General features: G+C 43.2%; 2 protein-coding genes across 2 annotated transcripts in view; both read left to right on the top strand.

The window, feature by feature from the left end:
• Positions 1–1127, top strand: part of RNF7 (ring finger protein 7) — an 8925-nt gene extending 7798 nt beyond the window's left edge. The window contains exon 3 of the mRNA XM_066598146.1: positions 804–1127. Within this exon, the coding sequence (XP_066454243.1) occupies positions 804–922 (119 nt within the window). The 3' untranslated portion in view covers positions 923–1127. The remainder of the gene's footprint in view (positions 1–803) is intronic.
• Positions 1128–13035: 11908 nt separating this feature from the next.
• Positions 13036–41483, top strand: GRK7 (G protein-coupled receptor kinase 7). The gene is made up of 4 exons (XM_066589357.1): positions 13036–13679; positions 19123–19560; positions 31619–31887; positions 40887–41483. Exons 1-4 carry the CDS (start codon positions 13086–13088, stop codon positions 41227–41229), a joined length of 1644 nt encoding a protein of 547 aa, XP_066445454.1. The 5' UTR covers positions 13036–13085; the 3' UTR covers positions 41230–41483.
• The last annotated feature ends 30606 nt before the right edge of the window (positions 41484–72089 follow it).

Genomic DNA, 72089 nt, shown 5'->3' with positions numbered 1-72089 from the left:
TGTTTGCTGAAGGTGATTTCTGCTAAAGAGAGGATCTATAGGTTATTAAACTTCAATCGTTTCACTCTTCCTCCCTGTGGATGTTTACCCAATGTGCTCAATAAGACGTGACTGGCTGTACTGTTCGTACGTTATTTGTTTAGCTAGATTTGACATGATCTACAATTGTGGCTTGGATAGCAATCAGTCCACAATGTTTTAATAACCAGTGTATATATCGGGTTAGTCCAATGGGTTCAGTTACTTTTTCTAGCTAAAAGCATAGTATATTAAAAAAAAGTAACACTGAATCATTGCGCCACCTACCATGAATACTGTTTCACTTTTTTTCTGCTGGTTCTAGTCGTTTTCACTTTGAGACGCATGGTAACAGGTTAGTGGGGTCAGGGACTGCCAGGATTAGCAGGGTTTTTACTTTAATCTCTTTGCTCTCTTAAGAAGGTATTATCATTGTTGGGTAAGTCTCTTAAAAGAGCATACTGTGTACTGTATAGATCCTACACTTCTAGTAATGGTATGTCGGAGAAGTGCATAGATGACAGGTCAGGAATCCTGCACTCCTGCAAGAAGTTCTCTTATACTTTTGGGTTGCTTGAACCAGGACCTACAGTAATGTGATAAGTTGTGGTATTCCCCCCCCCCCCCCCCCCCCCCCCCGCCTGCCCAATAACTCTTGGGGGGGATTATTTCCTGGCCTGCTTTGTCTGTAGTTCCTGCTGTTATAATGCATAATAAGAGCTTTGACTCTACATTATAATAAACCCGTCCTTGTATGATCAGTAATGGCATCTGTTCTCTTGCAGTGGTATGGGGAGAATGCAATCACTCGTTCCACAACTGCTGCATGTCCCTGTGGGTGAAGCAAAACAACCGATGCCCGTTGTGCCAACAGGACTGGGTGGTGCAAAGAATAGGAAAATAATTGTTACCGTGTCCTATCCCGGCCAGAGATTGCTCTGTGCTTGCATACAGTTCTGATGCACAGATTTTAGTGCTCCCCGTGAGTGACTGGTCATATTTAATAATACACTAACTGATGGTTACATGGATGGGAAACCAATGGAACATCTTGTATCTGCAGCAGATACTTACTATACCTGTTGTCCAATAAAGTTAACTTACCTTTGCGTTGTTTTTTACTTGGAATTAGGGGTTGTATGTTTATTATCTTTTATGGCAACTTTTTTTTACGGTTTAGGTGCAGCCAGCCCTACTTTCAAACAATGCAGGTCTGAAGAAAGGGCTAGCAGTAGGAACGACCTGATCAGAACTCTTGTCCATTGGTTAGGTGCGTGCTTTGTCATCAGGATGTTAACCTAAGGCCATATGTACATAGTGGATATTTTCTCCACCTAACTTCACACGGGCAAGCACAATATGGGCCCGTGAAGCCTGCGCCCATCTCGCGCTCCTCCCCATGTGAATTCTCCGAGGCTGCGAGAAGTTTTCATGCCAAAACGGCCTGGCTTCACTTCAGGGAAGAAGCAATCCTCTGCTGGGGGTGTCAGCCGAAGTGGAGGATCGCTGAGTTTCTCCCATTGTTTTAAGTTATAGATTGCTTGATGCTGCCATTGAAAACGATGAGGGCAATGCACAAATCTCAACATCTGTGTGAAGACGGCCTAAGGCCGGCTTCACACGAGCGTGACGGGCTCCGCTGTGTAATATTCCGCAGTGAAGCCCGTCACGGCGCCCCCCAGAGACCCCATACTTACCAGCGGAAGATAGCGTGAAGACGCTTCCCCGCCCACCGCTGTCGCGTCATGTGACACGCCCACAGCGGGAGATAGCGTGAACGGACGGCTTCCATTGACTGCAATGGAAGCCGTCAGCGCGTACACCCGCGGCAAATAGAGCATGCCGCGGGTGAGGACGGAAGATTTCACGGTGCGGAATTCCGCGGTGGAATTGCGCATCGTGAGCATTGTGCTATTAGGTTCAATAGAACCTAATAACAAGGGGCAACGCAGCGGATTTTTGCAGCGAATTTACACGGCGTAAATCCGTTCGTGGGAAGGAGGCCTAAGGGTGTAGTAACCCGAGCGAGATTATTGTACAAGGGAAAGAAGAATCGAAGCATGGTCTGTATTTGGGCGTTCCATTGGAAAACATTGCTCATTGTTTTCAATGGGACCTTGAAAGAAGTTGCATTCCATACGCTTTTGATTTTTTTTCCATTGAAGACAATGGAAGCGTTCGCTATCTTTTCACACATGGTGATGTGAATTTTAAGCAAAAATGCATCTCTGTATGTCAAAAATCACACACACGCTAATCTGTTCCGTGACTTTGCGGGTTAGGATTGTTCCCAGCAAGAGAAACCAAGTAATCTTGTAGATATGATACCTTTTTATGGCTAACAAAAATACATGATGTTACAGCAAGCTTTTGGATCTTCTATCAATCCTTCCTCAGGCTCAAAGGTATCATATCTACAAGATTACTTGGTTTCTCTCACTGAGGACAATCCCACTTGGCTCTACTGGCTAACACCGTACTAAACCTTTTTTTTATGTTGCGGATTTCACACGTTTTAACAAATTTAAATCAATACTTAAAGGGGTTGTCCCGTGCCGAAACGGGGGTTTTTTCTTTTTCAATAGCCCCCCGTTCGGCGCGAGACAAACCCGATGCAGGGGTTAAAATAGAAAACCGGATAGTGCTTACCTGAATCCCCGCGCTCCGGTGACTTTTTACTTACCTGGTGAAGATGGCCGCCGGGATCTTCACCCTCGGTGGACCGCAGGTCTTCTGTGTGGTCCATTGCCGATTCCAGCCTCCTGAGTGGCTGGAATCGGCACGTGACGGGGCAGAGCTGCTCTCCGGCACGAGCGGCCCCATTCAGAAAAGAAGACCGGACTGCGCAAGCGCGTCTAATCCGGCGATTAGACGCTGAAAATTAGACGGCACCATGGAGACGAGGACGCCAGCAACGGAATAGGTAAGTGAATAACTTCTGATAACTTCTGTATGGCTCATAATTAATGCACAATGTACATTACAAAGTGCATTAATATGGCCATACAGAAGTGTATAACCCCACTTGCTTTCGCGGGACAACCCCTTTAAAAGCCACAACATTTCCACAATTGTACGTTCTGCAGCAAGACTACTTCTGGTGCTGATTTCTTTTTGCTGTACTTGAATGACATTTGTTAAAACTCCACTCTCTAACATACTACATGATTTCCATGCACTGTCTGCAGGGATAAATCACTACACCGTAATAAATGGATGGAATAGCTTAGTTCAGTGTAGTACAAAAAAATATATATAACATAGGCCAGAGTAGTCTATGAATGATGGATATGACTGTATGGTATTAGTGATCGGTATGCTTAAAGCATGTAGGATGTTGCAACCATCCATCCTCTGGTACATACCTCAAATATAAGCCTGCAAAGCTGTTTATCAGTATCACTATATGGCCTGCAATAGCATCTCTGTCTCCTGTTCTCTTCATTAGACCATATAAATTAGTATCCTAGTTTCCTTTGGTTTTATTTGTAGGCTCAGGCCCAAGAGTGATGTCTGCTGAAGGGTAGGAACCCATCTTTCCCAGGTTATAATTAAATGGCCTGATCGTGTTAGGACCCATCTGAAAGCCGGGTCACCTAGCAGTTGGTGAGTGGGCTAATATACTTTTTTTTTTTTTTAAAGGAACGTTTATTTAGCCAAAATAGACAAATGTACAAAAAGAGCAGACACCAAAAAGAATGTACACTTTGCTGGTACATCACAATATATGAGAACTGAACAGAAAAAAACAAAAGAGAAAAACATGAACTTCTGGCATGTGTGTGCATTTCTCATAAAACATGATACTAGGCTGTTCACTTTTATTTATCAATTACCCATAATAGAGCAAACCAAAGAGGACCCCTCGTCTCGGGAGTCCAAAAACACCAGGAAAAAAGAGAGAAGGAAAAAATAGACAGAGAATAGCACCCCCTCCTTTCCCCCCTGCAAAACAAACAAAAACCCAGCACGCCCCTTAAAGAAAAAAGAAAGATTAGCCTAAATGGTAGATCGGTTCAACATATCCATTCCTAGTACCTAGACAGGCATCACTGTTGCTGTCGCAGGGCTGTTTACCCAGCCTCCCCAAACTTTATCAAATTTCTCTGGGCAGTTTATACATTCCGTGCACTTCTGGTCGGCCTCCCAGGGTGTTTCCAATTCAATAAAATTACCTATTTGGCATAGAAAAACAGTAGCTTATATAAGGCGTGGGTTACCACAGCCACAGGTAAGTCTCCAACAAGCCCAAAGAGGCACACCCCAGGGTGCATGATCCTTGGGGCCTCCAGGTGAGAGTCCATAAATATGAGAAGATCCCTCCAATAGGCATGCATGACACCGCCGTCCCAGAACACATGCATGATGGTTCCATCAGCAATTGAGCATCGTGGGCAGGTCACCCAGAGGATCAGACCCATTACATGTAGTCTGAAGGGGGTGTAGTATACACGATGCAGGAACTTGACCCGGATAAGCCTGTCCTTAGCTTACTATGGGGTGGCCCTCCCCTTTAATGTGGCAAGACATTGCACTAATTGGGCATAAAACTGCACAGTGGCGTCACTAGGCTACACATCTGTGCCAAGCCTTCCAAGCGAGTCAGATAACAGTAGGGACAGGCACTGAAAGTCCTGATCACATGTCGTAGCTTGTAATATCTGAAATAAGAATACTCAGGTAGGTCATGGATTATCTGCAGCTGTAGGAAAGTGCAGAAGGTTCCCCTAATTGACCATGTCGGATAGGACATACACCCCATGAGCTCTCCAGAACGCAGACTGTAATGCACCGCAGACGGGGGATTATCTCACAAGGGAGTATGTGGGGACCACGTGACTTCCTCTACAGCTGCAAGGCCTTGTGCAATAGCTTAAGTGTTACCAGCATGGGGGCGGGTAAGGGGGCAATAGAGGAGGACATCAGCACACCCCTCAAACCCTGGGCAGGGCCCGCCACCCTGCGCTCCAGCCCCACCACTGGATTATAATCGGATGAAGTCAGCCACCACCCAGCATACACTGGCTGGCCAGATAATAGTAGTAGAAGTGGGGTACGGCTAATCCTCACGGGAGGCACAAGGTCTCCAATTTAATCCTAGGGGAAAGCCTCTCCACAGAATATGCAGTACAATCCCATGAAGCATGGCAAAGATTCTGGTTGGGACCAGGACAGGAGAATTATGCAGGACGGGCTAATATACTTTAATCAAACTATATACTAAGAACATTGCACTTTTTAATGTACACACACACACTTTTTTCCCTGATAAATGTACTGTTACGTGCTGTTACCACGTGTTTCTGCTTGAACTAGCATTCGGGTGAGTTCACACACATAGAGGAATTGCTGCAGACGTTCCGCTGTGGAATGCGTGCCAAATCTCTGCAATGTACAGTACAATGTAAGTGAGTTAGGTTGTTAACAAATTCCATTCACTTACAGTGGAAAAATTCTATGGCGGCAGATAGTCATACTGTGGATCTTCAGAGCTGCGGCTTGCTCTATGTGCTGCGGAAATGCCATTGTGTCGCAGCTTATTCATTGCAATGCAATATGCAAATTCCATGGTGAAAACCCACACGCGGATTTTCCCTGTGATCATACCCTTAGGCTAGTTTAATACAGCTGAGAAAATCTTGCACAAATATGAACCCCATTCAATATGATTGAATGGGATCATACATATAAGCGATTATTTTTAATTTTTTTCCCTGCGTGGCACTGTGATGCGATGCTGACTGCGAGATCGCAGCTAGCAACCTCACTGTTTTCAATGGGGTGACGGCAGCATCGGCCCGATTAAAAGCAATGGGAGAACTCCTCAATCCTCTGCCATGGCTGGGATGAAGGGAATCCTTGCAGTCATGCAAGGATCACTGGGGTTTCACCTGGATGATGAGAGCAATATCGCCCTCACCCGTGTGAAACTAGCCTTAGGCCGCCTTCAAACAGGCGAGAAAATCACGTGATTTTTGAGCGATGCTAGAGTGCGAGATAACGTAGAATTGTGAAACCCGTAGTTTTCAATGGCTTCATTCCCATGTGTGATGTATCCATTCATGCGATGTTAACGGATTAGTAAATCGCTGCATGCTCTTTCTGTGTTTTGCTATTTTTTTCTCGTTCATGTTTCCCTATGGATCCTCCGATTTATCGCAGCACGCAAACTTGCAATGTAATATCAGCAACTCCTGTTGTAGTCTATCGTGCGAGAAAATCGCAGGCTGCAGCGATGCAAGATTATATTCCAGGAAAAAGCAGCGCTGGCGCTCAAACATGGCATGAGCAAATATGCGTCATCACTGTGAGTTTCTTGTGGCGATATCACGCTTGCCTGTGTGAAGGAGGCCGTAGAGTAAATTGTCAGGGCACACACCCATAGGGATCTCTTGCTGAATAGCTTTCATCACCCGGGCTGTTGTAGCTATACAGCAATGATGGAGGCTGGATACAGTTGGATCCTCCTGTACTTCAGCCGGATGGAGATTTCTGGCATTACAGATCAAGCTCTGTATTATTTCCTGTGCCTAATCAGCATAATTGTATATAAGGACCTGTCGTTCTGCCTCTAAGCTCTAATACATTAAACCCTTCATCTGCTGCCGTCTTCTATCCATTGTACTAATACAGTAGGGTGTGGAAGGTGCTTCAGCGTTGTTGTACACTCTGTAGCCAAGAGTACGGTATTTGGACCCCCACCACCACCTTCATGTGGAGTTTTGGGTGTTTTGGCCACACACATTTCGAACAAGTACATAGCCGTGCAATCCCCATAGGCAAACCCTGATTGTGATGTGGCTCATACCAAAGAGTTCAGTGATGTTAAGGTCCGCTTCACACAGTGGATTTTGCATGAAATCTGTGCAAATGTCCAATTCAATTCAATGAGAATCTGTGCCATAGTTCACATGGTATGAATTTCAGATCTGTGTTCTGAGAGAAAAATGTGCCACCATGATGGGGATTTTGCATCTGGAAATCTGTAGATAGATTTTCTCCATTGTAGTGTGTTAATTCCGCTGTGGGGGCGAATATCCTAACCATGGTTTTATCTTGGGATGCTGTCTTTGCAACAACGCCCTTTTTGAGATTTCGGATCTGGTCTATTTTCTGTGTTGTACTTAAGGGTACCTTTCCACGGCTCCTATCTACTGCCGGCTTTCTACAGTGGAAAACCTGCAGCAAATATGCTTTAAATGCGTCCGTTCCTAACCACGGACATGCTAAAGACGCTCGTGGTCGCCCTCATCCACTCCTGGCTTGACTACTACAACTCGCTACTCATTGGCCTCCCCCCGCACTAGACTCGCTCCACTCCAATCCATACTAAATGCAGCAGCTAGACTCATTTTTCTATCTAGTCGTTATTCAGACGCCTCTGCATTATGCCAGTCGCTGCATTGGCTGCCCATCCACTGCAGAACTAAATTTAAACTCCTCTACCGCACTCACAAAGCTCTGCATGGCGCTGCGTCAGCATATATCGCCTCCTTCCTGTCAGTACACCACCCAGCCTGCTCACTCCGATCCTCTAACACACTCAGACTAAACACCCCTGTAATACGAACCTCTCATGCTCGCCTACAGGACTTCACCAGAGCAGCACCCATCCTCTGGAATGCTCTACCCCAAGGCATCCGGACAATTCCCGATGCACGAAATTTCAGACGTGCCTTAAAAACGCACCTCTTCAGGGAAGCATACCAAATCTCCTGACCTAGTCCCTCGCCCCTCCCTATGGTGCTCCACCCTGTTTGCCTTCTGATAAATGATCTGTACATGAAATTTCCTATTGCCTGTGTTCCCCAACCCATGCACTTCCTGTACCACCCTCAACCCATTAGTGTCTAACCCAATGTACTTCACATTGTAATTGTTGCAATTGTTGTATTGTTTTGCATTTATCCATGCCTGAAAGCGCTGCGGAATAAGTTGGCGCTATACAAATAAAGATTATTATTATTTATTAAATCCATAGTGGGCAAATCCGGAACCTAAATTATGTGGATTTGGCTACTTTTTTATTGCGGAAAAACTGCCTATTTTAACCTTTGTATTTCAAGGGTTGAAAGCTACAGCATAAATCGGTATGTTGCGAATTGAGAATCCGCTGCATTTACATTATGCGTGAAGACGGCCTGAGTGCTACTATAGGGAGGCGGAGGCGTCTATGAGTAAAAGCTCAGGTACAACATGGTAAACTCATGTGGTATGTAAAAATTGCCTATCCTCTGTTGTATCACTCACTACGGACTTCTAACCTACCTGTAGTATGAAAATCGGCACAAGAGCAGTTACAATTCCAAGTTTCGTCTGAAGTATAAAGCTGCCACCTCTGGAGATATAAAAATGTGTTCTCTGGAATCCTATTCACTATCTAGCAATTTGATGGATGAATCTAGACTTGGAAGATGCCCTGAAAACATTGCAAAAGTTACACTGCCTAGTGCAAAGTTTGATGAGGAAGGATACTGGTATTCTTGGGGCTGTCTTTCAGGGTTTGGCCCTTATTTCCAAGTTGATACTACAGCATATAAAGCAAACAATTTTTTTGCATCCAACTTTGTGGCAACAGTTTGGGTAGGGCCTGTTCCTATGTGCATAATGTAAAGACATTGAGGAGTTTGGTGTAGAAGACCTCAACCCCATTGAACAGCTTTAGGCGGAATTGGAATGTTGATGATTACAAGTCATACCTTCTTATCCAACATCAATTTCACACGAAATCGTGTGGAAAGCCTTCCCAGTAGAGTAAAGGCTGCTATAACTGCAAAAGAGACCTAACTCTATATCGAGGCCACTGGTTTTGAGAATGAGCTGTCCAAAAGGTGCATGTAAGTGTGACGGTCTGGTGTTAATATACTTTTGACCATATATTTTAAGTTGAAATTCAACTTGTGGTTCCTGCAGTATGGGCACACATTGCATCCATATGAACTGCTCTATGGAACTAAATGTTTCCAGCAAAGTGACAATGACCCTATTGTAGATCTAAAGTGTATTGAGATGAACGCAGAATTTATTGAAGCTTTAAAATCTGGGTTTTTTTTATTTGGTCCTAGAGATGAGAACTTGGTGGTTATGGCTGGATGGGCAATGGTGTCTATTTAGATCCAGTACAGTTGGGAACAGGTATATTTATATGGAACTCTTTCTGTAGTCCTGGTCCCTGAGATCTGCTTTCAGTCACTGAATTACTGAAGAGAATATATTTTAAGTTTAAGGACATCTTGCTTACTTCAGGAAACTTCATTTATACTGTCAGGGAAATTCTGCGTACAGCACCAATCAGGCCCACCCCAATGCCCCGCTGATGGCGGTAAAGAAGAGACACCACACACGGAGGTCTGGTATAGTTCCTCACACGGGGACATAACTGCGCACTTTATTACAGATTACATGGGGTCTTATACCCTTTGGTCACATCACTAGGAATGGGTAATGGTCTCATTGGCTCAAATTCACCGCATAACCATATATGTAAAGTCTGCAGCTGCGCTCGAGGCAGTGATAGTCATATACGTAGTTGAACAGTCGTTATCTAGATACGGCGCTTCTGGGAAAATAGCCAAGCACGCGGCCTTCGTATCCGGTTCTTCCTTCTGTTCAAGATACATTTTGTCTTCGCCTTGCAAGGCCTTTGGAATATCTGATGTAAGGCGACGTATTAGGTTTTTGTCATTTTAGCATTGAATAGAACTTGCATACAGGTATAAAAGCATAAAAAACATATGGCAATATATACATATACCCTCACAATACAATACCTGGTAACCTTTTTTTCAAGACTTTAAAGGGGAATTCTGACCTTTTCAACTGATGACCTATCTTCTGTATAGGTCATTAGTAGTTGATCAACGGGAATCTGCCACACAGTATGCCTGTCGGTCAGCTGAATGTCCAGCGGGCTGTATTCGTCTTTATTGGTCAGGGAAGGATGTGAGGGTTCTAGTTTCACTCCTATTGAAATAAGTGGGAACGCCGCGCTTCTATTACACTTCCTGCTCCTCTTTATGGTCAGAATAGAATGTTCAATTATGATCATAAAGCTAACTTCACACGGGCAAGGGCGATATCGTGCTGTGAATCATGCCAGATATTGCCCTTGCCATCCATGGGAGAGTCCCGAGGATGCGTGGCATTTTCATGTAAAAACAGCCTTGCATCTTTTCGTGGAAGAAGCAATCCCCCACCGCGGCTGTCACCGTAGCGGAGGTTTGCTGAGTTTCCCCTGTAGTTTTCAATGGGAGACATCGCAGGACGTGCACCTAGAATGCCGGCCCATTGAAAAAAATTTGTGGTGCGATGCGAGAGCACACACAACTTAGGAGATGTTACGATTTGATTCATGCATGACGGTGCAATGCAGGAAAAAATCATTCATGTGTATGACCCCAATCAAAAGAATGGAATTCATATATATGCATCTCGCAATGCACAAATCTTGCCTGATTTTCTCGCCCGTGTGAAGCCGGCCTAAGAGTAGCGGGAAGTGTAATAGAACTGTTGGGAAAATTCCTGCCCTGACTATGATGTCCAGCTCGCTCTACTGGACTATCAGCTGATGGAGGGGGATCCCCCATCAGTTAACTACTGCTGACCTATCCAAATAATAGGACATCAGTTGAAAAAGCCTGGAATTCCCTTTAAGGCCTTAGTCAGACAGGCGTTTTTAGCCGCGATTTGCGCATGCGCATGCGTCCGGCGATTTTATAAAACCATTGCTTTGCAATGGTATCGGACACATGAGCGCTTTTTTTGCGCTCGTCCGATAAATTATAGAACAGAAATCGCAGATCGCACCTATCTGCGATCTGCGATTCCTGTTCTCTTCTCTATATGCGCTCAATGGGGCCGGCGGCAGCAGCACCGACCCCATTGAGAACATATAGAAGACAAATCATTCTTCTCTGCCACAGCTGTTACAGCTGTGACAGAGAAGAACGATGTTTGCCCATTGAATTCAATGGAGCCGGCAATACAGCCGCTCCATTGAAAGCAATGGGCTGCCGGCGTGCGCGGGGTGAATTGTCGGGAAGGGCTTAAATATATAAGCCCTTCCCTGCAATTTATCCTAAAATGTGTTAAAATAAAAAAAAATTGTATACTCACCTTTCCGCTGCAGCCGGAGTCCAGCCGCGGCCGCTGTCAGTTCTCCTGAACTGCTTCTCGGCACTATTCAGCCGGCGGGGCTTTAAAATCCCCGCCTGCTGAATGATCTGCCTCTGATTGGTCACAGCCCTGACCAATCAGAGGCAGGTTTCACTCACACACCCATTTATGAATTCATGAATGGGTGAGTGACTGCTGCCTCTCAGCGCTGAGCCAATCAGGGGCAGGTCTGACTCACATCCATTCATGAATTCATGAATGGGTGAGTGAGGCATGCCTCTGATTGGCTCAGCGCTCAGCCAATCAGGGGGCAGGTCTGACTCACACCCCCTTCACACCCACTGCTGGACGGCCACGCGGAGCTCCGGCTGCCGGGAGAAGGTGAGTATACAATTTTTTTTTATTTTAACACATTTTAGGATGGATTGCAGGGAAGGGCTTATATATTTAAGCCCTTCCCGACAATTCATCCCGGGCTCGCCCGCAGCGCATTGCTTTAAATGGAGCCATCTCTATTGCCGTCTCCATTGAATGCAATGCGCTGGACAGCTCCGGCCCGTTTCTAATGAAACGCGGCTAGGAGCAGATTTTCGGGCGATTTGCGGGCGATTTGCGGGCGACTTGCGCGCACCGGTCACGCGATTTGCGGATGCGCATCCGTCATGCGATCCGCAAATCGCGTGAAAAAACGCCCGTGTGACTAAGGCCTAAAAGTGTAGGTTCCTAGTTTATACAACATTAAGCTCATTTAGTAAGCAGAATTTTTTTTTGTAAGGATGGCTTTACATGAGACAAGTATCGTATAAATAGTCGCTCAACCGAATGACTGTAAATGATAGTTGTTTCATGTAAACCCAATCACTAACAGGGTGATGAGTGATTTGTTTCAACACACATGAAAATATTTGCTGGTTGACTACTTATTGTGTGATGTAAACAATTTGTTTGTCTTTTAATGACTAGCCAATGACTTTGCAGGGAGGTGTGCACTTCAGCAACCATGAAATTAAACAAGTGATTAGTGATCACTCTCTAGTGTAGTCAGAACCCCTTGTTTTCTGTGTGCAGTGGTCTATTCTTTGTTACAAGCTGCATCATTATGGAACATACCACTGTACACAAATAATGGAGGGGTTTTGACTACACTGAAAAGTGAACTCCGTTACTTCAGGAATGTTCTACACTTTTTGCCTTGCAGTGCAACAATAAATACATAAAGTGTATTACAGACTTCTTTAAACTGGTCTGTATTTTTACTCCATGTTGTGTTAAATCCGTGTTGCTTTAAAGCCACCTCTTTTAATATGTAGTATTGAAACACATTTACTCCCATATCTATGTTTTTTCGGTCTTTTGTTTTGCACTTTTTTTTCAAATTCTATGAAACTGGGAAGATTTTCGAATTTTGGCCAAATGGATTCCATTCTTATTTTTGGCTACAAGCTTGCTAATAAAATATGGTCTAAAAAGCTTTGTCATTCCTCCTATTCTTATAAATTAAATCTAATAGGCTTTAAAAGATATAATCCACAGCAGTTCCAGACTTGTAGAGCTAATATTTCAGAACTGAAATACGTAGTATAAGATTTGGTAATTTATTATTTTCCACTTTACAACTTCTGCTTTGCACATCCTTCTCTCCCTTGTACATGTGCTAATGTCCCTCTGCCTATTGTAACACTCCTTGCATGTAATCAGCAGCTATACATAGCATGCCAAAAGCTCCTTACAGTAGAGAAACCTCTTACCAGTCACTTTCCACAAATGGTACAAGCAAAGGGTCTTAATGAAAATCCCTCAGTGGTATTTAATGCTAACTCTGGCAGCTGGACCCTCTTGTCACAGTTGCTGTGGAGAGAAGAAAGGAGAAGAAGAACGCAGAGAGGGGAGAAGCCATTGGTCCTGTGACCTCTGTCCCAGCAGGCAGAGTATAGCTAAATCTCTGGGCAGCCATGTGTGACATGGGAGGACTAGATAATCTGATTGCTAACACCGCTTACTTGCAGGCCAGAAAAGGTAGTGAGGGAGAATTGCAGAAGAGACGTAGGAGTTTGTCGCTACCTTCCAAAGACAGTTCTCGCAATGAAATAAAAGAGTCTATTGCCTTGGACTTTCAAAGTATCTGTGTAGAGCAACCAATTGGTCGGAGACTATTCAAAGACTTCCAAGCCACAGTGCCTGAGTATCTGCAGGTTCAAACTTTTCAGGAGGAAATCGCTGACTGGGAATTGGCAGAGGACTCAACCAAGGATCAATTGTTAAAGAACTTTGTAAGCAAATGGTTCAAAGACGCTGAAACTCCATTGCATTTCTTGAGTGCAGATCTTTTCACAAAAGTCCAGCAGGCACAGATCAATGAGCTCCCATCATTGATTGAGCTTGTTAAGGAGGAGGTAAATAATTACCTGAAGGAGGCACCATTCCAGGATTACCAGAACAGCATCTACTATGATCGATTCCTCCAGTGGAAAGCCTTTGAGAGGCAACCGATCACTCACAAATACTTTTATGAATTCAGAGTGCTGGGAAAAGGTGGCTTTGGAGAGGTATGACATGGTTCTAGCAGAAGGATGCATTTATAGAGGCCCCTACGTAGCCCTCCCATTAATAATACTATAACTGATCAGAAAAGCACAGATAATTAGGTTCATATGACTGATTAGTGTTCATGCAAGTAACTGATATATATATGGTGACAATTTATGGTAGTCTGACATCTCTTCCTTGTGTAGCGCTCTACCTTTCTCGAACACTGTATTAAAATTCAGATACGTATGTGATTGTGGTAGCAAAGGTTGTATGGACGGGCATTGTTGGTTTACCTGCTTCACAGCCTTACAGCTGTCTCAATGAATAGGGCATATGGGATATTGGTGGATGTATTATATCTGTATGTTAACAAACATTGACTGCTTCTGTGGTTAGGGACTTGTGTGTGCTCAGTCATTTTACCGATAGTTAGTAAACCCTAGAAAACCCTTTTAATGGTAAATGCTCAAAGCAAAACTTTACAATGTGTACAGTACCTTGTCAGGGTAAATATCAGCTTGGTTCTTGTACTAGAATATTTAGACGCTAGGTTACCTGTTACCCATCCAACTTTTGAGATGAGCCCAAATATTGGCTAGCAACTATGAGTGAAATGTTAGAATAAGTTAATTGGAGCCTTTATATCATTTCCAAGGTCCAGCACTTTGATCTGGATTTGACACTTTCAAAAGAGAGAAGCTACCTTTTGTATTACTGTGTAATTGTATATGTATGAAGAGTTGAAAAATAGATCTATCAGAACATGAAAGGAGACAAAAAACATTAAAATTACAATATGCCAAGCTGTGCTTTGAAACAACTTTTGATACTAATACGAATATACCAAAACTAACTTGTTAAAGGAACGATTCATCTTTTAAACATTTTCTGACAAGTCCATTCATAGAGCATCCTTCATCTCTTAAGTTAAGGTCTTCGCTATTGTCAGAATCTCCCATTGCAGTGAATAGGAAATTCAGATTACAGAGATTGAAGGGCCATGTTACTCGGAGCACTCAGTTTGTTTTTACTGTCCTGAAATATATCTTCTGGGTCAATCATTACTTGGCCAACTTTTTCAGCATCTACTCTTATGACTTCTTTACCAGCGGAGGGAATTCTATTTCATGATCTACAATTCTGTTTCCATCATTCTTAAAATGATTATACATTTATTCTTTTAGCATGTAAAAATAAGGATTGGGCATATTGAATTTCAGTAGGCCTGGTCCTTTGTTTTCAAAGGTGTCAGGCAACAGTTTGCTCCCCTCTCCATATGGAAAATACATGCATGCATGTGGGGATATCAGGAAGAATAGCTGTCGCTGACATCAAGCAATATGGCTTTCTAAATCCTCGAATGAACCACTCACCTGGGACACATTCAATATCTGGCCAGTATGAATTATTGGAACTACTGGAATTGGGACTGTATGATAACCATACTGGAACAATGATAAGAGTACAAAAGCCTAGAATATAGTCATATCAAAATTCAACCCACAAATAAGTCCTATAAAATACCATAAAGACTGAACTTCGACATGTGAGCCGACTTAAAATAGAAGCAATGAGAGCTGCATGTTCTCGTAGAGGAAGCCTCGATAAATGCATTACATATTGTGTATTGGTTTTAATATCCTAATTGGGTTAGGTTCTTTTGGCAGATGATGCAGTCTGTGTGTATACTACTTAAGACTGTAATGCCTGACTTGATATCTAGTTGATACGTGGCTACCTGCTGCTACTCAGTCCACTGCAGGAGAAATCTTCAGTAGTTAATAATCCACTTCATTTTGCCTCAACAGACAGGATTGTATCAACAATCTATTAATATTCTTGATTCATGAGCCTATATAAACTCAGATACAAAGCTCTACTCCACTTATTAGTTGACATTGGAAGCCCTATTTTTTTCTTATTGCTTAGATGGGGCGATCATGATCTGCAGACTTGTACAGAGATTGTCCCTGTCCACAATTAAATTTGCAGTCTAATTTCACTAATTCAACTTCAAACATACTAGGTCAAGTTTCAATTTCTGGCTTAGTAACCTATTAGTATGATTTGGGAGTCCAGGAGAAAATTGGAGTCCCTGGAAGAAACCACCAAACACGGAGAGAATATACAAACTATATACCCTTTGTTGGTTTTGAACCCAGAACTTAGTTGTTTAGATGCTTCTTTTTATCTTTATTTCAGCATTGAGTAGTAAGAAGACAAATCCATCACATAAACTAGAAGAGAGTAAAGCCCCATTTACATGCAACGATTATCGCTCAAAATTCATTCAAAAGATGGCTTTTAAGCGATAATCATTGTATGTAAATGCTTCCATCTGTCACTCTTCAGCTGAACAATGATTTTTAGGTGAGCATGAAATCCATCATTCAGCCGGAGAGAGATAGCAGGGACCGCATGCTGTGTTCTCCAAAGGAGCAGCTGATTACATTGTATTCAGCTGGCAGCCCATGGGAAGACAATGCAGCTGAGTGCAAAGTCTAGACCATATGCTGGGATTTAGAAACAGCTGCTGGAGACTCATTTACATGCAAATAAAGCTGATAAAGTGCTAATGGACATTAGTGCCTATTAGCACTTTATGCAAAATGATCACTAGAACTGTCAATCGTTTAAAAGATTGTCTTTATGTGTAAATGACCCTTCATCTAAATCACATGATCATTGATTTGACGACAGCTCCATTCATGAGAAACCGTTTGTAATTGTTCTCAGTAAGAAAAACAAAGTAATCTTGTAGATATGATACATTTAATGGCTAGCAAAAAGAGATGATGTTACAGTAAGCTTTCAAACCTACTTAGGGTTCCTTATCAGGTATAGAAGTATAGATCTGAAGAATATAATATATAATTATCCACTTAGTCGGGGCCGCCTCTCGATACTTTATTGATCAGCCCTCTCCATGCATATCTACTGAGAACAATCACATTTTGCTCTACTGGCAAATATGATACCAAACTTTCTTAAGCCTGATGAAGAACTGTAAGTAGGTTCAAAAGTTTGCTGTAGCATCATCTTTTTTGTTAGTCATTAATAAGTATCATATTTTCAAAATTTTATCTTACTGAGAACAATCATATTATATTCTACTGGCTAACACGGTACCAAACTTTATCCTTCAAACCTTCTGTAATAACAACCAAATTTGGGCTTGTAGTTCTGCTGCAAATCCATCTGTTTGCTGCTAAGAATTGATGGATAAGTGGCAAGGCCCAAGGTGAATGATTTCTCCTTGGAAGTATTCCACATCAATGCAATTAGTCAAGACTGAAGACCTTACATCCCTCTCTACCTTCACTAATTCCTTGTAATCCTTTGTACACTGTGAAGACTTCCCACTGTGAATAGAAGCATTTCTTTTGGTAATTACCAGGGTGAAGAGGGGACCACATCTGAATTTAGGCACAATTATACCGACCTGTCAAAATTTAGATGGGCTGCTTTACAAAAAGCAGATTAACGTACCAAAGGAAACAAACAAGCTTGTGAGGTCACTCTTAAATTGGCTGTAGACACAATCAGAGGACTCTTCCAAGATTAGAACCACCTTCTTAAGCCACATACCTTCACAGATGTTTTGCTAATTAATAGACCCATTCCTCACTTTTACAGTTGACATTTCCTTTTGTCACATCAAGTGTAGGTATACCAATAATTTTATAGGCAATATAGTAATACTAATTATTCATAGATTACACACATGTGATGGCACAGAAAGGATCATGGTGACCAGTACTAGATGTCTCAGAAAAGACTGCTTCTGTCACTGCTTTTTATATGGCTGTGAGCAGGGACAGCTTATTGGGTGGAAGCATCAAATGCAGCTGCCTACCAAAAAGTATCAAGTCCCTGTATGTTAAGACCATAAAAAATCTCTAATGCTTGATTTAGAAACGGATGGTGATCATTTTGAGGTACACTTGGCCTGGTGAGCTTACATGTTTATCCCAATGGGTAGACGTGAACAGACATCTCTGCCTTATCTTTTGGTAGAACATAAGATTGGCCATGTTAAAATCCATGTTGCCTGATCTAGCTTTTCCCCAACAATCAGGACTGTTGAACTAACTCAAAACTCATTAGATTATTGGTCAAGTTCACCGAAATTGACTTTCACATTTGTTATCCTTAAAGGGGTTGTCCCGCGCCGAAACGGGTTTTGTTTTTTTTTAACCCCCCCCGTTCGGCGCGAGACAACCCCGATGCAGGGGTTAAAAAAACAAACCGCTCAGCGCTTACCTGAATCCCGGCGGTCCGGCGTCTTCATACTTACCTGCTGAAGATGGCCGCCGGGGTCTGCTCCCTCCGTGGACCGCAGCTCTTCTGTGCGGTCCATTGCCGATTCCAGCCTCCTGATTGGCTGGAATCGGCACGTGACGGGGCGGAGCTACACGGAGCCGGCATTCTGCACGAGCGGCTCCATTGAAGAGAGCAGAAGACCCGGACTGCGCAAGCGCGGCTAATTTGGCCATCGGAGGGCGAAAATTAGTCGGCTCCATGGGAACGAGGACGCTAGCAACGGAGCAGGTAAGTAAAAAACTTTTTATAACTTCTGTATGGCTCATAATTAATGCACAATGTACATTACAAAGTGCATTAATATGGCCATACAGAAGTGTATAGACCCACTTGCTGCCGCGGGACAACCCCTTTAATGATTTTTCTAAACTATAGGAGATGTTTATTGGACTACTAATGGGTAACTTTTTTGGCAACACTATAAAAGCTTCTCGGATCTTATGTTTTAGGATCTATAACGATCTGGCCTAAATGGAAACACATTAAATGAGCTTCCAACTCTTGGACATATTTCATACTTTCACTAAGTTTATACTTCGGATCTCAAGTGCAACCCCAATACTACAGTACCTAACACTTATAATGTCAATACACTGGTGGAACAATACTTTTATGTATTAGGAAACCTGTTTTCCCAAACAGTACAAATTTTATACATGCTCATAGACGTGTTTCTGCCTTGTTTCTTCTTCTATATAGTTAAAGTGGCAGCTTGTTTTCTAGAGTTAGTCTTCCTACTTGGACAGGATATTAAAATCATAGACAGCCATTTTGTATTGTATAGGATTCTGCTTGTTATCCAGTCACCAACCTATATAGACACTTTCTTGCCATCTTCTCTATCCCCCTTCTTCTCAGTTCATGCTTGTCAGGATTTTATGTGTTACTTCCATAATCACTTCATTGTTCCTTTTTTCCCAACTTAATGGATAATGCACAAATTGTGTCATGGAGGTACGATGCTAAGCCATACAGAAGTCACATGAAACCTAATCACTCTAGTTATGTCATGGGAAGTCACATAGAGTTCAGTATTATACACATAGACCTCTGCTAAGACATAGTCTTGGTTTGCCCAAAAAATCACAAAAATATATATGGTTATATGTGAACTGACACATTTGTTGATGGTTGCAGGTATGTGCCATCCAAGTAAAGAACACAGGACAGATGTATGCATGCAAAAAACTGGACAAAAAGCGTCTTAAGAAAAAGAATGGAGAGAAGATGGCTTTGTTGGAAAAGGAGATCCTAGAAAAAGTTCACAGCCCCTTCATTGTCTCTCTGGCCTATGCCTACGAAACTAAAAGCCACCTGTGCCTAGTGATGACCATTATGAATGGAGGAGACCTTAAGTTTCATATCTATAACATTGGAGAAAAAGGGTTGGAAACAAAAAGAGTGATATTTTACTCCGCTCAGATGTGCTGTGGGCTTATTCACCTTCATTCTCTTAAGATCGTCTATAGAGATATGAAGCCAGAAAATGTTCTTGTGGATGACAATGGCAATTGTCGGCTGTCTGATTTGGGACTTGCGGTCAAAGTAAAGGAAGGAAAACCCATCACAAGCAGGGTAAGTAGCACATAGTTCAATGACTGCTGACTTCCTAGGGCAAAGAATAGGTAAGCAAGCTATTTTACCTTGTAATGTAAGAGCAAGTCTTAATTCCCTAGGATTTGGACTTAGCTAAGGACCTTACGAGGCTAATTAATTTTAAAGGCAGATGGTAAGGAGATTTTGCCAATTAACCATTTGAGAACTACTTAGCTGCCAGTTTACATAATGTATAAGGCACTGAGGTCTATATGTCACCGGTGGTATTACTCTGCATTTCACCTGCTTTCCTGCCATGTGACATGCTTGAGATATGGTAATCATTGACATACTGGCGGTGGCCGAGAATGGTAACCTTCTTGACCTCCATAAATGGCTTCCTTAATCGGCTTTTAGGAGAGGTTTGGCCTTGATTGGCCTAACAGTTCATACTTGCATAAGTTACACAGCCTGATTTTGCTACATATGGTAATTAGGCCGTGTGGTAGGGAGATAATAGGATAAAAATAGTATAACACAAGGATATTGTCCACCATGTTAAGAAAATTGTCCTAAATACAATCCATTCCTTGTATATAAGAAAATAGAAGGATGCGCTTCCAAGTATTGACATTTTTGTGAATGATATATTTGACTGCCCTTGACCCCCTTACTGATAAAGTGATAGTGAGGAAACACACACTGATAAAGTGATAGTGAGGAAACACAAAAAGGTTCTTGGTAAGACTAGTACAGGGTATGAGACATTAAACAATCCAAAGATAGTTGCTCCCTGCTATAAAGGGGCAAGATTAAGTGTAACTGAAAGAAGCATATACAATACTGTGCAAAAGTTTTAGTCAGCTGAGGGACAAAATGCTGCAAAGTAAGAACGCTTTCAATAATAGAGGAGTTAATAGTTTCTTTTTGTCAATTAATACAATGCAAAGTGATTGAACAAAAGAGAAATCTAAATCACATCAAAATTTGGTGTGAGCACTCTTTGTCCTCGTAACAGCATCAGTTCTTCTAGTTATGCTTGCACACAGTTTTTGTAAGAAATTGGCGATCAGGTTTTTCCAAACATATTGGAGAACTAATTACAGATCTTTTGTGGATGTAGGTTTGCTCAAATCTTTCTGTCACTTCATGTAATCCCAGACAGACTTCATGATGTCGAATTTGCCGTTGTGAAAATCCTTACCAAAATCTGTATGTCTAGATGCAGATTTTAATGCAAAATTACTGGCCATTTTGAAATTCACATCAAAATCCGAACACAAGACGTGCAGATTTTGGTGCGGAATTTTCCCACACAACAGCAAAATCTGTTGAGTGTTGCGCAAAAATTCCACCCATGTGAAAGGTAACTTACATTTTGTACCTTCAGAGTTTGCATGCCGGTATGTTGCCCAGTTAATACAGTTTCCTCTTATACTCCCCAGAAAAGTAGAGACCACCTACCGTAGTTGGCCTCCTATTAAATTGGTCTTAGCATGTATGTATGTATAAATGAGAGAAAAGTTAGATTATGGGAGGGATTGATGTGATTAAAGTGATTACAAAGCACGTTATGTTAGGCTGAAGGGAGACAATGTCCATCTAGTTCAGCCTGTTTCCACCCCCCTTGTTGATCCAGAGGAAGGCGAAAAACCCCAAGAGGCAGGTTGTTTGATGTGCAGTTATAGAAGCAGTATTGCATGCAATAAATATAAAAAAATAACTTCAATGATCCTTGTATGATGTAACAAATGCTAGTGGAAATTAGAAATACCATTTTAATACAAATGCTCGATGACTTGTGTGATGTGCAGAGGAGTCATTGAGCTGCTGTAGTACTGTAGGAAAATGAAGCAATCTATCAAGGTCAGACAGTGGAAACAAGGTTGTATTCTCTTCTTTATAAATTCCCCATCCCACCAATACCACAGTTATATAAAAAGGAAGGAAGAGAAAATACTGCCTTGTATGTGGTTGTCCTTTATGGAGTGCTGCAATACTCCATAGATATGATAAATCTTCATATGTTGCATCTTACTTCATTTTTGTCTTAAATATCAGTTATTATGTATTTCTGTTTGTACAGAATACAGATATAAGCATAGAATTGTATCTTCCTGAAGAAAACTGTGCTTTGTCATGATTCATTGGTTTCCTGGTTATAATGAAGTCCATTGAAGTGTCACTCCAGCGGAAACGCATTTTTCCATCCCTGCCTCCCTCAACTGATTGCCTGTCATACTCTGGAGGTCCCCTCTGTGTATTGTAACCACTTCCATGAAGTGCAGCCCCTGTCTGATGTTTGTTAGGCACCATCTTGAGGCTGAGATTTTTTAATTTCAGTGTCACATCTATCCCATGATGCGTCAGCACGGCTTTACCTAATGCTATACCATTCTGTTTAATTATCATTACCTTCTACATTCACCTAAATAAGCTATAGACTATAAGTATACAATCAGAAGGATGAGCTGTGATCTTCTCTATTACACCTGTGGGACAAGAGCTGTGGGGTCATCATCAGTAACTGACAGGAATGACTGTGTCCTAGAAGGCAGTTTTAGTGGTAGATTCATGTAACAGCATCACACAAACTGAGAATTTGACTAGAAAATGAACACATAACCCCAAGTAGATCTGAGCTGGTAGGCCTGAGATCACATGACCATCTGAGGGGAAAGAGGCTCGGAGATTCATATAGAAAGAAATTACTAACCAAGGTAACACTAGCTCGCTGGTATATACTCGGGGGATAGTTGCACAATGATTTTTTTTTTTTTTAAATCACCGGAGCGGCTCTTTTAGTCACCGCTTATAATTCATCATCAATCACCTTGTTTGTTAGGTTTTCAAAATTTGCCCTATTGATGAATTATTATCATAATCTTTCAAGACAGGCAGAAATTACTATGGGGCTCTGTAAGACAAGTAATGTTTTTTTGCTAATATCAGTAAAGAGTATTTTTCCTAACAGAAAGTAATGTAAGTTCTTGAGATACAAATTCTATGTTACTAGATTTCTTCCGTTTGCTGATGTCCACTATTATAGCTCTTGTAAGTGTCACCAAACATATTCATACTCCTATATAGTGTTGAGCAAACCGAAACAGTCAAAGCCTGTTCCACTTTGAACTTTGCTAAGAGTTTGGTTTGGTGTGAACTTGAACATCAGGCAGTTTGTCTCTGCCAAACCCACAAAAATTTCATACTCCTCTTTGTCTTCTTCTTTTTCCTCTTCTTCTTCACCTTTCTCTTTCTTCTGCTTTTTAAGAGTATTGGAGAAGTTCAGGTTTGCTTTTAACTAATTTGGACTGAATGGAACCATAATATTGGAAATGTTTGTGAACCCTTGTGTAAGACATAATGACCACTGTTATTAATTATCGGTTCAGCTCACCTAAATGACTGTCGGACCGTGTAAACAGGCAGTCATTCATCTGCTCTGTTTACTCTGAATGGAGGCGGGTGGTTGGAAGAGATCTCTGGCGCACTCCATTTCTATTAGTGAGTGATTAAGTGAGCGATTATCGCTCCTGTATGAAAGCATTGGGACGGCTGTCACCCCAAATAAAACCACCCTAAAAGACCAGCACTTTGAGAGTGTCACCCCCTTATCCTGACAATATTTCCTGTAACAGATTTCCAGTTCAACCATAAATTATGCATACTGACCATCTTTTTTTTAGAAGACCCCCTACCCCCCTTTACACCAGAAAACCACTTTTCATTGCAATTTGGGGTGGTTGTCTCAAAGACGTTTCACAGTAGATAATGAAGAAAAGAGGGGACAGTATTATAATAGGACGCAAGAAGGACAGCAGGGTTTATTCAATAAATCCTATTTCTGTGTTGGAGGTGCCATTTACAAGGTTTTTATAACATGCACAAATTTAGCTATTTTCAACATTTTTGCAGGTGCTAATTTCAGATCTAGCCTTAAAAAGGGCCACCACGTCAAGTTTTTTTTTGTTATTGGGCATTTAATATATGTACTATACCTAAACCTCCAATGAACTGTGAAGAGAGAGATTTAATTTAAATTTATCATAAAAATCCTGATCCTACGCACACTCCTAAGCTCTTAGACGAGCCCCACTTGACTGAGCAAAAGGAACTGAATGATCTCATTCAAGACGTACTTCATTCCGAACAACTTTCTGAACCTTTAAGCTTCAGACTTCAAGAGTGGAACCATCGTGCTAAGAGAAAATGTGTTTCTGTGTTTAGAAACAGAAATTTGGTTCTATCTCCTTTCTGTGAGATGCAGGATAGTGTGTGCTCTTCTTCAGATATTCCAAAGCTAATGACTAAATTGGGAATATCTCACCATTGTAAGGAATGCCGCCTGTTTATCAACTCATTCAAGGTTAGTTTAACAGCTGTCCTTTGTACAACGGAAGCAAAAGAAGGCTAGCAAGAAAAAAAAATGCTGTTTTTAATTATAATTTGACGCTCGGTTTTAACTTTAAATTAAATAAAGAATGACATTAATTTCCACTTCCAAGACGTGTAAATTTTGCATTGTACACAGGCGTACTGCTAGGGGTCGCAATTGTGACCCGGCCCCTTAGCAAACGGTGGCCCGCTACCCATATGCCATTTCACCACTGTGGGCCGGCTGTGGGTGGCTCTCATGGAGGGGAAGGCCGTTACCTGGAGCTGGCAGCCAATTACAGGCTGCAGATTTCCCCAGCGTGTGGTCCTCCCTTCAAATGAGAGACTGCAGTTGTGATTGGTCTGGTCGGCAGTGGCTGATAGAAGAGTAGACCAGAGTTAGTAGACCATGTAGTACAATGAGCTATGTACCGCATGTAATCTTGTATTGTATAGCTGGTGTAAGTTTTACCAGCTGTACATACATAATTATATGCAGAAGATATCCAGGTTATACCAGCATATAGCAGCTTCCTGTATTTAGTGATATGGAGCATACTGGTATAACCTGATATATCACTATATACAGGATGTATAGCATAAAGCATCTGAACATATATAATTATATACAGGTAAGGGTGCTTTCACGTCTGCATTGGGGATTCCACTTTTCTGCTCTATTCGGGTAGCAGGAAAGAGGAATCCTCGTGTCCAAATGGCTCCATCTCTGGACTGAACCGAACAACGCCGGACGGACCCCATTGATTCGTCCACTTTCCATCCAGCAGCCCAGCTTTTGGACGGAAGAAAAAGTGTTGCATGCAGTTCTTTTTCTTCCAGTATTTTGAGCTGGATCTATGACGGAACCTCCAACTGAAGGTTCTGACGCAGATGTGAAACCAGCCTTACACCAGCATGGTCAATATCACTGTATACAGGAGATTTATATACAGAATAGGCTGTGTGCGCTCAAGTATTAGGCAATTTCTACTTGCAAATTTTAACGGAAGTGCGTATGGCAATGTATTTGATTGCCTGCGAATTACGCATATGTGCACTGCACACATAACACACAGTAATCAAAAGCTCGTGTGAGCCCGACTTAAGGGGCTACAAACAAATTTTTAGGTGGTCCAGGAAATGATTTATGTTTAGAAAGCTTACGCCGAGGGGCTACATCATGTATGTAAATTTGTTTTTCAGCTATAGACAGCACGGTTTTGGTATAGTTACATAAGCCCTGCCTTGAAAATAAGCCCTAGCTGCAGTAAAAAAGCAAAAAAAATTAATACATCGCCTAAGAAGCTCTGTCATCTCTGGAGCCGGTCTCCTCTGCACCTCTGGCACTCGTCTTGGCCTTCTGCCAGCCCTTTCTGGATTGGAGGATCAAAATCCCCACCTCCAGAAAGGGCTGGCTGTGATTGGTTTACGAGTGCCGTGGCTCAGCCAATCAGAGCCTAAAGCTAGGGCTTTTACAGTACTACTGTAAAAGTTGCATCGCACCACCCAAAAAAACGTGTTTTCGTGCGATATGATGCGATGCAACAGAAAGGAAGGCTGCATAGGGAAACATGGGCTACAAAAAAATGCAAATTGCAGCTGTATAGAGCATGCCACTATTTTGTAGTCTTGCAATGTCAAAAACTTCAAAACATCGTTCATGTGGAATAACTCATAGGAAAGCATGGGCTCTATATACATGCGATTTGTAGCACAGTTGCGTTGCAACAAAATGGCGTGATAAAGTCGCTCATGTAGAAGCGGCCTAATGGGATCAATTAAAAATTAGAAGTCTTTTGGCAATTCAGAGAAGGAAATGCTAGTTGAAATTTAAGGCCCCCATGAACATCATAGAATGGTAAAGTAGGAAGGCACCTGCAGAGTCATCGGGTCCAACCCCCTGCTCAATGCAGGATCACTAAATAATCCCAATAGAATCATAGAATGGTAGAATTGGAATGGACCTCCAGGTTTATCAGCATTTGGCCATTCAAACCTGCAGAGCTGGATGACTCTCTAATGTGTATGGATGCAACTCAACTTTCGCCAACAGATGATGTCAGGGGAAAGAAGGATTGGGGTTGTTAAACTTCATCACCCAATGTTTTTGTCCCCTAAGAGATAAGTCGCCATCTGAGGTGTCTGGCTACGACGTAAGTCCTTTAATACACAAATGTACAGCCGAGCCAAACATCCATGTGTATGGTGGTACTAGGGAACACAGCTACTAGACGAACAGTCGTTTGTCCAACAGTTGTTGAAGGTGTAGGAGTACCTTTAGAACCCAGATTATTTTAGGATCAATTAGTCTGAAGACGATGTAAGTACAAAGTTCCATTAAATAAGACAAGTTTTAAACAGACCTAGAATCACTGATATAGTCCTGAAATGTATACACTTGGGTATTGATTTGATTTGTAGACACCATTTAGGCTGCTTGCACAATCAAGGGCAAGTGCAAGAAATATTTTATGGCACTTGCTCCTTGAATTGTTTTTTAAGACAAGATTTTCGAAATGATAGTTATGAGGTATGTCAATGAAGAATAAAAACTTCACAGTGTTCTTAAGTCATTTAGGTGTAGTATTTTTGAAGAGTTTCTCTTTTCATAGAGCATCCATTTGTGCCGCAGATCTCTCCTTCTTCCTATTACGTTAACAGGAAGTTGTATCATTGTCTGCCATATTACACATACACTAATCCTGCTGCCTGGCCACTAGTTCTACAAGCGTGCTGGCTCACATTATGCTTAGAATTGAGACCAAAAACTTCTATCTTGATTTCATCAGACCAGAGAATCTTCTTTCTCACATTCTAAGAGTCCTTTGGGTGTTTTTTTGCAAACTCCATGCAGGCGGCTTTCATGTGTCTTCTGTTGATGAGAGGCTTATTTCTGGCCACTCTGCCATAAAGCCCAGATTGGTGGAGGCTGCAGTGATGGTTGACCTTCTGGAAGTTTCTCCCATCTGTACACAGAATCTTTGGGGCTCAACCAGAGTGACCATTTGGTTCTTGGTCATCTCTCTTATCAAGGCCCTTCTCACCAACTAATTACTTTGGTGGGTTGGCAGCTCTAGGATGAGTCCTGGCTGTTCCAAACGTATTACATTTAAAAATTATGGAGGCCGCTGGGCTCTTGGGAACTTTCGGTGCAGCAGAAATGTTTTTGTAGCCTTCTCCAGATCTGTGCCTCCACACAATCCTGTCTCTGAGCTCTACAGGCCGCTCTTTCCTCATGGCATGGTTTTGTCTCTGATATGTGTTGTGAGCTGTGAGACCTTATATACACAGGGGTGTGACTTTTAAAATTATGTCCAATCAACCAGATTTACCACAGGAAACTCCAATGAAGGCGTAAAAACATTTCAAAGATGATCAAGAGAAATTGGAGGTTCCAAAGCTAAATTTTAAGTGTCATATCAAATGGTGTGAATACGTATGTCAATGTAATGTTGGTTTTTCATTTTTAAAATTTGCACAAGGCCTCAATATAACAAAATATAAAAAAGTGAAAGGGTCTGAAGACTTTCCAAATGCATTGTAATTGCCCCAGTACTCCATTATCAGTGAGTGGCAAATGGCACACAGCAGACATGCAACTGACATTATTCTCATTAACCTTTAATACAGTTTAACTGTTGTATGATTGTTTTCAGCCATCGTGTAGTTGTGACTGTGTATTAATGTCAGTGAATCCCACCCTTTGACTATATACTATGGTTGATACTGTTACTGGCAACATGTAATTACCTTTATTTATATAGCACATGCATATTACGCAGCACTTTTCATCACTTCATATTGGGTTATGTCCCCATTGGGCTCACAATCTATATTCACCTATCTGTATGTTTTAATAATATGGGAGGAACCAGGAGTACCCGGAAGAAACCTACACAAACATTGAAAGAACATCCAAACTCCATGCAGATATTGCCCTTAGTTGGATTTGAACCTAGGACCATTGCATAGACTACAATATTTGAGTCAAGTGTAGATATTATAGGGTGCGTGTGAACTAATATCTCACAGCCATTGTTTGCTACTTATGATATAAAATTACTTCAACCTCATTTCAACTGGATAGTTTGCAAAGTTTTGAATCCCCTAGTGTTCATTTTCCAGTAATAGCCTTTCTCTTCTTCTCTCTAAAACGTTTGCTAATTTGTCTGACACTACTATTCTTGGCAAAAAAAAATGCAATTCCCTTTGTGCAGAGCAGCCGCCAAGTTTTGCCATGCCAAGTATCAATAAGTCTCTTCTAAGGCATTTATTTGACTATACGGGTGGTTCAGAAGCTGCCCTGACTGCAGCGGCCGCACCCGACCTCTGCATGCTATACAGCATTTCCTTTGTATTACAATCCGGTGCAATGGAAAGTTACTGTCATCACCCTAATGTGCCCTGTACATTGACTACATTAGGTAGCTAATTCCTAAATGGCTTAACCCCTGCACATTTTTACAGGTCATCTGGTTAGTTTGCATTCATCCATTAAGAACAGTTCCACCTTGTGATGAATGCCATACGGTCCGAACCATAAAGTGGTTTATGTTATGAATTGTGAGTCTTACTTTAGGGCAGCTTGAATACACGGCTTTACTGCAAATGATCATGGTCCAAAATTTAGGAAAATGGATTTAAAAAAGACATGTCTCTAAAAAAAGTCAGCAAAGACAATTTTTGGAATATATTCGGATTGGGAGAAAGGGGGAGGTCCCTAACCCTTTATCCGTCTAGCAAATCAGTCACCAGCTATAACTCTTATACATATGAATGGATCTATGTGATGTTATATATTCTTGTACAAAAAAGACAAAAGTATTACACAAGTGACACCTTTATTGGCTTTTGACACTACCTAGACCTCTTCGTCAGGCTAGAGTAGTCTATGTAGCTTCGAACGCCTGCAAATATAATTTTTCCGATTAGCCAACAAAAGGTATCACATGTATAATACCTTTTTCTTTTCATACAAGAGTATTTAAAATCGTATAGATTTTTCTGGCCAACGAGGTGCCATACTATTTTTGCTCTACACATGAATGGAGAGAGCCAAGGACAATCCCTCTGGATGCAGCATATCTAGGGGAGGCAAAAACCCCTTAAGCTCAAGGACTGAATTTATATAGAGGAGATCTGTTCTCTAATGTACGTATAGTTCACTTTTACCAAACGTAAATTAATGTAACAGGGTGTTGCTTAAAGGGGTTGTCCAAGATATTGGAAAATTTCGCTGAGTGAAGGAAATGTTAAAAAATAGCTAAATAAGGTAAACTCACATTTTTGAACCCCTGCTGGTTCAGGTCTGCCAGTCTGGTCTTCCTCTGTCGGGCAGCAGTGACATGCCCATATACGCATGCGCCCAATCACTGGCCTGAGCAGTCTCTTGTCATACACCCCTGAGGCTAATGATTGCCTGCAGTGCTCATGTGTATAAACGGGCACATCAACGCTGTAGGGAGGACCGGAGAAGCTGTGCTGGTAAATATAGTGTTTTTTCTTATTATATAACGTTTCCTGCCCTCACTGAAGTTTATTATACCTTGGACAATCCTTTAAATACATGTTCCCGAATATAAAGTTTAGCAATTCTCTAGAGCATTTGTGTAGGTTCACAGTGCTGTAACATTTCAGTATATAACACCGGCTGATCCCAACACAATATTGAATTCATATAAGGATAAAGTACAATTTGCTGTACAGTATATACAGAACCTCACAGTTGGCATATCAGCATGGTGATTCATACATTTTATTTGCAGCCAACATAGACTTGATTTATTTACAATGGTCAACACAATTTGTTATAGATGTCACATAATTCAATGCAATCAATACATTAGCGTCGTATTTGCAGTAGGTAATGGAGTGTGGATTCTTAAGCATACATTTTAACATACTGATTTTATATACATGTAGGTAGGGGCAGATTGGGAATTTAAAATGGCCCTGGAAGAAAAATCTCAAAGTGGCCTCCTGTTGTAGGTGGGTCCAGATTACTAACAGAAGGGGCCAACATAAGTGTTACCTGATGCTGGATCTGTGCTTTGATATGTCATCTGTTCATTGCTTGTATCTCTGGGCCTGGGTGAGCTGAAGGGCTGATGTTGAGTGAACTAAAACAGTAAAACCCTGTTTTGGGTTGAGTTTTGTCAATAGTTTGGTTCGGCACAAACTCAAACCTCGGGCTGTTCGTCTTGGATGAACCCATTACAATTTTTCTTCTCCTCCTTTAAAAATAAGGTGAAAGAAGGGAGAAGAAAAAAGAGGAGGAAAATGAAGGAGAAAAAAGCAGAAGGAAAAAGATTATTTTCCATCTTTTCCTTCCTCTTTTTCTTTCTTCTTTTTCTTCTTCTTCCTTTTCCTCCTTTCTTTTTTATTTTTCGTCATTAACTCTGCCTTAAAAACAGCTCAAAAAGATATAGATTCATTCCCAAGTGACCTAAAAGTGTTGCACGGGGCTTTTATGGCTCTTAGCATTAGTTTTAGAGGTATTGGTGAAGTTCTGGTTTGGTTCAAAGTAATTTTGACTCAACCAAACCTGTTGCCGAAATTCTGCGAATTGGTCATACTCAATTTTTCAAAACCTTTCTCATCATTACTAACTGCAGTGCAGAGTTGCACAGAAAAGGAAGGAGAGGGGGATGTTTAAATCAGAATATAAGCTGATGATGAAACAGGTTCTTGCACCACCTCCACACCAAGTGCTTTCTGTAATAAAAGGTCTCCTACCCCAGCCAGCCTGCAAATACTCCCTGAGCCCCCTAAGCCAGCACAAGACGTCTGTAGCAAGTGCTCCATCTAGCATCAATCCTAATTCAACTGCAGTGAGCCTACTGGAGTGCATTGGGTCCAGGCATGACCTGACCGGCCTACTGGAATTTCTTCCTGTAGATCCTATGGCCAATCTACCTCTGCATATAAAGCTTGGCAGAGAACAATTCAATCATTAGTGAAGTTTAGAAATTTGTGGATCCATGAAAGATAAGAGTGTTTTAGTGCTGGAAATGGTTAAGCAACAATAATTACAATATATTTAAAATTGTTTATTCATTTAGTTTTAGCATCTTCTGTAATATGGTTGAATACAAAAGCAGAACTGTAACAAAAAAGGGAAAATGCAAAAATGAAAACTCCCTGATTTAAAGGAAATGAGGAGGAATTGTAAGAAAAAGAAGTTACATTTTATTGCAATAATCATATGGCATCATCTGAAGCACTAGACAGTGAATGGACTGTAGTATCGGTCCTTTTTGGGTAAAAGTCCAACTGGCATAAAAATAACCTGCCCTTTTTAACAGTTGTAACTTCCTTTTCTCTGCAGAGAAGTAAGGCTCTGTTCACATTTGGATTTCCATTATACTGAATACAATCAGGTCTGTTGGGTTTCCAACGGGCATTTTACCAGACAAAATAGCGCAACATGCTGCCAGGACTTTGAATCGGTCAGTAACCGATGTCTTTGTAGCCACTTTGCATTGCTCTGGTTTATAGAGGAGAGAATAGTGTTGGGGATCCCATCTCTCAGCTCCCTACTAGGGCATTGGAACTATACAACCCCTGTGGACAACATACATTAGTTCTTGATGTACAACTGCTAAGGTTGCTCTAGAATTGAGAATAAGTTTACAATATAATCGGTTTTATTCTATTTATTATGTCATATGACATATGCTGAAGATCCGTTTTCATTTGTGCTTTCTCTATGTGTATTTTGCAGGCTGGCACTAATGGTTACATGGCACCTGAGATTCTAAAAGATGAGAGCTACTCATATCCGGTTGACTGGTTTGCAATGGGCTGCACTATATATGAAATGGTTGCAGCTCACACGCCGTTCAGAGATCCAAAGGAGAAAAATAAAGATGAGTTGAAACGCAAAACATTGGAGGAGGAACCCGTATTCCAGCATCCCAACTTTACCCCTGATATAAAGGATATATGTAAACTATTCCTCGCCAAGAAGCCTGAACAGCGACTGGGTAGCAGGTGAGATTCACTCTACACGACCAGTGCGATTCATAACTCAGGGCACAACACTTTACACTTTAGGGTCTTGTAACCTGAAGAGAACACATTCTGATAAGACCAACTGAAGAGCCAGGTAGCCAACACTTGGGTACCATTTAGAACTGTCCTTGAAAGAACTATCTCATTAAAGACATTGATGACATATTGCTAAGACAAGCTATCAGTGTCCAGTTGATCAAGGGTCTAACCACTATGATACCCACCATTTTCTAGGAAGGAGTAGCAGCTGAGCTAGGAAGGCTTCACATTTCTACATTCACTTACAGATTCAGTTATATCAGTGATAATATTAAGGAAATCCTCAAAACTCAACTCTTCCATCTCTCCATTGATTTGGGGGCCTTCAAGACCCCTGTTCTCGTTTGCTCTGGGTCTTAGTGCTGAGGCCACCAACAATCAGATATTTATTCCCTGTCCTGTAGATAGGAATATACACCACGATACTTGTAACTTACTCGACCACGTGATGCCAAAACAAATAAAGTGAGAGTGCCCCTTAGGGCCACAAGTCGTACCATTGAAGGTGAGTTCGGGAATGCGTGTTCACCTTAGTTATTCACTGGAAAGTGAATGTATAAAAAGGCAGAAGATGCTGTCAGCCTAGGTATGCTAAATAACCAATGGTTAAGTTAGTGGTCTACTCAAAGAAGATGGGTAGTATGTATAATATATGGTGGACCTGAAAGTCTTCTCCAAGAGGTAGTCTTTTGGAGAGGTTTCACTGTACTCATAATAAAATACAAAACAACTCAGAGTCACCTGTATACATGGTGTCCACAATAATATGTATTCAGGGGCAAAAGAGATCTTTCCAGCATTACTCTAGGGGATGTGTGTGGAGCTGCTTGTTCCAGCCGTAAAATAGATGAAGTGAATCAATTTAAGATGGACTAGCATAACAATGTACTTATTCATTGGTGGCAATTAAAGAAATGGCACAGATCAATTAATGCAATCAGTAAAATAAAATAAATCAGTCAACTAAAAGTGACAATCGCACGGTGGATGAACGGCTCAATGACTTGCCATTGGCACATCGTCAACAGGTTTGATAACAGCATGATAGTGCTCCACCTCTTTCTTGGAGGTGCTCGCAGCTCAGTTTGGATTAGACAACACGGCACTGTTCCTTGGTCACCACGTTCCCCAGACTTGACCTATCTGGATTTCTTCCTGTGGGGTCTCCATAAGGCAGCTTTCCATGACAGATACACAACAGCATCTTGTGATGTTGGTGAACTGGAGAGACGAACGCGAGCGGCTGGTGAAATACTGACCCCAGAAATGCTACATGCCGTCCATTCCACTATGCTCAGCCGTGTACATTTTTGTATAGAGACACTAAAGATAATAAAGGTTACTTTTTGTTTCAAGTCTTACATTTGTCTTGTTATTTGTATAGCGCCAATTTATTCCTCAGCACTTTCAGGTAATTTATTTATTACCCCCCACCAAGCTGGGTGCTCATTTTACCGACCTCGGAAGGATGGAAGGCTGAGTCAACCCTGAGCCAGCTATCTGAACCATGCGGAGAATAAACCTGCAACCTTCAGGTCGTGAGCGAGAGCTTAGGACTGCATACTGCTGCCTTAACACTCTGTGCCACACTTTATTCTTTAGGCTTGGGTCACACGGGGCGGATTTCGCCGAAAGTCTTGTGGTTTGGCTGCAGCAAAAACCGCGAGATTTCCGCCGGGAGAAGCGCTGCGGAAAAACCCACGGTGGCTTTGAAGCAGCCCGGCCTCTCGCTCTTCCGCTGCGGCCGGCACTCCCATAGAGGAGTGCGCGGCCGCAGCGGAAAGAAAAAAGAATGGACATGCTGCGGTCGGCAAAGCCGCGGTTTCGGCCAGATTAACCGCAGCGGATTGCCCGTCCCGTGTGGACAAGATTTCTGAGAAATCTCGTCCACATGTCTGGCTAATCCCGAGATTAGCGGCTGCAGGCGGATTTGCCGCGCGGAAATTCCGGACGGAATTTCCATGGCAAATCCGCCCTGTGTGAACCCAGCCTTACAGTCAGAAATTATTTGTTTGTTATGCTAAATTGTCTTAAATTGATTACCTTCCGATATTTTAGAGACGCAACAAGCAGCCCCACACTCAAACCCTTGTCAATGCTGGAAGGATCTCTTTTGCCCCTGGATAGGTATTTCTGTGGACACCCTGTATATGTAGTGACTAACCAACAATAACTTGTATCTTGCTAAGACTATTACATCAGGAAGCACATATTGAAGACATGAGACCCTTGAAGAAGCGATATAAGTTGGGTTTAGATCTCCCGTTCCCCGTGTTTGGCAGTGGTATATACAGCTATGACTTCTATATGTACATGATATCATGTTGTATATTCCCATGTACACACACTTTGCATGTCTCTACTTTTAAGACTTTTTATTTCTCTTTGTTATTTGTGTGCCGTAATAAAGATCCTATTTTTGCTATTATACTACATGGTTATTGCAGACTATGCATACATCACACATCTTCTGTTTTCTTGGTGCTCTTTATACTTTCACCTTTTGGGCGTGGGGCTGAGTCTGCAGTCATCATTGTGTGAGCTGGTTCTTTCTAGTCCTATCCAGAAAGATAGTTGTTGGCAAACAGGTATCATTTGTCAATGGCAAGCAATAGATTCGACAAATATACAACTCAAGTTTGTTCTGTAGTCCTAAAACCAAATACATATTATCCCCCAGTAGAGGGTGCCATAGGTATCAGGCAGTCCGCATCTTGCTTTTACTGTAAACTCAAACATATAGCAATATAGCATTAAATGGCCTGAATGTACAATCTTTTATATTTTTGGTTGCAGCTTTCCAAATTAAATGGCACAAAAATCAAAATCAATGATTTTGTGAATTCCACTCCGCTCATGCTCCAGCTTGAACTGTACATTGCATATCATTGATACCTTTAAAGATGCTTTTTCTGTTCTCATTGATGTAATACGCTTTGACCTGTCAAGGAAGGAGATGGGGGTGTTTAATGAGAATTACTTTAATCACATTTCTGACTCATAAATGTGGTTGTCACTTTTCAAGCCCTTGCAGTCTATGGGCATGAATATTGACCCAGATGGGGAGGAATAGTTGCTATTTATATCATATTTGCTATTTATATCTCTCTCCAAACCCCCGTAGCTAAAGCTGAATTAGCAATGCATGATAGGGTTCCAATTCAAGTATAATAATATTCTTGAGCAGCTATACTGCATAACGCTTGGAAAATTAAAGGGGTTGTCTAGGATTAGAAAAACATGGCTGCTTTCTTTCAGAAACATCTTCACACCTGTCCATGGGTTGTACAGGTATTGCAGCTCAGCTCCATTGAAGTGATTGAGGCTGAGGTGCGATACCTTGTGGACAGGTGTGGTACTGTTTCTGAAAGAAAGCAGCCATTTTTTTCTTATTGTAGATAACAGTCCAGTCCACCACTTGTCTGTTGCCACCCTTGCCAGATTACTAGAAGGTGTCCAATACTGAGTGAAGCTGCCATATGACACGAAACGCAGAAGCCACTGCTCTCCAAACACCGACAGATGTGATGCCAGTTTGCTCCAAACATGACTTTTTATTAATGTAAAATAACAAAGATGCAAAACTATGCGTTTCAATCCCGGAACAGGGTCTTCCTCAGACATAAAAAATTAAGTGTCCAACATTTATAGGCCCCAAGTTACCTTTTGGCCTATTACATTGTACTAACCTAATTCCACCCACTTTTCTATTCCCTGGAGTGGTCCCATTGGGGCATATATATGTTGGCCATTTTATCTTTTATACCTGAGGAAGACCTCGTTCCAAGGTGGAAATCTGTAGTTTTGTGTCTTTGTTATTATTCGTTAATAAAAACTCTGAGCAAGTCTGGCACCACGTCTGTCAGTGTTTGGGGAGCACTGCCTGTATTTGCTGGTTCTTCTGCAGTAGTACTCCAGGTCTGTAGCCCTCAGAAAGGTCCCTTGGTGGACCAGGAGAGGCTTGTAGCCTCCATGTGTGACCGAATTGGTCTACTATAGGGCATTCTAAGGAGCTTCTATATAGTAGAGCTATATAGCAACAGCTTTGTGTGTCCTCTTAATTTTGTTTGCTCTCCTGGCTATATTTCATCCGATAGCGCCCCTCTTGGTCTTCCCTCCCCTCTTGCCTTTTACCCAAGTTTCTTTTGATATGGTAAGACGTGTATTTTATAGACCCTTATTGAAGATCTCTAGATTGTGAACAGGAATGTCAGCCCCATATCTTTAATTCTATTAACTTATTGGTCACCCTTACTAAATAGTGGGAGGAAACTCTAAAATTACACATTCCCTCAAGTGGAATTTGCTCTCTTGTCTCTGAAGTAATCCATAGTAAACATTCCAAGACTCACAATACATACTGAGCGCCCTTTGGAATTAATCTTAAAAGAGGACCCGTCAGCTCTCCCGACATGTCTGTATTCCTTGTAAAAGAACAACTCTGGAGCATCTTTTCTTATAACTCTGACTGTGCTGTTCCTCTTTTATTCCTCCTGGGAGTGTATGAATAAATTGACAACATAATGCCCAGTTGTTGATGTATTAATAAATGTCAGGGTAAACAATAGAGGAGTGACAGAATGCAGGGTTTTGGTAAAAGGTGCTCCAGAATTCTACAAAAACATGTCAGGAGAGCTAATCGGTCCAAAGTAACACAGATGTAAGGAATACTGTGCTTGCAAATTCTTATTTAAGGCCCATTTACATGCAACGGTTATCGCTCAAAAGCCATCGTTCGAGTGATAATCGTTGAGTGTAAATGCTCCCATCTTTCACTCTTCGGTTGAACAATGATTTTTAGGTGAGCATAACATCCATCATTCAGCCGGAGGGAAGATAACATAGACCGCATGCTGTGTTTGCTGTCCATGGTGCTGTTATCTCCATGGGCGCTGCTGATTACATCATATTCAGCAGAAAGTCCATGGCAGAACAAAGAAGCTGAATGCAGAGAACAGACCACCTGCTGTTCTCTGCATATAGGTCCCGAAGGCTCATTTACATGCAAATGAAGGCGATAAGCTGCTAATAGACATTAGTGTCCATTAGCAGTTTATGTAAAACAATCGCAAAACCTTTTGAATGATTATCTTTGCATGTAAATGGGCTCATAGACTCAGATTATATATATTTTCTATTTGACTGTATGATTTAACAGTGCTGAAGGAAATCTATTATTTCGAGGACCTACACAGCTGGCAGTACCTCAAGTTGCAATGCATAAAGGAGTGATCCAGTTACAGGACGTTTTTTCAAGATTTTACCCATCCACTTTATGGATGAAAATTGATAGATTGGTTGGGGTTCAACCACTGGGTTCTCCATTGATCCCAAGAAGGGCGGTGCCATTTCCCCTGTCCTCCTCCCTGCAGCTCCTGCAGTGATGAAGAGACTGGATGGAATGCAGGTCACACTTGCACAGTGCCACTCCATTAATTTCCAATGTGACAGCCAAAGATAGCTGTCAGCACCGCTCTATTTAGTGATATCACTGCAGATGAGAGAAGCTACCTGGAAGTGAGGAGAATGGGGGATCTCGGACCCCCTATTCTCAAAATCAGTGGAGGTCCCAGCAGTTGGACCCCATCCACTGGATGGTGAAAACTTGAAAAAAGTGAACTTCTTTCTACCGCAGTCTCTCTATTTTCTATCATCCATTTGGAGCCTCCATTGCAGACTCTGTCACGTTTAATCAGAAGAATACCATTGCATGAAGAACTATTTCTCATATCAAAATGAGGGACCCCATAAGGAAACCAAGATACCACATTCATTACAAATCAATGGGGCTGTTGGAGGTCATTTCTTACCGTTGTATAATGAAGAATTGCAAATAGAAATATAGAAGATTGATGGCAGAGAAAGACCACATGGGGTCCACTAGTCTGTCCTTATATGATTTCTCTCCTAGGATAGATATATGTTTATTCCAGGCAGCTTACATTCATTTACTGTTGATTTTCCAGCCACATCTGCTAGAAATTTGTTCCAAGCATCTACTACTCTTAGAAATATTTTTGCTTGTGATCTTCCTCTGAGCTCATTTCAGATTGTGCTCCCTTGTGAAATGGAAACCATGACGCAAGTGTGAACACAGGCTTATATGAATGGCTTTGTAAGCAAGGTTCCATCCAGAACGACCTTATCTCATCTCCCTAACAACAGACTGTCTAACATTGTAATCCTTCCAAACATCCGTATATGTTGTAGTGAGAACAAGAACTTCAAACTAACCTGGACTCAGATCAATAGTCCAAGATATAGACTAATGCCCAGAAAACATCCATGTGTACAACTGTTTAGAAAATATTTATAGGATCCTATCAAAGTCATAAAAATATCTGCCGGCAACCTGTTCTGTAAGCTGGAGGTGCTGTGGTCAGAGTATAGTTTTTGATTATGCGCAAAATCTCAACTTTTTGCAAAAATTAAAGCAACCCTCCAGTCTCAGACAAACAAAGATGGCCACACTAGCTTTTCTTACAACCTTATGCGCACTGTGTAATACTCATGTATGTATCATTAGTCTAAGACAGAGGTGCACAGCTGTTTCTGGTCTGAGGGCCACATTGTTATACTGAACCACTTCCAGGGGCCGCAAGGGTATTCCCATCTGAGACATTTAGGGTATATCTTTAAGTATATACAGTTATAAATTGGGAGAATGGCGGTCACCTTTCCCCCAGTCAGCACTCCAGAGAGGAGGAAACAATGCATGCGGATATCTCCACTGTAGATGGTGGATGCATATACGATGCCTCTAACTTATATGCTCATTTCTGGAGTGCCAAACGGGTCAAGAGAATTTATTCTCCTATTGTGTTTCCCCCAAAATAAGACCCTGTCTTATATAAATTTTTGCCCCAAAAGAGGCACAGGGTCTTATTTTTGGGGTATGTCCTGCCTACAACAGTGGCTTTAGCGCACCCCATCATTGACGATATGCAAAAAAATAGAACAGACAGCGCTCGAAAATCGCAGTTCAAGCACATTTCTGCGAGGCTCCCATTGAAATCAATGGGAACATTATACCTCGATTACCACAGCGTTCAAAACGCCGCAGTAATCTCAATTAAAAAGTCTGTGTGCTACTTACCTAGCACGTGCCGTCTGGGTCCCTCCTGCTGGTCTGCAGAGCTCCAGCACGCTTGCTTGAAATTGCTGACAAAAGATCGCTTTCTGGTAATGGGATTTGTAAACCCCGCCTCCAGGAAGCGATGGCTTTGATTGGCTGAGCCAATCAACGCAGCGCTTAAAGAACCAATCACAGCCATCACATTGGTTAATCGAGTGCTGCATTGATTGGCTCAGCTGCGGCGCTGGAGAACCAGTCAGAGCCATTGCTCCCTTGAGGCTGGGTTTTATGAACCCCATTACCAGGAACTGCAACAAGCCTGCCGGAATTCCAGAGACCAGTAGGAGGGACCCTGATGGCGCCACTAGGTAATGTATTGCTTTTTCTTTTTAATGTAGTGTAGCTAGGGTTTATTTTCAGGGTAGGGCTTGTATTTCAAACTTACACCCTCCCCAGTCCTCCCCTACCCCCCCTAAAAAAAAATCAGGGTAGGGCTTATTTACCGGGTAGGTCTTATTTTCTGCAAAACACAGTATTATATAAGAGACCCAGACATGGTTACACAGGACACCCTTAGTAATTGTCCTAATATATAGGAAACCTAGACATGGCTACACAGTGTACGTTTAGTACTTGTCCTGTATATAGGAGACCAGACATGACTACACAGTGCATCCTTAGTACTTGGTCTAATATATATACTTGTCTGTTCCTGTTGCCCTACTATGTGCCAGTCTTCTTCTCCCTGACATACTTAGCGGGGCCCCCTTTGGCCCTAATGACATTGGATGCTCTCAGTGGCATACTTTCTACTAACATCTGATACACTTCAGCTGGTATTTCCCTCCATTCATCGTCTGACGAGTTCTCTCAAAGAAGATACATTGACCCATTTACAATGGTGCAAGGAGCATCATCATTGGATAGTTGAGCAATGGAGGAATATTCTATGGAACAACAAATTACCCCACCCCATCTTCCATCAGATGGACATACCTGGGTGTGGAGGAACCTGGGGAATGACTTTTAGCTGAGTGTGTTGTCATAGCAGTTAAGTACGAGGAAGGCGAAGTTATGGTCCTGGGATGTTTTACGCGCCATGGTTCTTGGTCCATTGGTTGTAGTCACAAGAACCATGAACACGGAGCTGTACCTTGACATTCTAGACAATAATGTGCTGCTGACAATGTGCCATTACTCTGGGAATGGTCAGCAATACTTCCAATAAGACAATGTTCCTTGTCACAAATCCAACACTGTTTAACATTGGTTTGAGGATGTGAATGTTCTATGATTGGACCGGACTGCACAGAGTCCCGAACTGAACCCTACCGAACATCTTTGGGGTGAACTAAAGCATCAGGTCAGGAATTATGAACAGCGTCCATCTTCTTTGAGAGAATTCGACAGATATTTGCAGGATGAATGGAGGGAAATACCAGCTGGAGTGTATCAGATGTTAGTAGAATGAATGTCAGTGTATCTGATGTCACTAAGCAAAAGCAGCCCACTGAGTATTAACATATGTAAATAAATACTACTTTTGATTCTTACACCTGTGTCTAATTACTTTTGGTAGGATAGTGTAGCAGTCAGCCCTTGATTTGGTCAACTTACTCAACATCTAAGGCCAGAAAAAGCTACTATAAATGTGATTATACTAAATCTTTTCCAGAAAACTATATAACCAACCTCCTCAGCTCACCTGGCTCTGTAACATGTTGCTTTCAGATCAGGTTCCCTTTAATATTCACCTTCATAAGGAATGAGAAAACGGAGTGAATATGCCACTGCCTCAAATGTTTTCCCAGCTATTTTCCTACCACTTGTCTTTTGCGCTGACCTATTATGTAATCTCTTGCAGAACAAATGATGATGACCCAAGAAAACATTCCTTCTTTAAATCTATCAACTTCCAAAGACTGGAAGCCGGAATGGTGGACCCACCGTTTGTACCAGACCCATCTGTGGTCTATGCCAAGGACATTGCAGACATAGCTGATTTCTCTGAGGTCAAAGGAATTGACTTTGATGAGAAAGATGCCAAATTCTTCAAGAGGTTTTCTACTGGCGCAATACCAATCAGCTGGCAGCAGGAGATCATCGACACTGGACTATTTGATGAGCTTAATGACCCGGCCAGGGAAAGCTCTGGCAGATACATGGGTGGTGGTGAGAGTAAGTCAGGAGTATGCGCTATCATATAGTTGGCACTCATTGTACATTAACGACAGAATGGGACATATTCCTAAAATTGATGCTTAAAAAAGCCCCACCGTGCATACCATCCAAGTCCTGGAAATTTGACTGTTGACAAAATATGAGTAAATGAGACAGGTAGATTATTACCAAGATATCAATATCAGCCGTCATCTTGAGTATGTGTGTTTTGGCAATCTTTTCCATAAATCACTTGTGTCTCAGTGTGTTGCCTCATTGTGACTTGTTACACAACAGTCGCTGCATTTATAAACTCATCACAAAAGTTTGTCTGTTTTTTATTAAAAGGAAACTTGAGGACAAAGAGTATTTATGTTGTTTTGATTGTCTTTATTGTTTAAGAACCTTGCTTATGACGTGGTATTGATTTCTGAGTGTCTTGTGCTATCACATTAAATATGCATCTTCTCAACCATAAATTATACAACGTTTCAACTAGACTTTCCCAGAAAGGAATGGTCTGTGGTTTTGATAACGGGTTCATTCGACATCCATCATTATACAGCCTTTGTTTTAACCCTTACAGATGCAGCCTATTTTGGCCTTCAGGGTGCAGAAATTTTTGTTTGAATGGACACTTGCTTTTCACACAGCTTATGTACACCTGACAGCCTTAGTCTATATCAACAATCTTATAATATAGTTGCATGAAAAATGTTTTTGTTTTACTGTTGAAAATCAAGTTTGAAGTGCCTTCCACTGGGGGACTCACTTCCAGCAATTTTGCAATCCACTGCCTGTCTTTAGGCGTTTGGCTTCTTTAGTAACAGGGACATGATGGCACTGCTATTTACCACATACAACAGAGGGGCGGGCATTCAGATGATGTCTTGCAGCTGATTGGAGCAGGGCTATACAAGGCAGCATGGGAAGTGTGGGAGAGAAAGTCCTGGCCAGTACAGTACTGGCAGAATGTAAGTGGATTGCAAACGTAAGATAAATAGGAACATCTACATGGACAACTGATTTGATAGAGCTGAAACTGGGTGCAAACAGCAGCAATGGATCAGCCAATGAGGACCTCGGCTGCTTCCGAAAATATGGGATTTTTTTTTTTTTTTACTATGCTCACTGGTTTGAATAATATTTTAAGCGTTATAAGAATGCAGCAATGCCAAATATGTATGTTTTTTGCTTCACTATTTAAGGATTTTCAAATAGGAAAATAGATTTCCCATGCCCATGGCATGACAGAAGGAGCCTACTACTTGTGTTTAACCCCTTAGATGGTCGACGGGGTCACTGTTGACTGCAGCATCTAAGTGGTTAAATGTCTGGGACCAGGATTGTACATTATAACTGACACCTGCTACTCATAGAAGGGGCTCAGCTACTCGGCCTGTGCCATATATATATATATATATATATATATATATATATATATATGTACGGAACTTAGCATTAAGCACCAGACCTTATCACCATATATACACTGTGTGGGGTGGGAAGGGGTTAAAGATCTATACGCATCTGTTAAGAGCCTACTATCAGAGGTATACATTAGGAAGACCTTCTCATGTATGCCTCCAATGGAAGGCTATGAGGTATACCACTGGGGTACACTGCTAATGGGCTCGGTACAACGTCCTGATGCTGCGACTGTTAAGACCCTGTGTGTAGCGACAAAGAGTGTTGTATTGCAGGATAATAGGCTGAACTGAACGGACATGTGTCTTTTTTCAGCCTTAGGGCTTATTTACACGGGCGAGAATCTTGCGCGAGTTTTGTGTATTGCAAGATGCACAAAAGTCACACAAATATGAAATGCATTCACATGAGCAATTTTTGCCTTGCAGTGATGCTGTGAGGTTAAAAAAAACGCAGCATGTGCTATCTTTGTATGTTCCCTTGGAACTCTTCACTCATTGTTTTCAATGGGACCTTAAGAGACATCGGATGGCACTCGCATGCCGTGTGATGTACATGTGAAGGCAATGCAATGTTTCCTATGGCAAACACTTGCAAAACTCTGACATGCCTGAAACACACGCCTGAGGATCGCAATTTAACAAAAGTGATGATATTGCACTCGCATGTGTGAATGTAGCCTTACACACTGGTACTATGTTATTAGTGGCTGCCCCATTGAAATGACTATTCTCCTCTCCGCTATGATTGGCTGAAATGGGAATATTCCTTTAATGCCACCCCTAAGCTAGAGTATTTTTAAGCTTAAAGCAATTGTTGGACAATTTTTTTAACCTATGCACATGTCTTAAAATAACGAAAACAGTGGTCCAGCACTGCAGTCCCGCAGCGCTCCCAGTCTTTGTTGTGAAACGGAAACCACCTGACTGCTGCAGCCAATCAGAACCCACAGCGGCGAGATACCGTTATCATGGTTCCCAGCAGCTGAGCGGTGAGGCTTGGAGAATTCCACCTGACCTCTGCAATCTCTGATCGGCTGCAGCGATCAGGTGGTTTCCATTCCACAACCAAGACCAGGAGAACCGCGGTGCTGCAGCACTGGATCGCAAAGGACGGGTAAGTATTGCTAGTTTTAGGGCAGCCCCTTTAACACTTACAAGTTGAGTGATCTACACCTTCTTGTGATGCAATATTGGAATTCTTCCGATTATTTTGTACAATTTGATTCGTTACATCACCTTATTGTTCATGTATTAGATTTGCAAAGGCAGAATTTTAGGAAGGAAGTGGAGATACAATGTAATTCCCAATCTTAGCTCATTTGTATCAATTCTGAATTTGTGAATCAGCATGAGATACAATATGCATTAGTGCTGGATGTTCTATTATTACACTACTAGTGTCCTCGAATGAACCGCTATGTATGAAGAGAAATAGGGAAATGTAATGATGGGTACATTCCAGCATTTCAGTTGATAAAACTGTGTTCTGTAATTGCGATGTTCCAGAGTACAGCAGTAGAAGGTCAGTCATGTTGTAGGAAGCTTATTACAATTGGAGCAGTGTTCCTGGCCCAGGTTGGGTGATCTGTGACAAGTGAATCACAGCGGCGCTGGTGAAGAACACGCTGTGATTGATGGGACATCACTAGGCTCATGGCCCTTACAGAATCGTCTAGCACAAAGACGCTTCCTGGGCTTCTGCAGGGACTGGTGAGGAATAGTAAGAAGAGCCAGGCACCTAATGAAAAGGTTCAGTGTTAGGTTGGGGAACGTCCAGATCCTGTTCTAATGGCAGACCTGAAGCGGATAGAAAGGAACTGAGGACAGCCACTTATTTTAATGGTTTGAAAGGAGCTGATTGGCCACACACATGCAAGAGATATCAAAAAATGAGGATTGTGGTCTAAGGTATCAACCCTGCTGATCTGAGACAAAACTTCTGCAAGTAGTGCACTAAGTTTATAAACACTTTATACCTTCCACAAAAAAAAAAGATACAAGAGAGGAAGTATAGTAGGAATACTACAGAACATGTATTTTGTAATAAAGGAATAGAACTAAAATATTAATGATGACTTATCTTATGATCAGTGGGGGGCCACCTCCTGGCACCATCACCGTTCAGCTGCTTGAGGAGGGTGCGGGATTCACTGACTCTATACCAGGCACAGCACCATTTATTTCGTAGTGGCAATACCTAGTATTAAAGCTCAATCCCATTCACTAGACTAGGGAACTTGACGTCAAAGACCAGAGAAGAGGCTGCACTGCTCATCTCAGTGCCATGGGCTCATTTTTTACGCTGCGTCCAAAGATAAGTCTTGCCCTATCTTTTGTCAAGACTAAAGAGAAGTAGAGGGAGTTTACCTGCGTCCAACGCTGGGAAAAGAAGACAGCTGCCTCTAATTAAGCATTAGCAATCACTCTGCTGCTTTCTGCCATACAAGGGAGTTCCGTGTTGCAGCATTTTTTTTTGTCGATACACAGCAGCCGCCCGTGTGAACAGAAGAAAATACGCGGCTAAAGATTGGTACTCGATCGGCAATTCTTCATTCATGTGATTCTACAGCGCATATAGACGACCGTAAAAATGCATATGTTCATGTGAAAGAGCCCTAAACATGACTTGTACAACGAAAAGCAATTTGGCATTATTATTTAGTGCAAAAGAAGCAATTGCTTCTATCACCTAGTAGCCTTCCCTAACGCATCTTGCAGATTTTACTAATATATATAACTATACGTCAGGACATCACTCTTATGCCTGCACTGGTAAGTAGAAGAATTCCGGTGTCAAGCATGCATGTTTGTTGCCATAGGGAGAAATAGATAAGTAGCCGCCAGACTCCTCTGGCAGCAATGATCTACTAGTTGATCAGGCATGTAAAAATCTAACATGACAAACTTTTCTTACCCCAAGAGCAAACATGAGGCAGCAGAGGGGCTGTCCTTATACATATCAGTTTCCAAAGCGTCCGAGTTATGGAAATCATATAGCTCACTGTGCTACATTGATTGTGCAACTCCCATTCACTTCTATGGTAGATACGGAAACAGTGTAGCACAGGATGCACAACCATTTCCGTTCTCCACATCACCACTGCATATAGAGTGGCGGGGGGCCCTGATTAAAGCTAATTTGGTTCTGAGATGCGAGAGCCATACCTGTTGGACTTTTATACAGTAGTATATGCTATGGATATGCCATAAAAGTCTGAAATGGGAATACTGCATGTACTCCTGCAGTCCCGTAAACTGCTTGCTTGCTCTGGGGTTGCATCAACAGACTTCTGTGCATGGATTTCCACTTATGTGGAAAGAAAACTTGTATAAAAACATCTCGTTAACCCTTTCCAATCCACTGTCTGATGTCTGAAGACATTATGATTTAAGGCTGTACAGCTCTGATGTTGGAAGACATCTATTGGGGTTCTCTTATTGTATATTGCCAGCCTCTCTGCTGTCAGAGCCTATTCAACGTGTCACCTCATGCAGTACTGGCTTTAGCCAGCATATAGCGCCGTTATATAACGGCAGAAAAAGAGTAAGCCCCCTAGGAAAACCAGGATACAAATTGGATTGGAAAGGGGTAAATGACAGGAAGTTCGTCCACAGAAGTGTTAATCAATGACTTAGATTACATCATTGCAGCAGTAGAGAAAAGCTCTAAATTCTAATAGGATTTCCACTAAAAACAACAAGATCAGCGCTGATTCACATAGCTTTCATGGCAGTATAGAGGATGAATGATCATTCATCCAACTGTACATCTAATGTATGGTTTTATCACTGCCAGCAGTACATCCCTCATTTATATGGGGAGATGTGCTGCCAACAATGATAATTTTTGGTGTTGCATAAAAAATGCACTCACCTGACAAACTGTGGGGTGATCAGTGGTACCGTTGCACGGACAGATGGTCAGGTGAATGAATATTTGGACGAATGTTCATTCACAATTATTTGCCCCCATAAAAGGCCCCCTTATGTGAGAATGAGGAAGCATACTTGTCTGTGACAACACAGGCAGATCAAAAATAGTGGAATCCCCTGGATGGAAGAGGTATGAAGTGCACCCTTTCATTTTCAGGAAGGATGAAACTTGCCATAATACTTTCCATAATAATTGTGCCTAAATAGTTCCACCATCCAGTGCTAAATAAAATGAGATATACCATTACTTTCTGTTGATTACAAATAATTTCTAGAGCTTTGCTAATATAATTCAGAATTTCGCCATCCATGCATATATGGGACATCATTCCCTCATACATTTATACCTACTTAGACCTGAAATAGCCGTTTGGCCTACAACACAGCAGTGAAATGGTCTTGCTCTGGCTGTCAGCAGATCCCTGGGAGATGCTGTCTGTCACTCTGCTGGAGAACCTAATTCCGGTCCCTAAGTGGATGAATGCTGTCCCTGGATGTTGTCCCTGGGTGGAAGCCCAAAGCATTCTGTTTGTTTTGCAAGCAGCTCAGATACGCTCAGGAGGAGAACAATAAGAGGGAAGAAACTGCAAGTATGGGATAAGAAAGGCCATTTGGAGCAGGTTTAGAAATAAACTAAGTAGTTCATTTCACTGCAGTTAAGTTATAGACTATGGTTGCTGGATAGTTAAAAGAAGAAAACACAAGAGAACTGATTTTGTCTTTATATTCGGTTAGTGGGATCTCCCTCCCTTCTTAAGGCCCTTTTACATGCAAAGATTATCACTCAAAATTCATTCAAATGGCTGAAAGTGAACGATAGTCGTTACATGTAAACGCGGGCAGTCATACACTATTCATTTACTTGTCATTTAGCGCTGGGTTTAGCCGAAATAAAAAAAAGTTGTCAGGCAGTTCAAAACTTATTCCATTTGAATGAAAATCATTCAGTATTTGGAGCAGCTTGCCAACTTGAGGGAAGTAAACAATGGACTCATTCTGTATGCCTTGCATACCCAATGAGTACATTGTTAGTTCATGATGGGAAAAGCCAATGGAATCCTACTGGCCAGATAATCCCTCGCATAAACATCTGCCCACCTGAGCAAACAACTAGTTCTGCTTCTACTAAAGATTACTTTAGCTAATGAATGAAATAGAGATGATTTCAAACCATTATCTGTAAGTGTAATTTTATGCAAAAAAAAGTCGTCATTTCATTCGGCCGTTTAAGTATTAATTATTGCGTGTAAAGGGGCCTTTAGTAAGGGCAAATCTAGAAATCAATTGGCTACATAGAAAAGAGTATTTTCCTATGTAGATGCAATGACCAGCCATGTACAGTATTATACTTGCTCCAGTATGTGTAATAAAATAAGGTCATTGCATCTACTCAGCTTTGCACTTACTTAAAGCGAAGAACAGACCACTCAAGAAGCTGCTCAGATTCTTTGTGTTATAGAAAAAATAATGCCACACAGATATTTCCTACGGGCAACTCCAAGCAAGGTTGGACTGCTCCATCAGATGATCCTCCAAAGTGAGCTCAAACTTTGACACAATAATAGTCCCTAAAGGACCCACCTGAAGCAAACCCATTTGGAGCTGACTTTGGAGCCAATCACTTCCCACCAGAATCTGTTTATTATCTGTTAACCGATTGGGCATTATTGATGATATGTCCAAAGATACCAGCAACATTCGCAATGCAGTTAAAAGTGGTCAAGCGCATGTTCTGTATAGATGGAGGGTGGTCCTTCAGAATTGTTTACTCCTGTCGTCTAAAGGAACTTCATTCCAACTTTGGACCCAAGTTACATTAGAACTAGAGATGAGCGAACGTACTCGTCCGAGCTTGATACTCATTCGAGTATTAGCGTGTTCGAGATGCTCGTTACTAGAGGCGAGCACCACGCGATGTTCGAGTTACTTTTACCTCTAAGACGTTAGCGCGCTTTTCTGGCCAATAGAAAGACAGGGAAAGCATTACAACTTCCCCCTGCGACGTTCAAGCCCTATACCACCCCCCTGCAGTGAGTGGCTGGCGAGATCAGGTGTCACCCGAGTACACAGATGCCACAGATGCATTCTGACAGAGATCAGGGAAAGTGCTGCTGATGCCGGAGCTGCTATAGGGAGAGCGTTAAGAGTGATTTTAGGCTTCAAGAACCCCAACGGTCCTTCTTAGGGCCACATCTGACCGTGTGCAGTACTGTTGAGGCTGCGTTTTGCAGTGTTGCACATTTTTATTTTTTTTTGTATATCGGCCGTGCAGAGCATTGCGTCCAGAGCATTGCGTCCTGCAGTAATTTTACATAGTCCACGGCCAGTAGTGGTGGTGAGGCAAGGACAGTGAAAGACATATCCAGTCTATAGAGGCAGTGGGCTTTTCCAAAAAAATTTGGGAAAAAAAATCTATTTGGGCTGCCTGTGACCGTCCTGACTGTACTGCGTCTCTGCTGGGGGTAGTTGTCCTAATTCATACGCAGCCAGCTAAGTGTTACAGCAGGCTTGCGCAAAATTCTTTCCTGCCTCTGTGTTGCCTCTTACATCACCGCTGTCATCCTGTCCAGAGTGAAACAGTCTGCAGTAATTTTACATAGTCCACGGCCAGTAGTGGTGGTGAGGCAGGGACAGTGAAAGACATATCCAGTCTATATACGCAGTGGGCTTTTCCCAAAAAATTTGGGAAAAAAAATCTATTTGGGCTGCCTGTAACCGTCCTGACTGTACTGCGTCTCTGCTGGGGGTAGTTGTCCTAATTCATACGCAGCCAGCTAAGTGTTACAGCAGGCTTGCGCAAAATTCTTTCCTGCCTCTGCTGTGCGTTCCGTAAGCGAAGTCAGCCTCCAACCACAGGCCAATAAGCGGCACATTTAATTACAGCGTTCTGTTTCTGCACTACTGGTAATACAGCATGCTGAGGAGTAGGGGTAGGCCTAGAGGACGTGGACACAGGTGAGGACGCGGAGGCCCAAGTCAGGGTGTGGGCACAGGCCGAGCTCCTGATCCAGGTGTATCGCAGCCGACTGCTGCGGGATTAGGAGAGAGGCACATTTCTGGCGTCCCCACATTCATCTCACAATTAATGGGTCCACGCGGTAGACCTTTATTAGAAAATGAGCAGTGTGAGCAGGTCCTGTCGTGGATGGCAGAAAGTGCATCCAGCAATCTATCGACCACCCAGAATTCTGCGCCGTCCACTGCTGCAACTCTGAATCCTCTGGCTGCTGCTCCTCCTTCCTCCCAGCCTCCTCACTCCATTACAATGACACATTCTGAGGAGCAGGCAGACTCCCAGGAACTGTTCCCGGGCCCCTGCCCAGAATGGCCAGCAATGGTTCCTCTCCCACCGGAGGAGTTTGTCGTGACCGATGCCCAACCTTTGGAAAGTTCCCGGGGTCCGGGGGATGAGGCTGGGGACTTCCTGCAACTGTCTCAAGAGCTTTCAGTGGGTGAGGAGGACAATGACGATGAGACACAGTTGTCTATCACTCAGGTAGTAGTAATTGGAGTAAGTCCGAGGGAGGAGCGCACAGAGGATTCGGAGGAAGAGCAGCAGGACGATGAGGTGACTGACCCCACCTGGTTTGCTACGCCTACTGAGGACAGATCTTCAGAGGGGGAGGCAAGTGCAGCAGCAGTTGGAAGAGGCAGTGTGGTGGCCAGGGGTAGAGGCAGGGCTAGACCGAATAATCCACCAACTGTTTCCCAAAGCGCCCCCTCGCGCCATGCCACCCTGCAGAGGCCGAGGTGCTCAAAGGTCTGGCAGTTTTTCACTGAGAGTGCAGACGACCGACGAACAGTGGTGTGCAACCTTTGTCGCGCCAAGATCAGCCAGGGAGCCACCACCACCAGCCTCAACACCACCAGCATGCGCAGACATATGATGGCCAAGCACCCCACAAGGTGGGACGAAGGCCGTTCCCCGCCTCCGGTTTGCACCGCTGCCTCTCCCCCTGTGCCCCAACCTGCCACTGAGATCCAACCCCCCTCTCAGGACACAGGCACTACCGTCTCCTGGCCTGCACCCACACCCTCACCTCCGCTGTCCTCGGCCCCATCCACCAATGTCTCTCAGCGCACCGTCCAGCCGTCGCTAGCGCAAGTGTTGGAGCGCAAGCGCAAGTACGCCGCCACGCACCCACACGCTCAAGCGTTAAACGTGCACATAGCCAAATTAATCAGCCTGGAGATGCTGCCATATAGAGTTGTGGAAACGGAGGCTTTCAAAGGTATGATGGCGGCGGCGGCCCCGCGCTACTCAGTTCCCAGTCGCCACTACTTTTCCCGATGAGCCGTCCCAGCCCTGCACGACCACGTCTCCCGCAACATTGTACGCGCCCTCACCAACGCGGTTACTGCCAAGGTCCACTTAACAACGGACACGTGGACAAGCACAGGCGGGCAGGGCCACTATATCTCCCTGACGGCACATTGGGTGAATTTAGTGGAGGCTGGGACAGAGTCAGAGCCTGGGACCGCTCAACTCCTACCCACCCCTAGAATTGCGGGCCCCAGCTCGGTGGTGGTATCTGCGGCAATGTATGCTTCCTCCACTAAACCACCCTCCTCCTCCTCCTCCTCCTCCTCCTACGCAACCTCTGTCTCGCAATCAAGATGTGTCAGCAGCAGCACGTTGCCAGCAGTCGGTGTCGCGCGGCACGGCAGCACAGCGGTGGGCAAGCGTCAGCAGGCCGTGCTGAAACTACTCAGCTTAGGAGAGAAGAGGCACACGGCCCACGAACTGCTGCAGGGTCTGACAGAGCAGACCGACCGCTGGCTTGCGCCGCTGAGCCTCCAACTGGGCATGGTCGTGTGTGACAACGGCCGTAACCTGGTGGTGGCTCTGCAGCTCGGCAGCCTCACGCACGTGCCATGCCTGGCCCACGTCTTTAATTTGGTGGTTCAGCGCTTTCTGAAAAGCTACCCACACTTGTCAGACCTGCTCGGAAAGGTGCGCTGGCTCTGCGCACATTTCCGCAAGTCCCACACGGACGCTGCCACCCTGCGCACCCTGCAACATCGGTTTCATCTGCCAGTGCAGTGACTGCTGTGCGACGTGCCCACACGGTGGAACTCTACGCTCCACATGTTGGCCAGGCTCTATGAGCAGCGTAGAGCTATAGTGGAATACCAACTCCAACATGGGCGGCGCAGTGGGAGTCAGCCTCCTCAATTCTTTACAGAAGAATGGCCCTGGTTGGCAGACATCTGCCAGGTCCTTGGAAACTTTGAGGAGTCTACCCAGATGGTGAGCGGCGATGCTGCAATCATTAGCGTCACCATTCCTCTGCTATGCCTCTTGAGAAGTTCCCTGCAAAGCATAAAGGCAGACGCTTTGCGCTTGGAAACAGAGGCGGGGGAAGACAGTATGTCGCTGGATAGTCAGAGCACCCTCCTGTCTATATCTCAGCGCGTTGAGGAGGGGGAGGAGGATGAGGAGGAGGGGGAAGAGACAGCTTGGACCACTGCTGAGGGTACCCATGCTGCTTGCCTGTCATCCTTTCAGCGTGTATGGCCGGAGGAGGAGGAGGAGGATCCTGAAAGTGATCTTCCTAGTGAGGACAGCCATGTGTTGCGTACAGGTACCCTGGCACACATGGCTGACTTCATGTTAGAATGCCTTTCTCGTGACCCTCGCGTTACACGCATTCTGGCCACTACGGATTACTGGGTGTACACACTGCTTGACCCACGGTATAAGGAGAACCTTTCCACTTTCATACCCGAAGAGGAAAGGGGTTCGAGAGTGATGCTATACCACAGGACCCTGGTGGACAAACTGATGGTAAAATTCCCATCCGACAGTGCTAGTGGCCGAAGGCGCAGTTCCGAGGGCCAGGTAGCAGGGGAGGTGCGGAGATCAGGCAGCATGTACAGCACAGGCAGGGGAACACTCTCTAAGGCCTTTGACAGCTTTCTGGCTCCCCAGCAAGACTGTGTCACCGCTCCCCAGTCAAGGCTGAGTCAGCGGGAGCACTGTAAAAGGATGGTGAGGGAGTACGTAGCCGATCGCACGACCGACCTCCGTGACGCCTCTGCCCCCTACAACTACTGGGTGTCAAAGCTGGACACGTGGCCTGAACTCGCGCTGTATGCCCTGGAGGTGCTTGCTTGTCCTGCGGCTAGTGTCTTGTCAGAAAGGGTGTTTAGTGCGGCTGGGGGAATCATCACAGATACGCGTACCCGCCTGTCAACCGACAGTGCCGACAGGCTTACACTCATCAAGATGAACAAAGCCTGGATTTCCCCAGACTTCTCTTCTCCACCAGCGGACAGCAGCGATACCTAAACAATACGTAGGCTGCACCCGCGGATGGAAACATTGTTCTCTATCACCATCAAAAACGTGGACCTTTTAGCTTCCTCAATCTGTGTATAATATTCCTCCTCCTCCTGCTGCTCCTCCTCCTGAAACCTGACGTAATCACGCCAAACGGGCAATTTTTCTTAGGCCCACAAGGCTCAGTCATATAATTTTTGTAAACAATTTTTATACGTTTCAATGCTCATTAAAGCGTTGAAACTTTCACCTCAACCAATTTTTATTTTAACTGGGCTGCCTCCAGGCCTAGTTACAAATTAAGCCACATTAACCAAAGCGATTAATGGGTTTCACCTGCCCTCTTGGTTGGGCATGGGCAGTTTTTCTGAGGTACATTAGTACTGTTGGTACACCAATTTTTTGGGGCCCTCGCCTACAGTGTAATCCAATTAATTTTTTGCCCACCTGCATTAAAGCTGACGTTACCTCAGCTGTGTTGGGCACTGCAATGGGATATATTTATGTACCGTCGGTGGGTTCCTGGCACCCACCCATGCTGTCGGTCCACACGGAGTTGTAACTGCATGTGTCCACTTCTAAAGAACCCCAGTCTGACTGGGGCATGCAGTGTGGGCCGAAGCCCGCCTGCATTAAACATGACATTACCTCAGCTGTGATGGGCACTGCAATGGGATATATTTATGTACCGTCGGTGGGTTCCAGGGAGCCACCCATGCTGTCGGTCCACACGGAGTTGTAACTGCATGTGTCCACTTCTAAAGAACCCCAGTCTGACTGGGGCATTCAGTGTGGGCCGAAGCCCACCTGCATTAAACATGACAGTACCTCAGCTGTGATGGGCAATGCAATGGGATATATTTATGTACCGCCGGTGGGTTCCTGGCACCCACCCATGCTGTCGGTCCACACGGAGTTGTAACTGCATGTGTCCACTTCTAAAGAACCCCAGTCTGACTGGGGCATGCAGTGTGGGCCGAAGCCCACCTGCATTAAACATGACATTACCTCAGCTGTGATGGGCACTGCAATGGGATATATTTATGTACCGGGGGGGGGGGGGGGGGGGTTCCAGGGAGCCACCCATGCTGTGGGTCCACAGGGACTTCACAATAGGGAGTTGTACCTGCCTGTGTCTATGAATTAAAAACCCCGGTCAGGTTGGGGCATGCAGTGTGGGCCGAAGCCCACCTGCATTTAATCTGACGTTAGCTCTGCTGTCCAGGGCACTGCAATGGGATACATTTATGTACAGCCGGTGGGTTCCAGGGAGCCACCCATGCTGTGGGTGCACACGGAATTCCCATTGCGGAGTTGTACCTGCCTGTGACTATTTATAAAAAAACGCGGTCTGACTGGGGCATGCAGACATATATAGTGTATGGCACATAGGTTCCCCATTGCTATGCCCACGTGTGCAGCTCCTGATGGCGGTGGCACAGGATTATATTTCTCATTGCTTCTGTACAGCATTGTGGGCTATCGCCCCGCCCCTTTTAAAGAGGGTCGCTGCCTAGCCATGCCAACACTCTGCAGTGTGTGCCTGCGGTTCCTCCTCATGGCAGACGCACTTATAAATAGACATGAGGGTGGTGTGGGTCATGAGGGCAGCTGAAGGCTGCGCAGGGACACTTTGGTGTGCGCTGTGGACACTGGGTCGGGCGGGGGGGGGGGGGGGCAGCATGTAACCCAGGAGAAGTGGCAGTGGAGTGTCATGCAGGCAGTGATTGTGCTTTGTTGGAGGTAGTGTAGTGCTTAGCTAAGGTATGCATTGCTAATGAGGGCTTTTCAGAAGTAAAAATTGTTGGGACGGGGGCACTCTTGCCGCTATTGTGGCTTAATAGTGGGACCTGGGGACTTGAGATGCAGCCCAACATGTAGCCCCTCGCCTGCCCTATCCGTTGCTGTGTCGTTCCCATCACTTTCTGGAATTGCCCAGATTTTCACAAATGGAAACCTTAGCCAGCATCGGCGATATACAAAAATGCTCGGGTCGCCCATTGACTTCAATGGGGTTCGTTACTCGAAAGTTTAAATACAGGAGCCTTGAAAGTCCTTGGTGTATCTGCAACGGTCTTGTAGATAGCGGGGATTTTTTTTTTATTTCACTGGTACAATAGTAAACACTTGCTATGCAGCACTGTGAGATGGGACGCATATAACTCAGCATGCACCTGATAGATTAAAGTGTTTTCTCCCTGAGCACTCTCACGCAGGTAACAAGCAAGGAAGAAGTTAAACATGTCAGCCAACATTTCTATGCTATAGGCAAGACTGCAGCTAGAATCATCCATGAGCATCACAGACAGCTCTGGGGTTTAAGCCCCCATGTTACAGATTCCTGAAGCTGAAAATGTATACATGGACACCATCAGGGATACAGCAAGCAAGTAAAATATTTCCTCTCGGGCCAGATTGAAGTGCAAAGTTTGGTACATTAGTAAGAAGAGCACTGTGATGTAATAGTATTTTTTCACTGTGATTGTGTGTCATTTTATAGTAGGCTACATTATTTAAAAAATTGCAAAATGCCCTGCTACTTGAGACATTTAACTTTACTGTGATAGTGGTGCTGTTGCTAACCTAGCTACCCAATGTGTGAACCTAGTCTAAATGGTGTTCTCATCTTTGGAAGACCTGTCATCTCCCTAGCCAACAGGATTGACATCTGCTTTAGGGAGCATCTCTGTGAGGTTTCTCATGAAAAGAGAAGAGTGTGTCTGGCTCCTAGCTTCTTTAGGCCACGTTTATCACCTATTGCATCTTCTGCCGAAGAAGCCATGGAGGTGGTAAGGACTACGATTTCACCTAAAGAATGGCAAAGGAGACATACACAAAGCCCCTGTATATACTGCAGTGGTTTTTGATATTATCTATGATCTTGCCCAGTCAAGCTGGGAAACTCAGCCACCTAGGGCTAGTGGGAGAGGCTGCCCTAGATGACACTGAGTCTTATCCAAGATTCCTGCTTCCTGAAACCCTGACCGGTGGTGATACCCAGTTTTCTATAGAGGTATACCTGGACTCCAGCTCCGCCGGTAACTTCATCCGCAAGGTTCTTTTGACCAAGCACATGATACCTACTCTACCTTGAAGAAGCCATTATTCATCACTTCTGTGGATGAAAGGCTCCTGTCTGATGTCATCAGGTGTGTCATTGTACCTCTGGACCTGCAAATTGGAGTATTCAACACAAAGAGAGTAGTTCTCTACTAGTTCTACCCAGGTCTATAAAGTTTGTGTTGTTTGATCTGTCTCTATTTGCCAGTTGTCAACTGGAATACTGGACGGATCTTCCACTGGGGAACTCTGTGCCATACCCACTGTCTATCCACAGTCACTCCAGTTTTGAATCCATGCAGTCCTCAAGAGCTTCCAGGCCTACCACCTCAGTATGCTGCTTTTGATGATGTATTTAGCAAAAAAGAGGCTGAGACTCTAACTCCTTCACAGATCTTATAATAGTCCAATCAATCTCCTTCCAGGCTCTTCTTCTTCGGGTCGGGTGTACCCGTTCTCCATACCTGAAACTGAAGCAATTGCACAGAATATCAAGGAAAAACTTGAGAGAGGGCTCATCCATAAATCTTCCTCTTGGCCAGTGCCAAATTCTTTGTTAAAAAGAAGGACGGTTCTCTGGGACTTTGCATCAATTACAGAGGTCTCAACACAATTACCATAAAGAACATATACCCTCTGCCTCTCATCTCTGTATTGTTTTACAGAATTCAAGGTGCCAAGATCTTCACCAAATTAGATCTCTGAGGTGCTTACAATCTCATCAGGATACGTGAAGGAGATGAATGAAAAAGTGCATTTAATACATATGAACATTGCGAGTACTTAGTTAGGCCATGTGGTCTGTGGAATGCTCCAGCAGTATTCCAAGAATTTGTTAATAATGAGTTCTGTGACTTATTGTACTCTTGAGTTATCATTTACCTGGATGATATACTGATTTTCTCGCCAGACAACACCTCTCATCAAAAACATGTAAAGACTAACATCTTAATTGTCTATAGGCTTGAAAAATGTGTTTTAGAACAGTCCAATCTGTTATTCCTAGATTTTGCTATCTCTGCTCAAGACCTCAGCATGGAGCAAGAAACGTTATCAGCGGTCCTAAACTGGCCAAAGCCATTCAGTTTGAAGGCCATTAAGCATTTCTTGGCCTTCACTAATTGTTATCAGCAGTTCATTCTGCAGTTTTCCTCACTTACAGCTCCAATATCAGCCAACCATGTAAATCAGTCCATGGGATTAACTCTATTCTTTATACAGACAGCAACTACGTATTAATTTTCCTGTACTTTCTGCATCGGAGATTCCAGCTGCCAACCACTCCCATTGGGAGTTTCTTAAGATTTTGGACAAAACTAAAGAGTCCCTTGCTACAACCATAGAACATATAAAAGAGTCCACAGACAACTAGAGAAGAGTTCTACCTAATTCTTTCCTGGGGACAGAGTGTGGCTTTCCTCCAGGAACACTTGTCTCAGAATGCTTGATTCATCCTTCCGGATCTTTAAGCAGATCAACTGTAGTCTTCTGCCCACTTGGAAAATACCAAACTCATCTAATGTTTCTCTGCTAAAACCTTTGATCCTAAATAGGTATTCTCAGTCTTCTGTCTCTCCCACAGTATCAACTGCCTCTGAGGAAGAATTTGAAGTTAAAGAAATCCTTGATGTAGAGGATAGAGGCAAACTCTATTTTCAGGTAGATTGGAAAGGTTATGCTCCAGAAGAAAGACCTTAGGAACATGAAAAAATATTAAGGATTCCGATCTCATCAAAAAATGTTATTCTGCAAACAGAGGTGTAACTTGAAGCTTCTGGGCCCCAATGCAAAACCTGTAACAGGGCCCCCAACTATAATGCTTTATTCATAGTACTGGGCTCCCTATATGGAGAAGAGAGGCCTGATGAGCCCCCTAAGGCTCCTGGGCCCAGGTGCAACTGCATCCCCTATAGTTACGCCAGTGTCTACAAAGGAAATTGGGCTTGGGGGCTGTACTGTTACTGCCACAGCTAACCCCACTCACCTTCTACTGGGTTTGCAGTCGGTCACCATTCTTGCTCCCTTCCTGCAGGCCACATCTTTTACTCTGCACAGTCTGTGTCTTCTGCCTGTAGGGCTTGCACATGCTCCTGCCCCCAGCGAGAACTCCAGTACATGTTCACCATGAATCCTGCTCCAGTACCTGCTATATTAGGCACCCACACCCATGGGTGGATGCTTAATCAATTGATTCCATTCCACTTGTGACAAAGCCCTCGTTAGTGTGTTCGTTGGTTTGTGATTCCTGTCCTGACTCTGGCTATTCTGACCTCAGCTATATTTCTGGACCACGCTATTGCTTATGTTTCATTCTTCCTCCTTCAGACATACTGCTGATCTGTAGGGCTAAAAAGTTTCACTTTTGTTAAATCACACTACAGAGCAGAATCCTCATACTTTTACGACTTATTTAAATGGTTTTGAGTTTGTTGGGGCTACGTTTCTTGTACTTTTGGGTCAGTAGAGGGGTATGTCTTGAAGTCCAGTTGAGAAGACCTTCAGTGTTTAGTATGTAAATTACTGCGGAAGTGCAAACTACACTGCCTGCTGCCCATAATCTCACTGCAGGTCTTTTGAAGTCATTGAGGGTTTTTGACCACCTGCCTCCTCAGGAATCTAGTGTCAACCAGTGATGTCTTCTTCTTTTTGCCACATCCGGGTAGTGAAGTCAGTATTCCTTTAATTGTTAAATTGTGAACAATGCTTCCAACCGTATCTTTACGAACATTAAAGGGGTTGTCTCGCGGCAGCAAGTGGGGTTAAGCACTTCTGTATGGCCATATTAATGCACTTTGTAATGTGCATCGTGCATTAAATATGAGCCATACAGAAGTTATTCACTTACCTGCTCCGTTGCTAGCGTTCACGTCTCAATGGATCCGTCTAATTCTGATGTCTTCTTGCTTTTTTAGACGCGCTTGCGCTGTCCGGTCTTCTTCCTGGTGAATGGGGCCGCTCGTGCCGGAGAGCTGGTCATCGTAGCTCCGCCCCGTCACGTGTGCCGATTCCAGCCAATCAGGAGGCTGGAATCGGCAATGGACCGCACAGAGCCCACGGTGCACCACGGGAAAGGACCCGCGGTGCATCGTGGGTGAAGATCCCGGCGGCCATCTTGGTGAAGGAAGAAGAAGGAAGAAGGAAGACGTCGCAGAGCGGGGATTCGGGTAAGTATTATGTTTTGTTTTTTTTTTTAACACATCCCTTGGGGTTGTCCTGCGCCGAACGGGGGGCCTATGGAAAAAAAAAACCCCGTTTCGGCGCGAGACAAGCCCTTTAAGTGCCTTTGCTATCTTTTTGTATCCTTTTCCTTGTTGGTACAAGGCAATAATCACTTCTATTAACTTTTTGCACCACTCTCTTAACTTATGTTCCTTTTACACAGGGCATAATGCAACTATTGAAGCCCTCGATCACAATAGTCACAGCTCACTTCCTCCCCGTCCCTGAACAATGACCTCTGCATAGGTCACATAGCATGCCTAGAAATGTCTCCATAGAAGTCAATGGGTCACTCCCTGTCCATTATATGAATGGTCTATGATATGACAACCACCTCCCCCCACAATAGTCAAGGACAGACAATAGAATTACAAAAAATCTGCAATCAGAAAATAAGATCAATTAGAAAAATCACTGATTTTAATTATTAAAAAAATATAAATGATACGTTCCCTATAGGGGGGCCATACACATTACTTGAATGCCAACCAAACCTGCCAATTTCAACTGGACCTGATGGCCATCTAATGTACATGGTGATATTCTGACTATCCCCATTCAGCAGATGTTGGGGGAAAGAAGGGTTGGGAAGGGTGACATCCAACATGCCAATTCCTTTTCTTCTCCCGGAAGATAAGCCATAGTAGTGTCTGGTGGTGGCTTGCTCCACTCTCCCTATTGAGAACAGATGCATACAGTACTCAGACGAGCAAGCAAGTTTGTAAAAGCTTTGTTAATAGTACCTCCTATGAAAAATTTTTCTTGCCTGGATTTTGCAACTATTTGGCCACTGGGTGGTTGTTTTGCCATAATTTGGCTATTTCCTTGCAGTGTGGACAGGTCTGAACTGGCATGGCCTGGGTGTTTATTTTTGTCATTGTTCCCATTGTAGCATATGACCGACGCTTCAAAGTGAATACCTAGATTTCACATTCTACTTTCATCTTATCAACATTGTATACAAAGGATTCAAAGGCTATGGTGCACTTACTGAACCTTTAGGGAGGGCACCAATTTGCTTTAATATTCACACTTATCCTGTATCCATCTAATGCGTTAAGTGGAGGTAAGATCAACAAAGAACTGCCAACAATAGCAATGAGATTGTGTAAGTACACTGTGCTTTCAGGTTACCTAAAAAAGGGACATAAAATATTTAGTAAGCAGTTTATGCCAATTTTTGGCATTATAAAAAGTTGCAAAAGTTACCACAATGCCACAAGGCCTGCCTGCACAAAGTTTTGCGACATTCGACTTCTGTGTCATCTGCTACATTTCTGAAAAGGTGTGTAGCTTGTTGTGAGGGGGTGTAGCCTCTCTGCACTTACACATTTGTATGTAATTTACACCTGAAACTGGCAGAAATTATACCAGAAATATACGCCACATCAGACTTGGTATACTTTTCTGTGTAAGAGCATGGAGGAGCCTAAATGTGCTTAAGGCCGCCTGCAGACGAGCGGAAATCCCGCCGCGGGATTTCCCGCGGGATTTCCGCCGCTGAAAGTCTGCATAGGAGTGCATTACAATACGCACTCCTATGCAGACGGCCGCGGTTTGGTCGCGCGAAATCTCGCGCGGCAAACAAACCGCGGCATGTTCTAATTTTGTGCGGAGCACGCACTCACCTGGCCACCGGCTCCGGTCTGCGCATGCGCCGGCTGCGCGGCAGCCGGCACATCAAAGAGCCGGGGCCGCCAGGCGCGGGTGAGTACGCGCTCGCCCCTGCAGGCTCTGGGGTCGGATCGCGCGGCGAGATTTCTCGCTGCCGGATCCGACCCGCTCGTCTGCAGGCGGCCTAACATATGAAAAGGCATGCAGCTCTTCATATAGTAGGTGCATTATGCGGCTGCATAAATAATTTTAAGACCCATGTTTGCAATATATCTGCCATAAAGTGTTTTCTAAAACATACCAGGTCCTCCTAACCCATTTGCTGCTGTTCACAACCTGTTTCACGTCTGTAAGTTCAGATTTTCAGGTGGTCTTCCCCATTTTTCTGTTGCCCACGGTTTACAATCCACTATCAAGCAAGGGGAGTGTAATAAACCTTGCATTCTGACATAGTAACATAGTTTGTAAGGCTGAATGAAGACAATGTCCATCTAGTCCAGCCTGTTTATCTTCCTGTGTTGATCCAGAGGAAGGCAAAAAAAAACCCCAAGAGGCAGGAGCCAATTAGCCCTTTTGGGGAAAAAATTCCTTCCCGACTCCCTAATGGCAATCAGACTGTTCCTTGGATCAACCCCTAATAGTTCCTACCTGCCTGTATACCCGAATTAACAATTAACCTAAGATTTATATCCTGTAATATCCTTCAGCTCTAGAAAGACATCAAGTCTCCTTTTAAACTCCTCTATGGATTTTGCCATCACCACATCCTCAGGCATAGAGTTCCACAGAATAACTGCTCTTACAGTTAAGAACCTCTTTCTGTGTTGGTGATGAAACCTGCTTTCCTCTAGACGTAGCGGATGCCCTCTTGTTACCGTCTTAGTCCTAGGTGTAAACAGATCATGGGAGAGATCCTTGTATTGTCCCCTCATGTATTTATACATAGTTATTTGATCACCCCTTAGCCGTCTTTTTTCCAGAGTAAATAATCCCAATTTGTATAGCCTCTCTGGGTATTCTAGTCCTCTCATTCCATGTATTAGTTTAGTTGGCCTTCTTTGAACCCCCTCCAGTACTATAATATCTTTCCTGAGCACCGGTGTCCAGAGCTGTACGCAGTATTCCATGTTGGGCCTGACAAGTGCCTTATATAGTGGGAGTCCTTCGCCCCTATACCTCTTTTAATGCACCCCAAGATTTTATTAGCCTTTGCAGAAGCTGACTGGCATTGGTTACTCCAGTTTAGTCTACAGTCCACTAGTACCCCCAGGTCTTTCTCCATATCACTTTTCCCTAGCAGTACCCCTTTTAGTGTATATTGGTGACATCCGTTTCTCCTGCCTATGTGCATAACCTTACATTTATCCACATTGAACGTCATTTGCCATTTTTCTGCCCAAGCCCCCAGCTTATCTAGGTCCTCTGTTGCATTGATTATCTTGTGTAATTTTGTGTCATCTGCAAATATTGTGCACTGTCCTGTACTTCAACCAAGCAACACCATAGTGAGCACTTTTGACTTCCTTTTAGGTCAAACATATCTTCTTACTCTACTTAAAGGTGGTCATACACCATACAATAGATAGCTCTAAGCTGAATGGTCATTTCACCAAAAGCTATTTCTCCCAACTTGCCCATAATCAGACTCATTTCCATGTAGAGAAGGAAATAAAACACTGATTACAGATGTTTTACCATGGGGACACAGGGTTGGGCAGAGTAAAATCCAATATTCCAGATTCTTCCTTCCCCAACCTCTTCCATTAGTGCACAGTCAGCCTGTCATCATAGTGTTTACCAGACAGGTTTACCAGTAGGGATCCATTTACATGGGACGACTATGAGGAGCAAATGTGTCCAACAGTCGTTCCAGCAATAATCCCACCTGTACTTGTACACAGGAGCGATGATCGCTCTGTGAATGGAGGTGGATTGGGCTGGGGATCGTTCCAGTCGGCCCGCCTCCATTCACAGTAAACAGGCAGTCGTTCCTAGATGAACAACTACCTGTTTAAACAGGCCGATTCTGGTGCATAAACTGAATGACAAACAATAAGCCAACAATTATTGTTTGTCGCTCAGTCTCTCCATGCATTTACACTGAGCAATAATCATCCAGATTCCCGCAAACCAGTGTGAATCTGAGTAATGATTAATCCCCCTTGTGTGAAAGGACCCTTACCCTAGGGATCCTTGCACCCTGACCAACAGGTCCCCAGATCACAGCAAAAACAAAACCTGTCACTTTTCATTTTCACTAATGGGATTCTGTCCTATTAATTGTATGGGCAAGAAAACAGGACTTGACCTATCTTTTCTGCAAGTACTATTAACCACGTGCTGGAAGGATAGGGCAAGAGCTATCTTCCCACAATTTTTTTCGAACATCGTAGCGGCGAGCATAGTTGTGCTTACGGCCATATATAATAGGATAGGCAAATGAATTTCAGGCTGTTTAACCCCTTGAGGACACAGTCTTTTTTTTCCATTTTCTCATTCCCAATCTCAAAAAATCGTAACTCTTTTATTTTTTCCATACGATCGCTGTTTGAGGGTTTGTTTTATGATGCAACTTCTATTCAATGGTAGCATTTAATGTACCATATAATGCACTGAAAATGTAAAAAGATTTCTAAGTGGAGTGCAATGAAAAAAAAAAGCTTTTGCGCCATTTTTGAGGTCTTGTTTTTATGTCCTACACAGTGCTGCAAAGATCACATTATTCTGTGGGTAAGAAGGATTGTGGTAAAACCAAATGTACTGTATATAGATTTTTTGTTGTGCTACTTGTAAAAAATAAATTATCTGTAAAATAAAAAAAAATATTACTTAATATTAATTATTTCTATCGCCATCTGACCACCATAACGTTTTTTTTTTCTGTTAATGCTGTTGTATGAAGGCTCGTTCTTAGCATGACGACCTGTAGTTTCTATTGGTACCATTTTGGCATACATGTGACATTTTGATCTATTTTTACTAAATGGGAGGACCAAATAACACAATTCTGGCATTGTGTACTTTTTTTCATAAAGGATGTGTTATTTTAATAGATTGGACTTTAATGGATAAGGCAATACTACATGTTTTTTTTCTTTTGCCTTTTTATTTAAAAAATGGAAAAAGGTGGGGCTAAACGTTTAATATTCTTAATTTTTAATAATAATGTCATCAATGTTAATTTCACTTTTTTTTTGTCCCCACAAGTGACTTGAACTAGAAATTGTTTAATTGCTTAAACAATATACTGCAATACTTTGGTATTGCAGTGCATTGTATCTCTACAGGCATGATATTAAGCCATGCCATCGGGAAGAGTATCATTTCAATTCCCAGTCATTGTTTGTATGTGTATGGTTTCCCAGCTGTTCTGCCTCCACTCACTGCGCAATGATGGCTTCTGTGTAAAAGCACAGGAAAAATAATCGCTAGGACGGCTGTTGGGCACTGAAGTGCCCAACATTCGTACCATGTAACAGGGGTTTTATACGTAGGGCATATCACTGGGATCTGACATTGTCGGCTGTTGTTCTCTATACAGTATACTGTATTAACCCAGCCTAAACCTGAGTTAGGATATGTTAGGAGTTTGTATCATGCGTAATTGCGTTAGATACATTTATACGGAAGCAAGGTGTTTTGGAGGATCGAAGATCCCCATCCTGCAATGATGCAAATTTGTTGTACAAGTATACATTCTCTTTCATTGGTCATATGAGTAATAAAGGCAAATTACATTATGATCATGTTTATACGGTGGGACGAGAGATAAAACTATTGTGCATTATTAATATGTCATTGTTTAATGTAGTCATAGAGTCATCTGGGAATTTCTATTAGATAGATTTTCTAAAAGTAGGTCTATTTGAAAGCAACAGGAAGAAGTCAAGACAAAAGTTCTGTGATGTGTGCTTCTTTATTCCCATGCAAAACACATCCTGGGAAATATTGCCAAAAGTCATAAATTCACCCTCCTTAGTACAAGAGTGCAGTGCATGAAAGAGACTTGCAGGACTATCTATGTAACCGTTTACTGTAATGTCCTATAATGCTACAGCATTGGTGTATTGTAGGTAAAGGCACTGTTTTTATCCTTTGTGTTTGGCTGGAGGGTACTAACGGAAATCTTGTTATTTGCATAGCGCCAACTTATTTCTCAGCACTTTCAAATAATTCATTTATTACCAACCCCCCAGGCTGGGTACTCGTTTTACCGACCTAGGAAGGATGGAAGGCTGAGTCGACCTTGAGCCGGTTACCTGAACAACGCGGGGATTGAACTCGCAACCTAGGACTGCATTTCTGCTGCCTTAATTAGATAACGTACATTGGACTTAAAAAGCTATGGACACCTTTGGAAGGCAAAATATTTTTTCCGTTGAATGCATGCATTTTGCATTTACAATCTGACATGGCTCACTGGACCTTTTGGATTTGGACCGGGCTGTCATGGTGTTGCACACACTGGCACATGATCTTTCCTGTGTCGTATGCCAACATGAGCATTTCTCTGCTGATGTGTTGGTAGGTTGGTCAACTGAGAGGTGTGTATCCCAGCTGGCAAATAAGCGCCTGTCTGTATACTTTTATTCCAGCTCCTCCTCATTGAGGACGCTGGTTATACTTCTAATCTGAAGGTGTTTCTGGTTTAATTGGTGGTTTCTGTCAGTGTAGTAACATCTATCTTCTGACTAATTGTTTGCTTGTTTAGCATTTTTTACTAATTTTTACTTTATATATTGTTATTTATTGTAGCCAACATTATCCCTGTTTTCCAACTAGGGAGAGTCAGGGTCGCCCTAGGTTCCTGGCGTGGGGTCACCCTAATCAGGGCGAATGTTCTGCTTTTAGATCGGCTCAAATCGCATTAGAGGTTAGGGTCAGATTTCCCATTCCTTCACTTTTTGGTTTCATTATAATGATTTGTATTCTCCATGTTAGTATATTGTGTATATCTATCTTTCTTTTAGGACAGCAAATTAGGTGTTTTGTGTCCAGCTCGGAAGTAGCACAATCATTTTTACAATGCAGTTTCAGTAACATTTTTGCTAAGTTTGTCTAGTGCAGCTTCTATATACCACTGTATAGAAACACTACAATCTGTGGACCCTTTTATACGGAATGATTATCTTGCAGGTAATAATTGGATCATGTGAAGCCAAACAGTAATCATTCAGTGTAAACACAGCCAAAGATGAATGACAAATAATAATTTATTCACTCCCTGCTCATGGTGCATTTAATAGCAATAATCAGCCTATTGTCATCTACGAACGGCTACCTGTTAACTCTTAGTGGACGCGGGTTGCCAGAAAAGATCTCTGGTGCATTCTACCTCCATTCAGTGAGTGAATATTGCTCCCATATGAAAGCACAGGAGGGATAATCGTTGGGATGACTGTCAGGCAATTAAGAGCTTGACAGTCATCCCATGTACAAGGACCCTAAGTCTCAGGTGAGGCTGCATCCACACAGGCGACACGATAGCGATGCGAGAAAATAGCAGTGATATCGCATCAGGGGTCCATTTTCTCATGGTGATTACGTGATTTTGTGGTGCTACAAAGTGACAGGTGGTGCTACAAAGTTACGTGACTTTATAGCATCACCTGCAAGGATTTTCGGGTGGTGGAGTTGAAACATAAGCCATACCCTGAAAATAAGCCCTAGCTGCAGTAAAAAACAAAAAAAAAATAATAATACATCACCTGAGAAGCACTGTCCAGCTCTGGGGCAGGTCTTTTCTTCACATCCGGCACTTGTCTTCAGTCTTCTGCCAGCCCTTCCTGGATTAGAGGATCAAAACCCTGCCTCCAGGAAGGACTGCTTGTGATTGGTTCACGAGCGCCGTGGCTCAGCCAATCAGAGCTGACACTCAAGAACCAATCACAGCCACCCCTTCCTGGAGGCAGGGATTTTGACCCTCCAAAAGACTGGTAGAAGACTGAAGACGAGTGCCAGAGGTAAAGAGGAGACCTGCACCAGAGAGGACAGCACCTCGGAGGTGATGTATTTTTTTGTTTTGTTTTTTTACTGTAGCTAGGGCTTTTACCGTAGGATTTGTCCAGTCATTCATTGAATGGCTGTGATTGGTTCATCCAACACTGGCATCGATCCGCACTCCGGGATAAAATGACATCCGCAGGTATTTAATTACCTACAGATACCCAGTGATTGTCTACGGGCATATTGAAGTGCGGATCACTTGTACAGGTGACCCGCGGGAATTCCGCAATTCAATTTTGCCCATGGACATGAGGCCAAAGGCGGTATAGAGTGAACCCTCATCTCTTCTCTTTCTCAGCTAATTTCTGACCACAACAAAGATACAATTTGTTGTATACATTCATTATATGATAAGAATCTTCAGGTGTAAAGAGAGTAGAGGAAAACTAAGCCTGACAGTTCAGCTCCACTGATGGATTCCTATTGAATGATAGCTGCCTCTGATTGGTCCCTGCACTCAGCCAATCAGAGGCAGCACTCACTCACCCATTCATGAATTCATGAACGGGCGAGTGAGAGCTGCCTCTGATTGGTGAGGGCTGTGACCAATCAGAGGCAGCCCATTCAGCAGGTGGGGATTTTAAATCTGCTGAATAGTACAGAGAGCAGTTCAGGAGAACTGCCGGCCGGACGCGGTTGAACTCCAGCTGCAGGAAAAAGGTGAGTAGACTTTTTTTTTTATTTTTACACATTTTCAGGATGGTTTTCAGGGAAGGGCTTATATTTTAAGCCCTTCCCCGAAAATTCATCCAGCGCTTGCCGGCAGCCCATTGCTTTCAATGGGCGAACATCATTCTCCTCTGCCACAGCTGTGCCACAGCTGTGGCAGAGGAAAGCGGGGCCGTTTCGCTGAAAACGCTGCTAGGTGCAGATTTTTCAGCGAATCGTCGGCCCCGGTCACGCAATTTACGTATGCACATCCGTTATGCGATCCGCAAATCACGCAAAAAAACGCCCGTGTGACTGAGGCCTAAAACTGAAGACTTTGCCATTGCTCAACGAGACTTCTCCTTGCAACCAAAACTGCACCACTCTGCTATAGCGCGATTTCTGTCTTGGGTATCTCCGGTAATCTTAAAGACATAGTTACAAAAAACTTATATAAAACGGCATAAAACAATTTCAACCTGGCAAATCGTAATACAGTAACAGTAGGAAAACGTGCCTTGGGTTGAAATATGATAGTTTAATCCAATATGCATAATTCCTCTAATAATTTGATGCATTTATAGCATTGGAATCGATTTGCTTCAAAGCAATTGAGGTAAATGACTTTTAATCATTTTGTCATCCTCTGTAGGCATTCTATAATATTCATTGGTAAGTCCTGGTGGATGTAAGAAGAGTGATGGCGTTATTTTACTCCAGGCAAGGATGGGTTAACAGTGCATTGACTATTATATGCTTATTTATATAACGTATAACTATAATACCAGCAGTTGGTATCCAACAAATGAGGAAATGGCATAAGCTGGTTGCACTGCAGCGATACTGCAGAACTATCTGAGTGATATATGACAAGACAGGGAAGAGTCAGCAAATGCTGCAGAGGAAATAAAGCCAGAAAAAAACACAGCAGGCGAAGAGGACACAAAACTGCAAGGCTGCAACTCTAGCTGACTGTTAAAGTGGACGTCCCCAGTGTCCTGCAGTGTCGGGGTTTATAGGAACACTTTGTTTACGAGTTCTTCGGAGCAGTTCCCTCTCTAAGATGCTGATGTCAGCATAAAAGACGTCCCGCCTCATGATAAACATCTCTATGTTGTAATAGTAAAGTGAAGTCAGGGCTCTGTGCAGAATTCGGAGACTTGTAACCGACTAGAATGAAAAAGAATCAAAACTTCTTTCCCCCAAAAGAATATTTACTGAGTCACTGCAATATGGCGGCAGCAACATAAGGGGCTTCCATAGAGAAAGGGATGCAATAGCAAAATCAAAATTGCCCCCCGTCCCCCCACTTTCTCCTGGTTCTAGTTCATTCTCTTCTGGCACATTCTCCAAACATGTGAATACTGAAGTCACCATCATATGGAGCTGCTACAACACAAGTAATGATAGTCTTAAAGGGATTTTCTGGGCAAAAATAGTTATCGGCCAATCATCTGGCCCGCTGTCAGTGCCGCGGGTTGGATGTCATCATTGGGGACAGGAGCAGAAGTGCCATAGCCGGCTTCACTCCCACTGAAATCAATGGAGCCGAAGTCTCCCATTACACTGCTGCATGCGACCCCGGTGTTGGAAGTGCTGAGAGTGTATTAGCTAGCTTCAGCTCACATTGATTTCAATAGCAGTGAAGCCAGCAATGGCAATTCCACTCCTGCACTCGATGATGACATCTGGCCTTGCTGCAGTGACAGCAGGCTGGACGATCAGCTGATTTGCGGGGCTGGAGTGGCTGGTCCATCATAATTAACTATTTATGATCTATCCTGAGGCTAGGTCATCAATAGTTTTTACCTAGAAAACACCTTTAAGGATTCAAGTAAATCAGGGAGGGCTGTTGCTTAAAAGTGTAAAGGCCCTCTTACAAATTACGGAGAAGTCAACTGCTCTGGCCGATTTTGGTAGGACTGATTATCTATCGTATGCGTATGGGTGCCTGTAAGGGGGGTAGAAATAGTTTTTATTGTTTATTTGTTGTGTTATGTGCACGATGGAGAGAATGTATGTGAGTTAAACAGTAATACGAGTGATGGTTGGTAGCTTGGGGCAATAAGCAGGTCCCATGGCTTGAGCAAGAAGGGATGGGTACTATTCACTAGATAGAGATCATGTGATAAGGAAGAGGAAAAGTCACAGGTTTGTGATGTAGTTAGTCTCCGAAACGGCAGATGAGGGGTCAAGCAACAGAGAGCTTGAAAACAATGAGTAACAGAAAAGTGAATGGTGTGCAAAGTGTACTGTAAGCAAATCACAGGGCCTATCAGTAGGTGAGACATCTCAGTTCTCGTTCTAAATGTGTCCATGTAGGATATACCTAAAGAGCCATTGCACCATCAAGGGCCCAAACTGCCTGCTTATAACCAGGTTCAGTTTGTAAGTTTAGATTGATTCATCTGCAGTAAAAACGCCCGTTATTGAAGGAATGTGGTGCAACTCATTCTTGCCATCTGATTCAAGTCATTTCTTGCCATCTGATACAATGGCTCACCAGCCCTGTGACCATCTCTTCTATAGCCAGTTTGGGGCCAGTGGTAGTCAGTGAAGGGATAATACCCTGAAATTTCCAGTTAGCCTGTACTGGTGATAGCAGGTTTATACACATATGGGTTCCAACCATTATGGAAAACGAAGAAGGGGGAGAGGCCAGAAAACGACTTTTATTGAAGATATTGAAATGGATAGTGGTCACGCCGAAGCCTCAATCATAGAAGCACATATCAGAGCATATTTTCAGGTGTAATTCCCTTACAAACTCTATCCCTTATCACCCTGTTTTCAATATAATGCCATAACAATTAGAGGCAGCCAAAGGGCAGCACACTCATGGTAGCCATTTACAAGGTGAAACCTTGTGCATGAAATTCAGTCTTTTACACACATTGACAAAAAAAATTAATGCACCAAAGAGGTGTTGATGGAATCGAATAAAACTTTGTGTGTGAATGTAATCATTCAAGATTACATGGTGATTACAATATTAGAGCAAAAGGATAAGTTTATTAGGGAAAATGTACCCCGTTGAGCCACCTCTAGCCTGGATATACATGATGAGATATAGTCAGCTACGGAGATGTAGTACCCCAGAGTTGGGTACTCCAGCACTTTCTGTGATGACTACAGTGTTAAATCAGGTTTAATATGATGTGTGTTAAGTGTGAAATGTTATGATGTTATGGTGTTCATATTCCTCACTGAATTACATATACTAGTAATATCCTCTAGTCCCTAGTGAGTACTAGTCACCTAGCAACAGGCTGAGGGGTGTTTAGCCAGGTTCAGAGGGCTTGTGATTGGTAGATACACTCTATAGACTGGGCTAAGATGACAGTATAAGAATAGAGAGTGGGCGAAGTTAAGTCAGTCTTCCAAGTGCAGAACTAAGCTTCAGTTTGAGAGAGGCCCGGGGAGAAACAAGTAGAAAGCCAGTGCAGTGGGAAGAAACATCTAAAGTGTGAGTACTCAAGAACTGTTCAATAGCAGAGGAAAGGGAGAAGAGGAGAGCAGAAGGAGATCTAATTCAGCCATACATAGGCATAGCAAGGAAGGAGAACTAAGTTGACCAAGCATAGGCACAGCCAGGGAGCAAAGCTGGAAGGAAAAGCACAGAGGATAAATGTGGTTCTCTGTATCATCCCCGTAAGAAACTGCAGTTGGTCTGAGCTCAGTCTCGCTCACTGCAGAGGCATACAGGCTCTATATGTTATCCTGTGGCATATTTGCCCCCAGATGTTGCAACTAGGCTTCTAGATCCTGCACACTTGATGAAGCTTGCATCCCAGCTGGTCACATAAACGTTCTTTCAGCGATAAATATGCCAAATTGGCAGACCAGTAAAGTGTGGCAACCTGGCCGAGACATTCCTGGAAAACCCTTTCTGTGTGTAGGTGAGCATTATCATGCAAAAAAACACCTGTTGGAAGCTCTGCCATGAGGGGCAACACACGTGGCCACAGGATTTCCAACACAAATCAATGAAATATTATTCTCCCTCAATTACTACTAGTGGGTCTGACTGTTGCATGTGATGGCTGCCTAGATCATGACACCGGCATTTGGGCAGTGTATTTCTCCAAAGCAAAGACAGGATTGAAGTGCTCACCATGCTGCATCTATACTCAAACACAGCGGCTCCCAAACAGAAACTGTATTCATCACTAAAGATGATGCAGTTCCAGTCTGCAGTTGTTCAGATTTTTTCTTCATGACACCATTGCAAATGCAGGTGACAGGGTTGGGGTGTTAATCATGGGCCCACATAACAAAAATTAATTTCTGGTAAGCGCCTGGAAATGATCTGGGCAGAGACAGGGTTCTGTAATGAAGATGCCACCTGTGTTTGAATGCTGGACAACAAAACTATAGTATCTTCTCGTGCTGGTGGTCTGGCTGGGCCATCCTGAGTCTGTTTGCCATGTGTGCATGTCTTCATGTAACCACTGAATCGTACAGGCATGGCTAGCAGTCAACAATCTCTCAACAAGAGGTCCACTACACAAAAGTAGCCCCTGAAATCCTTTTCACAGGGATATGGAGGAAGCACTTTTACAGCCTCTGGAGACAAGACCCAATGTGTAATCAGACCACAACTGTAATCATTTACACATCTGCCTGAGACATATCTGCAGGCCAAGTTTTGCAGCAATCCAACATTTCTATCTGAGGGCATTATTTTTTTTAGTCAATGAGTGTACCAGAACCA

The sequence above is a fragment of the Eleutherodactylus coqui genome, chromosome 1 (assembly GCF_035609145.1).
Source record: "Eleutherodactylus coqui strain aEleCoq1 chromosome 1, aEleCoq1.hap1, whole genome shotgun sequence".
Lineage (NCBI taxonomy): Eukaryota > Metazoa > Chordata > Amphibia > Anura > Eleutherodactylidae > Eleutherodactylus > Eleutherodactylus coqui.
This window is presented reverse-complemented; position numbering and strand designations above follow the sequence as displayed.

What these genes read in the sequence shown, in the direction of transcription:
- GRK7 (XM_066589357.1), top strand. Translation starts at nt 13,086, where the DNA reads ATGTGTGACATGGGAGGACTAGATAATCTGATTGCTAACACCGCTTAC. An exon ending in GAAAACCCATCACAAGCAGG is followed by an intron (nt 19,561 to 31,618) that starts GTAAGTAGCACA and finishes TGTATTTTGCAG; the next exon opens with GCTGGCACTAATGGTTACAT. An exon ending in GAACAGCGACTGGGTAGCAG is followed by an intron (nt 31,888 to 40,886) that starts GTGAGATTCACT and finishes AATCTCTTGCAG; the next exon opens with AACAAATGATGATGACCCAA.